This window comes from Oryx dammah, unplaced genomic scaffold (genome assembly GCF_014754425.2).
Source record: "Oryx dammah isolate SB20612 unplaced genomic scaffold, SCBI_Odam_1.1 HiC_scaffold_20, whole genome shotgun sequence".
Lineage (NCBI taxonomy): Eukaryota > Metazoa > Chordata > Mammalia > Artiodactyla > Bovidae > Oryx > Oryx dammah.
In genome coordinates this window covers 8799297-8859137 of record NW_024070204.1, presented here as the reverse complement: position 1 = coordinate 8859137, position 59841 = coordinate 8799297, and the positions used below count along the sequence as shown (strand labels likewise).

Below are 59841 nucleotides of genomic sequence, written 5' to 3'. Positions count from 1 at the left end.
AATCAAAAGCATGTGAGCAACACATCTATGAGTTTGTTCATCAACTACGCAGTTTCTTTCAATCAAAACCCTTCAGGAACGTCTGTGGTTCCCTGTAGGAGTGGTTTAGTCTTCACTCAACCACAAACCACTTCACGTGAGAGACTCTGGTTCAAAGCAAGCTGTTGGATGTTCTTCACAGGCTGAAATCCGCCCTTGTAACGTTGTAAATCAACTCATCCAGACAACTAGGTCAAGACAGTTATCTGAGTCGGTCTGTGTCTGCACTGAAACCAAACTTGAAATCGATGCGTTCTGACGCTGCACCCAATAGGTAGTAAATTATAATCGAGCCGCTTCAGAGGCCACTTCATGATGTACTAGATTGTACGTCCATCAGGAAGAACGACGTTAGCGTTCCCTGCTAAGTTTTCTAATGAAACCACCAATGTATTAACATGGAGCAAACACAACAACCCAACAGTTAAGACTGGCCAGCGTCCAGGTTCCCAGGAGAAACTAAGGGCTCCAAGCCCTCTCCCCTGGTGGCACAAGAGTGCATTTCATCATCACACCCTCTAAGCAGCATGCTTTTAGAAAAGCAAACACAAGCCAGGAGAGGGCAGAACAGCATGGGGAGGGGGTACCCCAGAGAAGTCGGCCAGGGTGTCTGACCCCACTCCACTGAATGCTGGCTGGACGACGCTGGCCAATGAGGCCATTTGTAAGATGTGAACAGTAAGAAGCCTTTCTCCATCACAGGGTGGTAACAGGTGAAGCGCTCGGAACACAGCCTGGCCTCTGCCAAGGGCTATGCCACTGTGAGCCAGTACTGTTTCGTTGCCAAGTCACGTCGATTTGCTTCTTGACTCCATGGACCGTGGCCCACCAGGTTTCTCTGTCCATGGGGATTCTCCAGGCAAGAAGACTGGAGTGGGTTGCCATTTCCTCCTCTAGGGGATCTCCCAGACCCAGGGATCAAACCCACAGTAAGCAGAACTCACTCAATACCAACCTACACACATGGTAACTGCAAGGTGTTTCCTTTCACTCAACCCTTTTTTTCTGTTTCACTCTAACCTTCACTTGTTTCGTTCCCTGGAGAAAAGCCCAACTGGCTTCTGAATGACCTTCTAAGCACCTGAAGGGGGGCCAGTCTGTGCCCACCTGGGCCTTCTCTGCACAACGCTGGCCAGGGCTCTGGGTGGAGCCAGGCCAGGATAATGCCAGGGTGCTGTGTGAAGATCACACCATTAATGCTGGTCTACTCAGCACTGGGGGAACACCCCAGTCAGTATAACCGAACAGCACAGAAGACAGCCCACAGTCGTGTGGTGGATACTCATCTCTGAAGGGTTTCCACAATCAAAGACTCACCCATTTAGACAGATGCAGCACTTAAATAAATTTAATAGGACCAAGCCCATATTCCTCAATGTTAAAGTAAATCTTGAGAACAAACCAAACATTTAAAACTGTTAAAAACAGGTTGTACATTAAAAAAAAAAAATTCAACTCAAACCCTTCAATTAAGGCATTTGATGAATGTTATAGTGAATGTTTAACTTAAAGAGCAGAATATAAAGGCTGTTTAGCGTTCCCTTTAATATAACAAATACAAAACCTTGTGAGATCACACCTCTACACTGCCATGTCTCTAACAAGTGAAACTACGGTTACAAACAGCTGCTGTTGTCACAGCATCTACGACAGTGTCTGAGACGGGACACATACGGGACGTAACAATGAACAGCTGTAGATGCAGCACAAGACCCCCATTTATTTAGTCACAGGAGTGGATCTTACTCCTCATTTTACTCTAAATTCTCTCTTTACTCTTCAGATTCTCCAGGCTTACGGATGTCGTCAATCTTCAAAATCATTCTGACCATTTGTGTTGCAAGAGAGATCTGTTGCTTTTTGCCGATCAAAGTTTCTATGACATGTTGATGTTTCATATCTGAAAAACACAAATTTACTATTCTAAAACAGCATACTCCGATCATTAATGGAAAGTGAACGTCGCTCAGTCGTGTCCGACTCTTTGGGACCCCATGGACTGTAACCCGTCATGCTCCTCTGTCCCTGGTGGTTCTCCAGGCAAGAATACTGGAGTGGGCAGCCATACCCTCCTCCAGGGAATCTTCCCAACCCAGGTCTTCTGAATTGCAGGCCAATTCTTTACTGTTTGAGTCACCAGGGAAGCCCGTTATCATTAATACCTTGTTCCTATTTATGAATCAGAGTAAAACTTAAAAGACACAGAACTTTGAAAGCCACTAGTCCTGGTTATGTTTTCAGAAGAATACGATTTCATTACTTCCCAGGACATTCTGGAATGTGGGCCTGGTTACTGGAGCACTGTGGAGGACAGGGAGTGCTCTTCAATAACAGGGTGAGTTTCTCAGTGACTTGCTAAAGAGGCAATCATTCAGTGACTTCTCATCCCACAAAGCTCCCTATGCTGTCGGTTAGTAAGCCTGAAGTCAGATCAGATGGTGCCTGACATGTAAAGCTGCTTCAGCAAAAACAGACATTCAGGTTAAAGAAATGTAAACTGTCTGACAAGAAGTTGCTGCTGTTACTAAATCCTCGGGTTGTTAACCTAAAATCCACAAAACACCTGTAGTTCTGAGTAAAAAAAATAAGCCATCAGATTCTGTGGTCAGGACTGAGACAGAACCCCAGAGATGACCCAACTAGTACGGAATCTGGGGATTCACCAGGACCACCATCCCACATGCCAGGGCTGCGCTACCTTTTCAGTGATGAATGATGAAGTGCTGTGAAGCCACAGTACACACTCCATCTATAAAACACCCTCTGATTTACAGGATGCGCCCACAGAATCAGTGGTGAACTGAAAGTCAATTCCACAGCTGTTTTATATGACATATAGAACCCACATTGACAGACATTTATATAAAAGAAATGAGATGGGAATGATTTTCTACAATGGAAATCACCTTTGGAGTAAATACTGCACTGCAGTTTTTTGTTGTAGCTTGCTAAGACTAGCATCCTAACAATTCCCCAGGTAATTATATCAAACACTAAAACTCAGGACCTGGGTACCTGAAGCGTGTTCAAGAATTTAAAAAGCCAGGACCAGTTCATGGTACACGCTATGCAGCAATAATTCCCCAGCTTAGGTCAGATTGCACCCAGCACCTCACCATTGGTCCCCTTGTGCAGACAGTCGATCCCAAGGGCGGGGTTCACCTCCTTCACTTGTCTGGCCCGGACCTCGGTCATGGTCTGGATGGGGTTCATGCCGCTGTTCTCGGCGAGCGCCATGGGGATGACCTCCAGTGCGTCGGCGAAGGCGCGCATGGCATACTGCTCCAGGGTTGGGCACTGCGAGGGCACAGGGTTATGTCATCGTACTTGACAGAACCCCCAGCAGCTATTTGTGGACATTACAGAATGACACCCTTGGACAAACTAACTCAGGACGAGTCCTCAGAACAGGCCATCACATGAGTGCCGCTACAGGGCGAGGATGCAGAAGGTACACGTCAGAAGTCAAGACAGCCAGTCTTCCCGCTGCACCTTTAGTTACAACGTCTAGGCAATTCTCAATTCCAGTTAATACTAAGTGTGCAGAGATCTGTGTCAAGGCTGCAGTCTGAAAAAGGCTGACACATGCCGGCCTGTGGTAACCTGCATCCACATCCTTAGGCACAAGGATCAGCTCAGATCAAAGGCCTGGAGTCCAGCCCCCGCCGCACACCATGTGGTCAGTCACACACCGCGGTCAGAGGCCCTCACCTTGTCGGCCTCCTGGCTGACTGCCAGGGCGCAGGAGATCTCCGCAGCGCCCCCGCCGTACACCACGCGGTTGTCCCGGATGAGGTTGCGGATGACACACAGAGCGTCATGAAGGGAACGCTTGGCCTCCTCGATGATCTGGGAAAGCAACACTGCCCAAGTTAACGGTTCTATCTTCATTCTACTTTTCATCCCTAAAACGTACTTAGGGAAAAAACTCCCAAAATACCAGGCAGCCTAGGACTCACTCCAGGACATATGACCAAGTGGTGAAGGGGGTCAAACAAAAACGACAAAGCAACAGCCTTACAATGAGTCTTACTCATCGTGATGAGCCAGAAACCCATCCCTGGAGAGTGGAGAGCGCACCCACGCTCCCTCAGGTCTGCGTTTCTACCTGAGACCGAGGAAAGGCAAGTGTGCCCTGTAGGCCCAACAGTGGCACATGGTCTTCAGGGTTTTACACTGTGACGTGACCTTATTTTTTATTTTTATTTTTTTTTGGGGGGGGGGCGGGTGGGCGGGTAGGGGAGAGGCCCGCACTGCATGGCTTGAGGGATCTTAGTTCCCGGACCAGGGATCGAGTCCAAGCCCCAGCAGTGCAAGAGCAGAGTCCTAACACTGGACTGACTGCTAGGGAATTCCGGAGGTGTCCCTGCTTCTCCAAGAAAAATGACCCCGTCCATCTTCAAGTGTCCCAGCTAAATACATTATGTGAAAAGCCCAATCACATTCCAGAATCAGAAAAAATGCAGGACGAATAAGTGAGTCCTTACCATCTTATTTCCTCCTCTGATGAAAATGGTGACGGCTCTGGAGTTCTTACACTGCTCGATGACCAGCATCTTGTCTTTGGTGGTCCCAAAGGAGATCTCTTTCACAAGACCTGCAAAGCCCAGCTTCTCAGCTGTGAGCTCTGAGAACCGAGGGACGATGCGGCCGCCTGTGGCGATGGCGATCAACTGGCAGGAGGAATGGAAAGACCAGTGTGGTGAGCAGAGAACTCTCAACACCAGGCCACAGAGAAGCTGAACGCGACCCACGACCGCTGTGCTCCCTAGAACCACTGCCCAGTCCAGCCCAAGAATCAAGGTCCAGCCCAACACCTTGTTCAGGGAACAAGGTTTTGAAGGGTGGGCAACCTGCCACTATGACCCTGCACACACTCTCAGCTCTCCCCCTTCCCCTCCCGCCCCCATGAGGACCAACTACACCTTGTCTGTGGGGCCACAGACCATGTCTGGGCAGCTCTGAATGTTTGAGGCTGACACAGAAGTGCACAACCAGTCTGCCCCCTCAGAGGGCCAAGCAGACAGCAGTGAGAAAGGAAAGCACCTGAAAATGCCACGAACACCAGAAACACATGCACAAACGGCAGGAAGATTCTAGCATCTCCCCCCTTGCAGCTCAGCCTCTGGTCTGTGGAGCCTCAGCACAGTGTGGGAACCACAGCAGGCAAGGTCACAGGGGCTTCGAGCAGAGATGCTCCCGTGAGCTCAAGCCCTGCACGCAGTCTCTTCGCAGGGGGCCTCCTACCTCAATTTCAGGTCCTCCGACCCAGCGAACCGCTGGCAGGTCATTCTGGAGAAGTAAATGATTCGCTTCATCGTCAAAGCCCCACTGGCAAATAGCTAGGTTAGCACCAGTTTCTTTAATCTGGGAAAGAAATGCCACAGTCACGTTAACAGAAGTATTTTTTATGCTCTTCTATTGGAAAAAAGGTTGAAACCAAGGCGAGAAACATAGTTGGGTGTGTAGGTGGGAGCATTAAAGTACAGAAAAGAGAAAGAAATACGCAAGTGGCTATGTTCTGTCAGCTCTAGTTAGCTTAAATCTCACTAGGAGCAGTCTTAAGGCACACCTGCCGGATCATCTCTTCAAACTTCTCCTTTTCGTACTTCTGAAGGGCTTTAAAATCTTCCACAGATGTCACATCCAGCTTATGCTTCGTCTTTGGTTTCGGTGGCTCAAATGGACACGTGAGGATTGCAATCTTAGCATCTTCCACTTGCTGCAGGAAGAGACAGAGACGTATGAACTACCTGGAGGGCTCAAGAGGGAGAAGCCTGATGCCACGGAGGCATGGCTCACCTTGGGCATCTGCGGGTGACTGAAGTCCTTGTCCACAATCACGCCCTTGATCAGCTTGGTGTCCTCCAGCCGCCCGCCCACCTTGCCTTCTACCTTGATGAGCTCAAAGTCAACGTCCCTGCGCTGCATGTCGGCCACGGTGAGCACGGCGTTCACGGCGATCTCGGCCATTTGCCGGTGACAGCTGTTAACCCTGAGGGGACACACAACACTGACCTTTCCTGTCCACGTGACAGCGACTGCAGCCAGAAAGAACACACGCTGCAAAACTCAAACAGCACGGCACAGTGTGACCCAAAGGTATGTTACACAACTAACATGTTCAGCGTCCCCAGGGAAGAATGTCACCACTACCTGTACTTTCAACAGTCTGGGGAGGGACGCTTAACCCGGGTCCAGGGACTCCAAAGGGAATCATAAACTGGGATGGGAAAAAAATTAATAACGGAAACGCGCTATTTTCTTCCATTATGAATGTACATGAAGAGACCACTAACGTATGCCAAGAACCAAAAATTTACCAAGACAACTACTTGGTAATAGCACTGACACTTTCAAACCAAAACAGAACAGGAGAGAGATGAAACCACCAAGGAGAAGCCAATCTTATCTAAGGGACGTGCACCACTTAACATCTGAAGCGACTGCTTGAATTTCCCATCTGATTCTGAAAAAACCACAAGGCAACTGTAGCCCTCCAAATACAGTGCCTGGAATCCTGTTACCTGGAAAAGATAGGCGAGAAACTACAAACACTGTGTGTCCTAAGTAACTGACAAACAATGTTTCACCTCATGTTGAGTGTATCTGGCCCTTGTTGGTCCATTTGAACCTTTTCTATAGAAAAGATCTACGCATACCGGAGTTTTCCAAAGACTTGCAAATAAAGCTGAGTCAACTTAGAAAGCAATAACACAGAATGTGTGCCTTTCAAGAAAGGGTAACGCCTTCCTTCCAGGAGAACCAGAGTGCTGTACTTACAATAAAGGCCACCCCGGGCAGTCACCCCCGCCGAGGCGTGGTCTTGGCTCAGACCTACGACAAGGGGACAGCTGGCACCACGGAGGACAGAAGGAAGCAGGCAACTCTGCTGCACTTGCCCCACCCTCTAAGTTGAGCCCATGTCATCCTTTAGGGCACAAATTTAAATACTTCCCAAGTTAATGTGGATTAAGACAAACCGTGCAATAAGGTACCTTACATTAGGTTTTTATACTACATTTTAACAAGAGCCCCTAAGTCTCCACTATTGTTCAAGGTGAGCTTGTCCCGTGGCTGAGGCGGCTGAATCTCCAGGGGGCAAGAGCTGTTTTGTGCCTCCAAGACTCCAGCTCTAGGCCTGGCAAGTAATGAACACTAGGTAAATGTTAGCAACAGCCAGTGTAAGACAATTTCAAGACTGCCCCTTCATACTGAACTAAAATTCTGGATCATTCAATTCCCTGTTGAATAAATAAGGAGCAGAACCTCTCCATTAAAATGCTTCCTAGCAAAGAAATGGTAGAAAGTGTTAGAAAAAATGAGTACTGCCCACTCGTAGGACCCTTTACCACTCTAGCCTATCCTGAGAAATAAAGAACTAAATAGCTTACAAAAACTATCAAGGGGACTTAACCAAACCTGGAAATCCAGCCTCTAACAAAAACACAAAATGCCCATGTTTATATCTGCAGTAAAGAGAAAGTAAATCTAAATAACAAAACCAGAAGGCAGCTCATTAAATCAGTATGAAGCCACCGTGGATAATTCTGAGCTATCTTTAAGACCCAGCACACGACCACAGCCTCCTGCACGAACAGCCTCCTCCAGCCCTGCAGCCCCGCACTGTACACGCACACTTTGGAGCCCAGCGTGGTCTTCGCTGTCTGGATCAGGGGCTCAGTGTTCTTCATGTCGACAAGGACACTGTCGCTGATCTTGTCCAAGTGCTCGATAGCGATGCGCGCGGCCTGCTCGTAGCCATCGGCGATCCTGATGGGGTGAATGCCGCGGTCCAGCAGCTGCTCAGCCTCTTCCAACAGGGCGCCAGCCAGGACTGCAGACGAGACAGCACACCCGGCTCAGGAAACCGCTAGAACTCAAAACACATGAGATGCTGCCCTGGAAAGACCAAGGTCCCAGATTTAAGCTACAAGTGTCTCAGAGGTGGAGGCCATCCCTAAAAATGGAGCCTCGTTGTTTTGGTTCTAACAGGTACACAGATGGATGCTCAACTCTCAGTGACGTACAGGACGCAAAGAACGTAATACACAAACATTTTTATAAGGGAAAAAAACTTCCTGTTTCCTAGGCCAAGGATTTCTATTCAGTGAAATTTATGTTGGCATTATGCAGTATTAAATAAAATTTGTTTACTATCCCTCCCATAATCTGTTGCCTTCCTCTCTCATTTTAGCATCACAAAAATTAAGTTTGAATGCTGCTGCATTCCAAGTACGTCCAGAACAGTGTTTAGTTCCCAATGAATGTATAAGATATTTGCTGAACAAATTAATTCAAATTTCAAATGCAGAAAAAATAACACTGAAGATATTCATCTCATCGATTATCCCAAACTTAAAAAAATTTCAAACACTGAAAACAAATTTCAAGAGTAATATAATGAATACTAGTTTACTTATTAAATCAGACATGTCACTCCTGAATATTTTAACATTCAGCTCCTAAGGACAGGCACAGTCTCCTGCATCACTGTAACAAAACTGTCATGCTCAGGAAATCTTTTTTTTTTTTTAAGGAAATCGTGACATTGGTAAGATACTAATATGTGACCCACAAATGACCCCACGTGTCCCAAACATCCTTCAGAGCTGGGAGAAAGAAATCTGGCACTCAGCCAGGTTTCACACATTCGCGCTGCTGTCGCTTCTCTTGAGCTCCCTGAATCTAGATGAGCTGCCTACCTCGACTCCCCACCCTCTTCCTCTTCTTTTATACTGACACTTTTGAAGCACCTGGGCCATTTGTCTTGTATCCTGTCCTTCCACATGGATTTGTCAGACTGTCTCCCCATGATGTGATTCAGAATAAACACTCAGCAAGCGTGTTAGGCTTGTAACATTCTTTGCGGCCCCATAGACTGTAGCACATCAGGCTCCTCTGCCCATGGAATTCTCTAGGCACAAATACTGGATTGGGTAGCCATTCCCTTTCTCAGGGGATCGTCCCGATCCAGGGATCAAATCCGGGTCTTCTGAACTGCAGGTGGATTCTTTAACGTCTGAGCCACCAAGAAAGCCCTTAATATTAAATAACTCCTGTCAAATAAGAAAGGACATTTTGCCTTTTCTTACCAACCACTCCTGTGGTTCCATCTCCGATCTCATCATCCTGTGATTTGGACAGTTCAACCATCAGCTTGGCGATCTGGTGGTCAACATCCATCATACTTAAGATGGTGGCGCCGTCATTGGTCACAGTCACGTCACCATCTTTATCCACCATCATCTTATCGAGCCCTAAGAGACAACCGTGTTTAAAATGACTGAGGGTAAAAAATACCAAAAACCTACACTAAACAGTTACCCTGACTTCTTGACCTGGTACCCATCTAGGAGCTTATTACAAAGAATTCAACATATATGAAGGAATATCTCCAGGAAGACCTTTTTAGATTGGCTAATCTAAAGCAAAACATTGGAACAATTTAATGATGGCTAAAACCAGAGAAATTGCAAAAAAAAAAAAAATTATGGAGCATCACTAAATGTAATTATCACAAAATATAATGTTGCAAAAGACAATAGCTATGATTTGGAAAATGCTAATGAAATTACGTTAAGTGGAAAAAACACCCGACCTAAATTTGGATGTAGCATGATGACTTCAACTGTGCTGAAGGTCTGGGATACATCCTAAATATCTGACCATATTAGGGGGAGGATGAGCCCCCCTGTCTCCTAACTTTCTATAAACAGGTTGAATTGACTATCCTATACAACTTTCCTGAAAAACACAGAATGTTAACTTTCTTACCATTTGGTCCAAGTGATGTTTTCATTGTATTTGCTACAGCCTTTGCTGCCATTATATGAGACTAAATGAAAAAGAAAAAGCCAATATTCAAGTTAGACATAATTTTAAGTTAAGAACGTATAACTGATGGCTGTAAAACTCACTTATGACACAGCTTCTATTCTCTAGAAAAGGCAGCAGACAGGTCCACATCTACCTGTGAAAACTGCACAAGTCCTAGTGTTAGAAGACAATTCTTGTGTAAAACAACAGAGCCAAGTGCTCTGTGCTCTCTCTGTAACCCTCAACACATCTAACGAGGCAGGTTCTCCCGGCCCATTTTACAGTCAAGAGCAGGGACAGTCTGACCTGAAAGGCCGTGCAGGACCGTACGAAGCTGACTCCATGTAAGGAGTCCACACACAACACCCTGTACTGTCACAGCATGGTTTACGGCACACTCCTCTTCCCAAAGGTCCAGTCAGTACACAACCCACAACCAAGACTCGCCCACCAAGGGGGTCAATGCTGAAAATAACAGAAGCCCAAACGCATCTTTCTCCCTTTCCATACATAATTACGCTCAGATTCCCTCCAAATACCTCGTTTCCTGTCTTCCTATTCCTGCCGTCACCAACCTAACTGATCCAGCACACCATACAGATTTCCAGGGTCTCTCATCCATCGATCCTTCACATTCATCCTCCATCCAGCTAAGTCATCCATTTTTCCGAACCTGTTGTTTTCCTCAGTCCCCAGCCCTTAAACAAGTCACCAGTACTCCAACTCTCAAGTCTGTAAGCTCCAGGTGTTCTTCAAAATCTGAGACCTTGCTCTGTGCCAGTGAGGGCAGCCAAGGCCTGCTCCCCAACATGCCCTCTGACCCCTGAAGCCTTGATGAAGACCTCCACTCATTAAATCCTGACCAGTTTACAAAGCAGTTCAAAAGCAATGTTCAGTGCCGCCTTCCCTTGTCACCCCATCTCACAGCTTAACAGGACACAAAGTTCACGAGGTTTGCAAAAATACTGGTTATTCTTAAAATACATCTTTGACTGATAGGTCTGCACGATGAAATATGTAAAGAATAATGACGGTAAACAGGTGGTTCTTAACCAGGGGCGAATGTGCCCCCAGGAGACATCTGGCAATGCCTGGAGACATCCCTGGTTGTCACAATCAGGGAGGGACCGGAGAGGGTGGAGGCCAGGTGCTGCTATGCATCCAGTACAGGACAGACCTCACAACAAAGCAGGATCAGCCCCAAGGCCGCGGAGCAGGCTTTAGACCACTGGCTGCAGAGTCAGACAAGGCGGGTCTGAACCCTGGTCCTGTTCTTTACTAGCTCTGGGGCCACGTTTCTCTCTAAGACCTGTCTCAAGAGACCGAGGATTTCAAAGATGTGGCAGAGGCAAAATCACCTGTGGCTTCTGTTATACTGGTATTTTGGGTGCATGTATTGGGTGTTACTTTCTCTGCTGGTTGCTTCCCATGAAAAACAGAACTGAACACGTAACACAAGTGGCCTGAGTGCCCACCACTGGTCAAAGGCTGGGTGACCACTTCTTAAGTTACCCCGTTTAATTCTTGTCCTTTGCTTGACAGGGATGGATTGCCCCCACTGGGAAAGGAGGTGTAACTTGCCCTAAGTCCAACAGCCCGGGACAGACCTGTAGCGCTTAGTTTAAGTAAAACCTCAAGACGCTAAGGGACACCTCAGACCTGATGACACGGTCATTCACACCGACTTCATGGATTCCACCCCAAATGCCACCTCCTCAGGTGCAGTTCTACTTAAATCGTTATTCTGTCCAAACGCCCTGCAATGGTTCCCTCCCATCCCTGAGGATAACATGGTCACGGCAAGGCGCTCAAGACCTTCCACCCGTGTGAACCCCTACAACTCAGACTATGCTGCTAAAACCAGACTGCCGTCTCCTCCTCCAGGGTGCCACGCGTTCTCCCGCTTTTGCTGTTCCTCTCCCTAGCAGCCAGCTCTCTCCCGTTCAAAGCGGCGCTCCGTCCCGGACCAACAGCCAATCCTCTACCCAAAGTATTGAGGACCCCCTCTGACTTTTGACCAGCACGCACGCCCTCCCATAGCTGGTGATTCACACACTGCCTTGTACTACGGTTATTGGTTACCACTTTTCATTCTTGCAGCTGTATTTTCTTCCTTAACAGTGTACGTTTTTAACTTTTACGAGACCACACCCAGAACACGCCATGTATAAAGGAACTCAAAAATGAAATTACGCTGTCAATGGCTAAACCTTTAGGATGCCACGACGAAAATGACCCTCATTTCCTTTGAGGCCGTTGCAGGGACACCAGCTGAAAGTTAAGAGCCAGCGTCCTAACCGGCCAGGTGACCTGAGAACACCCCCCTGCATCCTACTGACGAAAACACTGTTCGGAATGCCTGCAGGTTGGAGAAACCAGTGGGGACGCGAATTCAAGCCGCCCCACCCAACTCTGAAGAGCGCCCGCGGGCCACCCTAATCCCCAAATGAGACTAAAGGCTTATACGTCGATTTTCCCGGGCGCGGGGCGAGGGACTGGAGACCAGAGGGGGCTCCCTCAAGCTCCCCCCGGAGCACATGGCAAAACGCCTCAGACATTGCGCAGGCGCAGAACCACCGGCTTCGGCCGCCTCCCCTCATCCCACCGCCAGTGCGTCCCTGGCCAGTTACCTTGAGTGCCTCAAGTCCCATAAGACGAGACTTGCGATCCTGATCCTTGATGATGAGGAAAGGACGGCCATATTCATCGAAGGCGAGGGTCCCCACGGACGCCATGATGCGGCAGCAAGAGTTACACTCTCTCAACCGGCGGAGACCACGCCGGAACCCAGAGCCCGCCTCCTCTCGCGGGAGGGCGCAAGAGCACGCGCAGGCGCAGTGCAGGCCGCGCGAGACCTATTTCTCATTTGAGACTAGTTTAACGCCAGACAGTACCTTCTGGAAGCAACGACCTTCGGAAACTTCTATCATCCAGGAAGCTCTGGGGGGGGGGTGGAAGTTTGAAGACACAACGGGAACTTTAGAATCCAAAAGCCAGGAATATATGTAAATTAGACATACATTAAATCTTGAAAATTGATTGTTTCTTGATAGTGTTTCCCAACGAGGAGCTCATTTACTTAGAACACTATTTTCTCCCTCGTTCCCCTCCCGGCTCTGGGAAGGTGGTAGAGTCCACTTCCGGTTTTCTAACTGCCGGAAATCTCGCGATGGATGGAGGAGGAGGTGAGGCACGCCGCGCGCGGGAGCGGGCGTTTTGGGGCGCGGGCCCCACGTAGGGTTTGCCGTCAGTCCCCGAAGCAGCCTGTCCGAGTTGGGCGCGGCGGGGCCGGGGATCCGCGGGCTGGTTCCCGGGCTCGCGGCCTGGCGTTCGGTGCTCAGTGTTCGCACCTGCGGTGCGTGCTTGTGCTTGGCCCTGGTTTCTGCCCGCCCGGAGCTGTTCTCAAGCGCCTTACGGCGAATGACTCATTCAGTTCGGCACGATATTCCAACACGCGGGCCCTGGAGTCCCGCTGTCCCGGTTGGGGAATCACAGTTCGGCTTCTTTTTCTAGCTGCGTCTTTGGGGAAGTGACCTGTCTGCAGCAATGGCAGTAATAACACTAGCATCTCTACGGGTTCAGGGAGAACCGTGCCTGACCCTTGGCAAACTATGTGTAAGAGATCACTTGTTTTGCACAAATACTTCGGTAACTAGCCCAGAGTTAACGCAGCTCCTAAGAAGAAAATGGTCCTGGCCTTGCACTGAATTCCCACCCCATGAAGCCCGGAGCTGTGCTGCTTTTGAAAGGTTTTTCTTGGCAACCCTAGCGAAGTCCCAGGTCCTCTGAATCCCTCCAGCTGCTTTTTTTTCTTCTGGGCGCTGATTACGATCTAATCGTTTGTAGGCTTAAATTGATTTGTTGTGGGTTTCCAGCCTCAGCTGGTAACGAATTCGCCTGCAATGCGGGAGGCCTGGGTTCGATCCCTGAGTTGGGAGGATCTCCTGGAGAAGGCAAAGGCTATTCACTCCAGTATTCTGGCCTAGGAGAATGCCATGGACTGTATAGATCATTGGGTCTCAAAGAGTCGGGCACGACTGAGCGACTTTCTCTTTCCAGCCTCCCACCATTCTGGCTGCCATAGAACAGGGGCTTACCCTGTTGTATTATTCCTGGCCTTTTATTGTTTTGCTCAGAAGTTGAATGCGTGGGGCTATAACATTTAACCGTGGCCTGACAGTTAGGAACGGGTTTTGTCACCGGAACCAGTGGTGATCATTTAACCTTTTCTTACCCTTGGCCCACTTGAGTGATGCTCCAAGGACGTTTAGACTTTTGGAGTCAGGTCTCAGTTCACTTTAGCTTGGCCAGTTCAGTGTTTCCTCGTTCACAGTGATGAATCTTGCAATCCATTTGGCTCCTTAGATTGTCCTGTAGTGCAGGGAATGTCTAGTGAGGTCTGCTATGCAATTTATCTTTATTTTCCATCAAAACATGGGGAAATTTTTTTTTTTCCTAGTATCAGTACATTCTGTATTTCAAAAAGATACAAGAAATGTTAGACCAGTACAGGAGTGGACAAAATAATGAACGTTAAAGGGACATAAAATATATGCTGTAGTTTTTCAGCCTGTATGTATATGAAAGTACACAGTGGATAGCCCTAAAATAGTGACGTGCAGATACAAACCCCGCTTTAAACACAAATGGCAGGTCATAATCCCGGAAAGGCCTCTCCTTTCTTCCTGGCCATTTTATTTTGACTTGAATAAGAACCTTGTACCTTTTTGTGCCTCTTGCTCTAGGTGACCCAAACTTGTCCCTGAAAATTGAGGTCTTCAACTATTATCAGAAGTCAGTATTTAAGCAAGGCTGGAGACAATGGAAGTCCACTTTTTTGGGTCTTCATCTCAAAGACTGGCTCCCTCCAACCCCTCAACAGAAATAGCCAGTGGTCCCCCACAGCTCCCATCTAAAGGAATGTTCAAAAGAGTGCATGTGACAGAAATCTTGTGTAATTTATTTATATGACAGTGAGTAGACTAAATCTAACACGTTGCATCAAGAAGATTTAGAGATTTGTAGAAGCTGTCTTTTTTTTTTTTTTAATAGATAAGAAGTGGATTTATTTAGAGAGAAACACTCCATAGACAAAAATCTTGGCTGTCTTAGGCAAGAGTGGCCTTGAAATATGGCGTGGTTAGTTTTTTGGCTTTTTCTTTTTAGTTTTAATTCTTTTAAATTATGAAAGTACGATAACATGTTTACAGGAGACTTGAAAACACAGAACAAGGTTACATGTAGTTCCACTATGTAGAAGCAGCCTTGATTTTACTTTTTAATCTTTAGTGACTGGTTTTCACTGGTAAAGATCAGTATATTTTTGGTTGAACTGATATAGCAATATTTTGGATATATAGTTTGGATTTACATAGTAACTTCTTCAAAAGTTCATATAAATTTTTTGTGATGTTGAAAGACTTGTAGCTGTAGAGACTTGAGGCAGAAAAGTGCATGATACCATCAAGCGACACACTGCGGCTGGTATTGCCTTTTTTAAAAACAAATAGTGTATTGCCTTTGCTCAGAAAGTTTCATCCCAGTGTGTGTGAATAAAGGACAAATTTAGCCTGGTGGTCAGGGACTCACACCCCATACTCCTCAAACACTCTTCGGCTTGCCTTACCTTGATTTCCAAGGCAGCCTTCTTTTGAGAATGTCCCTTTTTCAATAGAAGCATCCCCTGCTTTTTTAAACTTTACACCACTTTTCTTTTATGAAAAGCCTACATTAGTACCTGTTTTTTCCAAACTGAAGTCCAAAGAGGATTTTCACTTTCATGCTAAAAGGGGACAAGGGAAGTGGCCTTCTGAGCTTTGCAGTGAGCTGTCCCCGGGGGCAGCATTTACCCTGGGGCCTAGAGCACCCCGAGGGGCTCTTTCCTGGGAACCACACTCAGCATCCAGCTGCCACAGCGCTGATCCCTGTCCGTTAGCACCTGTGCTCTATCTAGATGTGTTCTGTGCATCCCTTAGTAAGATGTGCCCTAAGATAATTGCTTCTTCTCTTTAATGCCATTCGGCTTATGAAAGCTTTCACGGAGACACTGCTTTTGGACAGCGTGGGAGACCTGAACCCTTAGGTCCCGCTGAAATTCTGTTTCTACCTACACCTTCCTGGTTCCATCATTGGGATCAGCCTTTCTTCCACCTCCTCTCATGTTCCCACCGCGTTTGGTACACGTTAGAGCATCTCGTACGCTTTGTAACTGTCTCAGTATAACCCACCATTCACACAGGCTAAAGGGGTGCCCTGGAGACCAGGAGCGCTTTATTACATCTTTTTGCTGGTTAAGTTGAAGAGCACATGTCTACACAGGTGAAACAGTTGTTTGGGTCCTCTGACAGAGTTTATCTAATCAGCTGCCTATTGGCTTATGCTCACTAGAGAAACGGATCCGTTACCGTCTGAGCTACCAGGGAAGCCCAACTAGAGAAGCGATCCATCAGCAGATAGTTGGAAAACAAAATGTGGGCTGTCCATACAGTGGAATATTATTTGACAGTAAGGAGGAATAAAGTACTGGTGCGATAAAGTGCCACAACAGGGATGAATCACTCACTAGGTAAAGAGTCAATCACAAAACCCACGAACTGTGTGATTTCATGAAAGTTGTCTTTCTTTTTTAAATTTATTTTTAATTGGAGGATAATTGCTTTATAGTATTGTATTGGCGTCTGCAATGTGGTGTCACAACAATGTGAATCAGACATATGTATGTCCCCTCCCTCCTGAACTACACAGCCCAGCCCATCCCATCCCACCCTTGTAGGTTGTCTCCAGTACAGCACTGAGCTCCCAGTGTTACACAGCAGGAAAGTCTGTTTTCTTTAGAGACAGGAAGTAGATTTGTGTTTGCTTAGGCTGGAGGGGGAGGGGGCATGAGGGTAATGGCTGAAGCATAAGGGTTCATCCTATGGAAGTAATGGAAATGTTCTAAATTTAACTGGTGATGGATTTAAGGAATTGGCTCACGTGACTCAGTCGCTCAGTCATCTCCAGCTCTTTGTGACTCCGGGGACTGTAGCCAACCAGGCTCCTCTGTCCATGGGATTCTCCAGGCAAGAGTACTGGAGTGGGTTGCCATTCCCTTCAGGGGATCTTCCCAACCCAGGAATCGAACCCCGGTCTCCTGCATTGCAAGCATATTATTTACAAACTGGGCTATGAGGGAAGCCCCAACAACTCATCTCGTGCTACACAACTCTGAATTCTGAGACTCCAGAGCTGTGTGACTGAGATCTTTCTGATCACTGTCCTCTACAGTTGAAACACCTGCAGAAGGACTTCTTTCATACGAGGCAAGGCAGATGTGCCTGCCTTTAAAAAAGAAAAAAATCAAATGCTCTTCCATTAGCATGTTAAGTTCCTCTGTGCAATGCTGAAAAGTATGAATGAGAATGTACTTAAAACTCTTGCTTTCTATCAAACACCATCACTTTTCTAAACTTTTATTTTACCTCCATCACTGGCACCGCGAGTAGACTTCTGTTACTGTTTCTGAGCTGGTCTTCTGCCATGACACCAGTTGTAAAACTCACTTTAGGAGACCTCAGCCTTCAATAACAAAGCCACACTGAGCGGGAGATGCTGAGGTGGGTCAGCCGTGGGCTTCCGGTGTGTCCTGTGTCCATGTTTGGGCCTCACCTCAGTTGCGACAAATTACCACATCTCATGGGCTTCTCTAGGTGGCTCGGGTAAAGAACCTGCCTGCCAATTCAGGAGATGCAGGTTCGATCCCTGGGTCGGGAGATACCCTGAGGAGGAAATGGCACCTACTCCAGTATTCTTGCCTGGAAAATTCCATGGATCGAGGAGCCTGGTGGACTGCAGTCCATGGGGTCGCAAAGAGTTAGACACGGCTGAGTGAGCAGGCACACCCTGGGACGGTAAGCAGAAGTAAGACCACGTCTTACTTCCCAGCACCTTTGAGGTTGCTGCCTGAGCCCCTCGGCGGATGTGGTCGAGTGAAGGGACTTCAAGATGGGAGGCTTATCCTGGCCTGAATGAGTGCCCCACTGTACTCCCAAGGAAAGGATTCCTTTTTTAAGAAGGAAAGGGGAGCAGGGGTGTCAGAGGAGGTGTCTTGTGGCGCCGGTGGCGGGACTGGAGTGGGGCCACTGGCCGAGGAGTGCGGGCAGCCCGCCCTACCCCAGGGCTTCCAGAAGGGACAGGCAAGCCCACCCTGTTTCAGAATCTGACCTCCAGAACTGTACCTTTAATAAGTGTGTATCGTTTTTAACCTGCCTAGTTTATGGTAATTTCTTATTGCAGCAGTGGAAGACTAAACACAGTGACCTCTTGAACAGAAACTGAACACCAATGTCTTCAAATGATGAGTCTCTTCTGTGCCCCTTCCTCTTACTCCGTTTGTCTACAGATTCCCGTGGTCTTGGCTTTAGCGCCTCAGCTAGATGGAGAGCTGGCTCGGGGCGCGGTGGTCTGGTTCCGGTGGGGTTCCGGTGCTGTGCGCTGTTGTGCATGCTCTTCCTGTATCCCCTTGTCTCATCCTCACAATGATTCCGTGATCTCCACTTTACAGATGAGGAGACCGAGGTTCCGAGAGTTGAAGGGTCACAGCTGTTAGTAAGGGGTAGAGCCAGGGTCCAACCTCGGCAGGCTCTGCAGCTGTGCCCTTACCCTCTGTGCTGTGCCCATCATTAATCCATTTCAGAATTAATTTCAAATAAATTTCAGTGTAAAAAATGTGAGATCCTATTACGAATACATTCTAAAGCATAAAACTCAAGAGGAGGATGTTTAAGGTACCGTTTATTCCCTTGGTAATCAGTGATTAGAGTTTGTTTTATTCTCTACTGTGATAGCACTGAAATGAGTATTTTTTTGTCCTTTATGGATCTGCTTTAAAAATCTCCTTATTACCATGACTATTTAAGATTTTTAGTAAAATTTTGTCTCCTCTGTTAACTTCAGAATTGAATTTGTACCACTGGATTTTTGATGCCTGACCAATTTTGATGTAGAATGCTTTCTTCCTATTTGAAATAGGATAATGATTAGACATTTTTATGCTTATTATGGAGTTTTGTTCTGAACCACAAAAATACAGAGTGCATGGTTAATATTTGTATTAATGGATTGTTGTTTAGTTGCTAAGTCGTGTCCGAGTCTTTGTGACACCATGAACTGAAGAACATCGGGCTCCCCTGCTGTCTTTTATCTCCAGGAGTTTATTCAAGCTCATGTCCATTGAGTGGGTGATGCCATGGGTACTGATTCATACTGGATACTGATTCACAAGTAGATTTGAACACATTATTTTCCGGGGATGACTCCTAGGGGGAAAAAAATCAGTATGTTGAAAAGGAAAGATTTCAGTCTTCCATTAGTATTGAATAATTTTCTGTTAAACACTCTAGTTGATAGACTCTAGAACTCATTGTGGAATTCTACATTTGTAATTCCAATTGTTTTGAGCAAAATTAGCCTTTAAAAGCATGAGTTTATTTGTTAATAAGAACTGTGGGGGAAAAAACCCTACCTTGGATTTCTGATTTGATGTTTCATATATTTTTTTCTGCTCTCAACCCAGGGACACACCTAGCAACACTTGAAGAAGGACAGCCGCCAGAATGCGTTCCACCTGCAAGTCTTGAAGCCAGCAGTTTGAAGAAAAGCAGTTGGGGGGTCTTATTTACTGGCATTGTTGGGGGGACGCTGGTGGCTGTGTACGCTGTGGCCACACCTTTTATAACACCAGCCCTCCGAAGAATTTGTTTGCCTTTTGTACCTGCAACTACAAAACAGATCGAAAATGTTGTGAAAATGTTGCAATGCAGGAGAGGACCCCTGGTGGACATTGGTAGTGGTGACGGACGTATTGTGAGTTACTCGACGTTTTAAGGTTTACGTTTTTTTAGGTTTTATGCTTTAAAAATTTCGTTTCACATTTCTTATGAGGCTTATGCAAAGCCTTGTTAAATTGATAGCCTAATAAAGTAGTCATTTAATTTTGTGTTTGTTTGGCTGAACTACTAAGTCCTTCAGCAGGACTTTGGAATTTATTTTTCTCAGATTAATTGTTCTTAAAGGGGAAAGTGCTCTGGATGTCTGGTAAAAAGGAACAATTGATTGATGATTATGAAATTGTTCATTAAAAAACTTAGGCCAACAGAAACATGTTAAGTCATGTAGTTTGACTATTTTACATTTTTTCCAAGGATGACTCCTAGGGGAAAAAAAAAATCAGTATTTTGGGAAAAAAAATTTCAGTCTTCCATTAGTATTGAATAATTTTCTGTAAAACCCTTTAGTTGGTATTGAATTAATTCTGCTTCTTGTGGGTTCAATCCCTGGGTTGGGAAGATCCCTTGGAGGAGGAAAGGGTGACCCACTCCAGTATTCTTGCCTGGAAAGTCCCACGGACAGAGGAGCCTGGCAGGCTCTCGTCCATGGGTTCGCAAAAAGCTGGACATGATGTAGGAACTCGACAACAGTAACAGCTTAAGGAGGGGGTTTTCATGTCTTTTTCTGATCTTGAACACAGCCTCTCCCCGCAGGTGATTGCAGCTGCAAAGGAAGGGTTCACAGCTGTGGGTTATGAGTTGAACCCCTGGCTCGTCTGGTACTCCAGGTATCGCGCTCGGCGGGAAGGGGTGCAGGCATTGGCCAAATTTTACGTCTCAGACTTGTGGAAGGTACGTACGGCAGAGGACATGCTAGAGTAATCCACCCCCAAACTTTATGATTCTTGATTAGTATGACTGAAAACTGAATTAAAATAGAGAGTTAAAGTGTATATTTCGGCATTATGAAATGTGAACAGCTTTTAAATTGATAGATTTTACAAATCAGCCCTACGTTAGAGTAGAAACTTAAGGTTTATAACTTTACAGGTCATGTGAGTACTTCTAAGGCTTTATTTACTCAATTTTAAATGTTCTCATTTCTCTTTATAATGCAGTGATAAGATTTTTTTTAATCTCATTTGTAAGTCTGTATGTCGTTATATAGGCATTAACTTGTCAATGTCATTCTTGGTGAGTAGTTTTGTGTGAGTGTGTATTTATATGCACATATAAACGTGTGTCTGAGTGTGTTTGAGACTGTGTGTCTGAGTGTGTGTATGTGTGTTTGTGTGTGTGTGTATATGTGAGTGTGTGCACGCTGATGTGAGAGTGTGTGTGGGTACATGTGTGTACGTGTATATATATCTAGGGAGAGACAGAAGTAGTGCAGGAGAAAGGAAAGGACCCACCAGCCATGCTGTGATGCTCCTTTGTGTCTTCATAAAGTATAAGATATTTCCAGGTTTACTTGTTTTCTAAAAAAGTGCCTGGTAATTTTGCTTTAGGAATGCTCCATAAAATGCTGTTTCTTAAATGAGAATTTTCCTTTGTAACAGTGTCATCAGTAGCTTATAAAAGTTCACTTGAGTTTTGTGTGCATTGGTTTTTATTCCATATATGCGTAATGATCTCTCTATAGAGTAAATAAAACTTTTATTGGGTAATAAGAATTTTGACTGGCGAAGCACTTCTCCCCCCAGTTTTCCAACTAAAGACCATTTTATTGCCATTTTTACTTAGTGTTTTAGAGAAGAGGAGGGGGACCAGAATTCTAAGGATGACTCCATAGGAGAAACAGGTGGTTCTGAAAAACCTGGAGTTCTTGCTAAGCTTGTTTGGTGTAGAGCAGAGTAGAAAGTGGGCCGGGGTGCAGATGGCCCAGTCTACCAGGGTGACCACCAGTGGTCACTGGTGAGTCCCTGCTTTCCTGACCATCGATCTGGGTGGCCCTGTGTGGAGTGGCTGTGAGGATGAGCTGGGATAGCTTCTGCGGAAACTTCTGGAAAACTGTAACAGATGAGCTAACACGGGTGAAAGTATTAACATGAGAAATCTTAAAAAGGGCCACTGTTTGTGAAAACCCACTATTTTTTTGAACTTCTATTTTGTATTGGGGTATATATCGGGGTATATATGCTGGAAAAGACTGAAGGCCGGAAGAGAAGGGGGCAACACAGGATGAGATGGTTGGTTGGCATCACCAACTCAATGGACATGAGTTTGAGCAAACTCTGGGAGGTAGTGAAGGACAGGGAAGCCTGGCATGCTGCAGTCCATGGAGTCACAAAGAGTCAGACAGCTTAGCAACTGAATAACAACAATGGCCGATTAACAATGATAGTTTCAGGTGGACACCAAAGGGACTCAGTCATACATGTATCCACTTCCCTCCAAACTCCCCTCCCATCCAGGCTGCCACATAACATTGAGGACAATTCCTTGTGCAATACAGTAGGTCCTTGTTGGATATCCACTTTGAATATAGCAGTAGGTACATGTCCATCCCAAACTCCCTAACTGTCCCTCCCAGTGGCAACCAGAAATTCGTTTTCTAAGTCTGAGTCTCTTTCTGAAAAATGGACTATTTATTGAAATGGGAAATTGCTACTCATTTTGAAATAAAGCTTAAGCTGATGTTGACTTTCCAGAATTAATCTGTGAATTGTTTCTCCCTTCTGTTCAGGTCACCTTTTCGCAGTACTCAAATGTTGTTATCTTTGGTGTGCCCCAGATGGTGAGTACCCCCTTCCTGCCACCCAAGTGTCTTTTTCTAGGTTAGGAGGGGGCTTCTGGCCTGCTCCCCCGTGTGCAGAATGACAGATCACTGGTTTAACAAAGTACTTTAGGGCCTTAATAGCTTAATCATAAAAGATTCAGTCTTGCAGTTTAAAAGTTCTGCTTTAGATGAAGGTCTCAGGGATCTACCTAAGCCCTAACAATTTGAGTCTGAAAACTGCTTTATGAGCTCCTGGTGTCTAATGTGAGTGGGTTTTCACAGTTGCTCACTTATTATATCCAGCTGACATCACTTGGGAAAGTTAATGGGAGGGGGCTTCCCTGAGGGCTCAGTAGTAAAGAATGAATGTGTGTGCAATGCAGGAAACATGGGTTCAATCCCTGGGTCAGGAAGATCCCCTAGAGAAGAGAATGACTACCCACTCCATTATTCTTGCTCGGGGAATTCCATGGACAGAGGAGTGTGGCAATTTATTGTCCGTGGAGTCACAGAGTTGGACACAAAGCAACTTAGCACGCACACACAAGCGTTGACTAGTTTCCATTGACCTCAGTTGGCTGATTTGTATTGAATTCTGACTCTGTACTTTGGAAAGTGAAAATGCTGTAGCATTGGACTGCAAATGGTCCTAAATTTAGCCTTTGGAAAGATGACCAGAATGGGAGGCTTTCATTGTAATTGTTGGTTTACTGACTGTAGAAAGAAATCCTCCTTCACTTTTCAGGCTCTATAATTGTAGGCATAGTAATCCTGGCAGATTTTGTTGTTTGCCGAAATGCCACTAAGAAGTGATACGCTTTTTATTTAAAAAATAGACTTTGTTGTTATGCTTTCTTATTCATATCTTAATTTTTCCTTAAGATATCTCATGCTGGAGAAATTTTTTTCTGTTAGAATTTTCAGTGAAATGCTTTTTTCTCTCTTTTTAAAAAAAAGTATTTAGAAGTGCTTTTGTTAGATACTCTTGAAAGTGATAGGATTCTGTATGTTCATAATTCTCAGCAAGCCTAACATGAAGATGAAACCTGGGTGTCTATACTTTTGTTACAAAAATGAAAAGAGGTAGAGAGGCATGATCTCCATGATCTCTGATCATTAAAAAAAAAACTCTAAAAACGTATTTAGTATCAGAATTGCTATGAAATTTGATGGTTTTTTTTTTTCCCTACTTATTGTGAAGTTTGAGCATTCTTTTGGGATAATTGGCATTTTGAGGCAAAGAACCTTAATTTAAAATCGTTGCTTTACACAGAGAGAAAGCTGGCGTGTTTGTGCTGTCTTGAGAGGCCCCGAGGCGCTGTCCCAGTAGGGGGCAGCACTGGCCTTCTCCCGGCTCCAGCTCCTTGGCTTCTCACTGCATTTGAAGTGTGGTCAGTTTTGGGAACTGTTCACCCAGGGGAAGAGTGTTATTTTGTTAAATACTTTTGTGATTATGGGCCATTCTTCTGTATACAGAGAAACCTTAAATAGGGCACTTGCAGCATTTCACCGTTCCTAGGAAGAAGGAAGCAGCTGAAATGCACAAAGTGCCCACGTCTCCTGGCACGAGAGGGATTCAGCCAACTTGGAGTCCTCCACGCAGGGGGATGGATCAGGGTGCTGAGGCCCGGATGGTCTCGGTGGGTCTGGGAGGCTCAGTTTCCTGGGTGGAGGTCCCTGTTTTCCGCCCTCCCCCAGGCCTTGCCTGCGTGGAGACAGTGAGAGGAGGGAGGGGGCTGCCAGGGGTGTCGGGGCCAGGTCAGCCCTTGGGGTCCTTAGGGCCCTGGAAAATTCTTTTAGGCTGTCTGGGCCCGTTATGCCGTCTCCAGTTAGAACGAATTTCCCTTCTCCGCACACTGGCCGGTGTCCCGGTAGGGGCTTGATGGCTGGACAGAGCCAGCACGGCAGGAAGGGTTTCCTGTGGCTGCTGGGGCGCACGTGGGCTGTGAGAAGCCGGAGGCGGCGTTGGGAGCGTCAGAGGGCGAGACCCTGGTGTTATGTGGCCTCCCTCTCCTGCTGCTGCTGGACTGGTGGTCCCTCAGCTCTGCTTCCTGTGCTGGACTGGCGGTCCCTCACAGCCTTGCGTTTCTGGTGCCAGACTGGCGGTTCTTCACAGTTCTGCACGGCAGTGCTCGGCTTACAGTGGCCCGAGCCTGCATCATGCTTGTGTGGCCAGAGTAGCAGGAGGGAGAGTGCCATTGGACCTGGCAGACCAGTGCCTGGATGGGAGATCGCTTCTCAGGCTTTTGGCTAAGATCAAGTGTGGTATCTGTCCGTATCAGTTTAACGTCTGGGGCTTCCCTCATAGCTCAATTGGTAAAGAATCTGCCTGCAATGCAGGAGACCCCGGTTCGATTCCTGGGTCAAGAAGATCCGCTGGAGAAGGGATAGGCTGCCTGCTCCAGTATTCTTGGGCTTCCCTTGTGGCTCAGTTGGTACAAACTCAGCCTGCAATGTGGGAGACCTGGGTTCGATCCCTGGATTGGCAAGATCCCCTGGAGAAGGGAACAGCTACCCATTTCAGTATTCTGGGCTGGAGAATTCAATGGACTGTACAGCCCATTGGGTCACAAAGAATCGGACAGGACTGAACGGCTTTCACTTTCACGTTTACCATGAACTCACCTGCCAGGAGGGTGGGACAGATAGGTCGTGTCCTTGTTGAAAACCCTCCGGTGACTTCGTCATGCTTTAAACCAGCGATGATAAGGCCCAACCTTCCATCTGGCCTTGGCACCCAGCCGCCCCCAGCTCTCTGTGACTGGCCCTGCCCTCACGGCTCCTGGACCACACTGTGTGGGGCCGTGTCCTCCCTGAGACTCCAGTCCCCCCAACTCTGGGCCTGGTTAGTGAACGTCTGCTGACCACTCACAGGTCAGATGTCTCTTCCTCCGAGAAGCCATCCTTGATTGCCCTGTGCGATGAGCCCCGACACTATGATTTCCACAGCTTGTTCCCTTCCCTGTGGACACGTGACTGCACTTCTCCTCATGTGATGGCTTTGGTGGTGTTGGCCGTGTGTACTGCACTGTGAGCTCAGGGACAGGGCAGACATGTTGAGCTCTGCCAGACTCCCAGCTCCTGGCTCAGAGTGATCACCTAGGAAATGTTTGTTAAACGAATGGATGAATATGGTGTAAACATGCGCGTTAAGTACACTTCCCGTGGGCTATTAAGTTTCATAACTTCAAAGGACTCATTTAATTTTAGTTACAAATTCTGTTATGAATCCATGAGTGAAAATACTGCATAGTGTTCTGATAAAGAAACAGCATTCGTGACCAGGAATCCTGCATTCAATCATTCATTAGCAAGTGTTTACTCAGGGTCCACTAAGCATCAGACCCTGTTCAAGTACTTCAGTGAATAAAGAGAAAAAAGGAAACATCCCTGCCCCAAGGTATTTACATGCTAGTTGGGAGAGCAGGTATTCAGTGAGATGGGAGTGTAGACTGTGGTACAGTAAGGGGGGTCAGTGCTGTGGGCTCACCAAAGCGTGAGAGGGAGACTGTCTTCGAACAGGGGACATTGGTAGCGAGGGAGAGCTGTGCGGCCATGTCTGGAAGAGCACTCCAGGTCGAGGAACAGCCTCTGCAAAAGGAAAGGTGCTGAGGGGTGTGTGCCTGTGGGTCCAGAGGCAGCGAGGGGGTGGTCGTGGTGAGAGGGGGTGAGCAGGGGTGGCAGGGGAGAGATATGGGGCCCAGGCGGGAAAGACAGGGCCTGCCGTGGGGAGCAGAGGGTGGGGGAGATGCTGGGAGACGGGTCTGAGCTCTTGCGGGCATCCAGGCCATCAGTGGGGGAAGCCAGTGCCAGGGTGGAGAAGCCAGTGACAGGTGGTCAGACTCCGGATGCTCGATGAGGACAGGTACAACAGGGTGAGCTGGCAGATCCAGTGGGGGGCACCCTGAGGTGTCTGACCTGAGCTGCTGGAGTCTGCTGAGCTGGGAAGCTGCAGGCAGACTGGGTAGGGGGATCAGGAATTCCTCATGACACACGCAGTCTGGGACAAGTGTGGGGTGACACATGTAGGCACGTCAGGTGGGCAGCGGCCAAAACCTGGAGGTCTGGGCTCCAGGTAGGGGACTTGTGGGGCATCAGCGCCCAGGAGCTGAAGCCGTGGGGGGCTGAGGTCACCCGGGGAGGGGCCAAGCCTTGCTGGACCTGAGCCCTGGCCTCAAGCACATGAGGGGGCCCCGGCAAAGGACGCAGAGGAGTTGGGGCGGAGGAAAGGGAGGTGGAGTGACCCAGTGGCTCAGAGCTGCGGACGGGCCTGGCTTGTGTCTTGTGCCTTTAGCTGGTTTCAACTTATGTTTCAAGTTTTGAAGAGGTAATTAGAATAGGATGAGTTCATGTCACTTTGAAACGTATAATTGTATGAATTCTTTTGAGTTTCATTAGGCGGAGATGACACATCACGGCTTCTCTTTGTGTAAGATATCAAGACCCAGGTTTGTTGCATATTTATGTGTAATTTAGTCCGTTAATTTCTTATGATTGAAATAGAGCCTTTCATTCATAGGTTTATCTTGACTTAACATATGACAGTCTTTGGAAATAAAATATCTGTAAAAGAGAAAAGAATAGTAATCTGAATAAATTTACAGTTGTCCTTTTTATGAACAAAATTAGCATAAGAAACCCCTAACATTTAGGAAAAACACATATTGTCTTATTCTTTGCTTATTTAATTTTCCGCTCAAGGCACACAATTTTTGTTTTTTTTTTTTTTAAAGAGCAATCTTTTGCTAGCTGTTAAAAGAATAAAAATATTCCATCCTTTAGTGGAATTTATTCATTGTTATCTCATTTATTCATTGTTTTGATTATAATAAAGAATCAGAATTTTGGCTCACTCCAGCCACAGGTCATGTAGAGGAGTTTTCCAAACTGCTTTTTAAAGACACAGGTGAGGAATCAAACTGTCGTAGAAAATTCGTTCATCTTAATTTAACAGATTACTTTAATTAATTTTTGTCCGTGCTGGATCTTCATTGCTGTGCTTGTGGCGAGCGGGGGCTACTCTCTAGTCGCGGTGCACAAGCTTCGCATTGCAGTGGCTTCCCTTGTTGTGAGCACAGGCTCTAGGTGCGCGGGCTTCAGTCGTTAAAGCTCACGGGCTCAGTAGTTGTGGTGCGTGGGCTTAGTTGCTCCGTGGCATGTGGAATCTTCCTGGACCAGGGATCAAAACCCATGTCCCCTGCATGGGCAGGCAGAGTCCTATCTGGCGCATTCAGTCTGGGACACGTGTGGGTTGACACATGCAGGCATGTCAGGTGGGCAGCAGCATATGTCCGGAGGTCTGGGCTCAAGGTAGGGGGCTCGATGGGGCATCCGTGCCCAGGAGCTGAAGCCAAGGGGGTACTGAGATCACCCGGGAAGGGGCCTAAGCCTTGCTGGACCTGAGCCACCAGGGAAGTCCTGTTTAATTACTTTTAAAGAGAGTAGCTTTTGCACAGGTCTTGGTTTCGAAACATTGCTTCCCACTCAGAAGAACCAGGAACGTTTGAGAAGTGGCTGATCCTGGGGCTGGGAAGGGAAGGTGTGAAAGCCTGGAACATTTAGTTGAGTCTGAATGTGAGGAAGCTCTCAGAAGGTTCGGTCGGGGCACATGCACAGGAGAGAAGCCAGCTTGAGGGGCTCCAGATGACCAAACCGCACAAGGTGAGTGTTAGAAGAAACGAAGACGACTGCGGATCGTAACCCGGTGATGAATCCGTGATGAATCCATCATGCTTACAGTGACGGAGACAGCGGGGGGAAAGTTTCTTGAGATTCTGACTGTTGATCTGAAAGGAAGGATAGACTTGGCAGGTTGCCGCTTTCAACCTGTGTGGTGAAATGGACTCGGGCAGAGTCATGGAGAACGCAGCACTCACTGGGGGACAGTTAGACGAGTAGCAAGACATTGGCATCTTCCCCGGCGTCCGCCCACAGTGTCGTGTTCATTTTTAAGGAGGAGTAGCAACCACACTGGAGACGCTGAGATGCCTCCTCAGCCGAGTGCTATGTCACCCTCAAAGCAGAAGGACCCCCGAGCTCAGGACTGTCGACTGTGGGAAGTTCACAACCCCTCTGCTGGGTTGTTGCCATGGACGCCGCTCATCACAAGCAGACGCCAGAGGGACTCGCCTGTATCCTTTTTTTTTTCTTTTTTTGAGTTAAAATTTTATTTGGGGGCAAAATGAGGACTGTAGCCTGGGAGACAGCCCCTCAGATAGCTCTGAGAAACTGCTCCAAAGAGGCAGAAGGATAGGGTAGTATTTATGTGATTCTGCTGAAGGAGGAATACTTACAGTCAAGCACGTACGTTTTTTTCGCAGAAGGTTTCTGCTGGTCACAAGAGACAGTCATCACCATGAAGGATTTTAGTGCTTTTTTAGATATGAGGAGGTGCAAGAATTGGGCTCATGAAATCAGCTCCTGAAGATACCTGTCTCTCTGAAGGCATGTCCTGTCAGTTTTTCCCGAGCACAGAGTGCCTCCTTTCTGCTGTCCAACCTGAACTCCCTTCAGGGGATGTTGGCTGTCAGCAACTGCAGCAGCATGTGATTTGACCCTTGTAGACGTAGATGGCAAATGCCAGTTTGCAGTCAACAGGGCCTACTTATGGTCGTAAATTCAACCGTCCTTTGGGAGGCTTTTCGTGACCGTTTCATCTGACAGTGCCAGGAAGGCTCATTCCAAGGGCCAGTGAAGATTTTGCAGACGGGTCACACAGTGTGCTCTTACTGGACTAGGTCTATCAGCAGCGTCCAGGGGGCTCTGGACCAGCTGTCTTAATCTGTCATGGTCCGGGCAAAACTCCCTCTTGTATCTTCCCTTATTTAGAGTTACACGATTACAATCATTGACCATATACAGGAGTATATATTTGATCAACTGCTTCCAGTCGACTGGCCTGTGTTCTTAAAGGAGGTTATTGTCATGAGAGACAAGAAAGGTGAGAGGTTGTTCCAGATTCAAGGAAGCCAAGGAACCATTACAGCTCTGTGTACTGTGCGACCCTGGACTAGGGGAAGGTGTGAAGGATATTCCTTGGGCATTTGATTGGGTGCTGTTGGGATGATTGTTGTTGGGATACAATGTTAAGTTTCCTGAATTTGATAACTGTGTTGAGACTCTTTTCTCAGAAAACACTGAAGTACCAGGGAGTAAAGGGGCATGTTGTAGGCAGCCTGTTCTCAGATGGTTTAGAAAAAGTGTTCTGAGGTGGGGGGCGTAGAGCAAGTCAGATAAAGCAACTGTGACAAACTGTTGAAAACTGGTGAGCCCAGGTAAAGGAATACAGCAGTTTTTTTGCTCTATTCTTGTATCCTTTCTGTAAATTTGAAATTATTTGAAAATAATAAATTGAATAGAGAAAAATATATCTAAGAGGTGAAGCTGGTAATATATTTTTAGGACCTGAAGATAAAATTTTAAGCAGCTGTTAATTTGCTAATATAATCACAGTGTCAGTACTTTTAGTAAACAGTAAAACTCTTTCTTCACAAATAGATTACTTATAAAGTTATGTATAAGTGATACGTAAGAGGATTTTACTTTTCGTAAGTTATATTGACTATAAAGAAATTAATTATTGGTATATTATGGATATCTTTTTAAAAGAATTGTGAAATTTTTGATCATATTTCAATTTGGTAGAACGTGTATTTTTTTCATGGTCTAATTCCACGTTTCTGTAGTTAGGAAAGTGGAAATCTGTAATACACATTTGCTAAAAATGACAGATTTTATATTTGATGATAGAAAATAGTCTTAAAATGGTGGTTCACGTGACTTCTGTATTTTGGTGGATTGTCGCCCAGGAGTGCTCTGTTTTACAATCAATAATTCGGCACAGATATTTTCAGGGACACAGAAGGACACTGAAGAGCCCCTTCCTGTGACCCCCTGCTCCCTGAAATGATGGCTGTCATTCTCCGCAGATGGCGCGGCTGGAGGAGAAGCTTGAGCTCGAGCTTCAGGACGATGCACGGGTCATTGCTTGCCGGTTCCCCTTCCCGCACTGGACCCCGGCGCAGGTCACGGGGGAGGGGATAGACACCGTGTGGGCCTATGACGTGCACTCTTTCAGGGGAGGAGGTGGGAGGCCCTGAAGACCCATGCACTTCCCGTCAGTCGTTCCCCTACAGGCTCTACCCAGAGTTTTCTGAGGTGTTGGAGTCTTTGATCTTCTAGAGACTTAAGGCTGTGTCTTCAGCAAAGATTGTGTTTTTGACCGCTGTGGAATGAGAAATGACAATTACTTTCCCTGACTTTTGGAGAAAATAAGCAGAAGTTGAGGCCAGCAGGTAGATGAAAAGCCCCTTTTTGTGGTGTATGCAACAGCTGTGCTCACCACTCTTCAAGCACTTGGCTGTGAGAAGATTCGAGTAGGCTGTGCTCATGCTGATGGCTGGGAAAGACGTTAGCAGCCCTGCACGTTGTGAAGGATCTGATTTGACGCCACAGATGACAAGAAATAATTTTTAAAGAGGGAATGTATTGTAAATGCTTGCTGTTTCCTATAACTTTATTCATACTTTAGATTTATCACTCTTTTTTTCCCTTTCTTTCTGTACTTCAGGACAAGATTAATTTTCTAAAGGTTTGGAGAAGTGTTATATTTTATAACACTTTCTTTGGTATAACTTGTTCCAAGGCTATTGGATTACTGTATTTTGTCAATGTAAGATATATATGTGTGTGTAAATCTATGTACATACAGACACATTTTAACATTTCTGAATTGTGACATACCTTCCAGTTGATGGTGTGTTGTAACTTAATTGGCAGTGTGGCGCTTCATGGCACAGTTGTATGTCAGCCACTGTTGGCAGAGTCTCAGATTTGATGAACTGTGGTATTCAGAGAAGATACATGCTGTGGTGGAATAGTTGGTATGACTTGATAGTGAAATAAACCATCCTGAGCTAGTCACCTCTTTATTTTATTAAAGCAGCCATTTATTTAATATTTCTCATTTGTGAGAAGAGACTTAACTGATTTAGATAAAGACACGTCAAGGAAAACCTTTGAATGTTAGTAGATAAACTTCACATACCTGAAAAATGAATATTGACTGTTGGCTCGCACAATCCCCATGTATCACAGAAAGGAATTAAACTCCCAGTAATATTACATCTGAAACCTGAACACCAAACCGTCTTAAGAGAGGTTTGATAAGATGAGATGGTTTGCATTTTTAAGTAAACTGATAAAAATACGATCAGTTTGATAATCTTCACTTTCATGAGCAGCAAGTTGGGACTCATTCATTCAACAAATGCTTATTGACTATCAACTGTGCAATAAACTTTTCTGATTCAATGGTGGGTGACGTGCAAGTCCCCAGATCTTACGGGGTTTATGTTCTAGAAGAGACACAAACAGGTGAGTGAATGTTACCATATGTGAATTCTCTGGAAGACGTAAGCGGTGTGGTGGTGTAACAAGAAGCGAGTGTGTCTGGGGTGAGAGGGTGGGATATTGTGGACGTTCATCAGAGCGTACGGCAGAGTATGCAGAACATACGGCAGGAGCCTCCTTAAGTCTCGACAGACGAGCAGACAGACCAGAAGCACCTGCCTTGGTTGTGTGGTGTGTCTTGTCCCCCACTGGGGCCGTAGCGCGTTGTGCAGTTTCTGAGTCCTGTCTAACTCTGGCGATCCTATGAACTGTAGCCCTCCAGGCTCCTCTGTCCTTGGGATTTCCCAGGCAGGAATACTGGAGTGGATTGCCATTTCCCTCTCCAGGGGATCTTCCTGACCCAGGGTGTCTCCTGAATTGGAAGCAGATTCTTCACCACTGAGCCACCAGGGAAGCCCTCAGGCTACCTTGTTAAGTGATAAACCCATGTTGTTCTTAAGCTGCTTTCATGGAGGGAGGTGGGGGGGAGAGGTGGGGGGGGGTGCTGTGATATTTGCATCCTCAGCAGTCTGATGGAGACAGGAGGGGTGAGGGGGGAAGCCTGCTGGCAAGGTTGGAAGGTGTGTCTGGAGTGTTCCAGAGGGATGGCAATCCCCCAGGAACTCCCACCTGCTCTCAGAGTGGCGTTTAGGAATCATACCAAGTCACGGGGTCTATGACCTTGGGCCCGGCCTTCACAGCCGACATCCCGTGAGAGCATCTTGTTCTTGGGGACATGGGAAGCAGAGTCTCCACTGTATCCTTGCTCCTGGGGAGTTCTGTTGGGGGAGAGATGATTTCTCAGGCTTGGAAAGGAAGGGAAGAACTCACCTTGGACTGCCCTTCAGGTAGAGGAGCTATTACGGGCTGCATGTTTGTTTCCTGTGTTGAAATCCTAACCTCCCTAGTGTGTTGGCATCAGGAAGGGGGGCCTTGGCTTTAGCTTATGAGGGTGGATTCGTGCTCTGATGAAAGAGACCCCAGAGTGCTCCCTCCTCGCCCTGTCCACCACAGAAGGTCACAGCGGGAAAAGGGCCCCCACCAGACCCCACAGCAGCCAGCACCTTGATCCTGGACTCCCCAGCCTCCGGGACAGTGAAAAGTAGACACTTGGTCTTTCAGCCCCTTTCTGTGGTATCGGTCAGAGCGGCCTGATCTGACTGAGACCAGCCAGCGCAGAGAAGAGCCATGCCAGCCTTTCCCAGACCTGTCTGTGCTCCAGCCAACATTTTCTTAGCCCCAGCGAGGAAGGGAAGTGAGAGGGAGCCTGGCTTCAAGAGGACTCTCCTGGGAACCCACCGGGAAGGGCAGGAAACCAGCCCACTGCCCTGATGACCACGGCCGATCCCGGTCGGTTGGAAGCTGTGGGTGGATGCTCTTAGTGAAGGCGGCCTCCTTGGGAGGGATCTTCTCTCTGGATCTCCCCTCCTGATGCTCACGGGGGGGGAGCTTTGAACACAGTTTGTCCCTGGACTAACATGGGTGATAGAAAGAACTGGAAATAGAAAAAGGAAGAGAAGAAACTGCTCTGAGAAACAGTGAATTCTGGATGGTAAAGGGTCTTGAGAACACACCGAAAGAGGCCCAGTCATAGAGGTGGTGATGTGGGCTTCCCTGGGGGCTCAGTGATAAAGAATCCGCTTGCCAACGCAGGAGACGCGCATTTGATCTGTGGTCTGGGAAGATCCCACATGCCAAGGGGCAGCTGAGTCTGTGTGTCACAGCTGTGGAGTCCACGTGCCAAGACTGAGCCTGCGTGCCTGGGGCCTGTGAGCCACAGGAGAAACCACCTCTATGAGAAAGCTGCACACTGCAACTGGGGGGCAGCCCCTGCGGGCCATAACTTAGAGAAAGCCCACACACAGCAACGAAGACCCAGTGCAGCCAAAAAATAAGTAGGTTTATATTAAAAAATATGAGGCTGTGGTATTTACCTTGGATGAGAGATGGTTCGGAGGAAAGATCCTTCAAAGTTTGCAGGGTTGCCAAGCAGCAGCAGAAAGGAAAGTGACAGCACGGCTGTACGGTTTCCGTGCACTGGAAGTGTCCTGGTCTCGTCTTCAGGGAGGTGGCATTGTATTTATTTTTCCTTTTCAGCCAAGGGTGTGTGTGTGTGTGTGGGGGTGTGTGTGTGTGTTCATTAACTTGCTCAGTTACAAACTGCCCCATGTGTGTGTATGTATGTGTGCGTATATGTATGTGTGTATGTATGTATATGTGTGTGTGAGTGTTCATTAACTTGCTCAGTTACAACCTACTCCAGTGTGTGTGTGTGTGTGTGTGTGTGTGTGTGAGATCATTAACATGCTCAGTTACAAATTGCTCTGGTGTGTGTGTATGTGTATGTGTGTGATCATTAACTTGTTCAGTTACAGCCCGCCTTGGGAGCTCAGGGTCTTACTGCAGTTGGCTGCTTCTCTGCAATTCGACCTGTTCCATGGCTCTGTGGTGTGAACTGGGGTCATCGGGTGGGAGCCGGACAGATGTGAAGTTCACGCTTAGGATGAAGTCCTTGCAGGACCTGAGTCGCTAGTCACTGGAGAGGCTGGAGCCGAGGCAGGCCGGCCACTGGGTGGAGATGTTGCAGAAGAGATCTGTCCTCCAGCAGCCTGAGTGCTGAGACAACCTGGGCTGATGACGAGTTCCGCAGTCCTGGCAGGGCCGCCTGCGTCCTGTCTGCCAACCTCTGGGGGTCTGGGAGGCATCAAGACAGGCTTCAGCTGTGAAGGTGAGTCGCACAACTCCACAAAACTCAGCACCCTAAACACAACTACCTTGGGATGTGCTGACAAAGTAGTTGAAGTGTGGGATGCAGGTGAGGCAGGCGAGTAAAGAGAAACGTACCAGGGTCTCCAGCTGGGAAATGTGCAGGAGCAGAGGAGGTTGGAATCTACAACCCGTCAAGGGCTCAGCTGGAGAGAACGTGGTTGGGTTCACTGGGCACTGATTAACCTGGGGGACTGTTTCTGAAGCCTCTGGTGGAAACAGGTCACTAATGACACCTCACTCCATTCTGACATTGCCTGACCTTGGGACCTTGTCCCAGGAGCAGCCTTCTGAAGACCAGGAACCCCCCCGACCCTTCCCCAGCTTGTCTGACCAGGCTTGGCATCTGAGATGGGAGCTGAGCTGTGGTTTTGTGTTGAGAATTTTAATTGAAGAACAGGAGGATTGGGGACCGCCAAGTGGGAGCTCAGTTCAGGAAGTTGAGGTCAGAGGACCTTGGAGAGGTGTGAGAGACAAGAGACAGGCTTCTCTCTGGTCAGGGGCTCAGTGCAGGGGGCTGGCCATGGGCCTGGGGGGTGGGAGCTCCTACCAGATGCCGGCCCTTGACCACTGACCTCTGGGTGGCTGGGGGAGCTGTCACTGTTCCTGGGATGTCCCAGCTCCCTCTTCATTGGATTCAACTGAGTGTCGGTTCCTTGAAGAACTCCGTTTAGGAATGGGGTTATTTTGTGACGATTGAAAATACCACTTGGCACAGCGGGTATTAAACACAAGGAAATAATTTTCCCCCACGATGTTGCAAGTTGTATTGCCATTTAGTTGATACATCATGTCTGATTCTTCTGCAGCCCCTGGACTGTAGCCCCCCAGGCTCCTCTGTCCATGGGATTTGCCAGGCAGGAGTACTGGAGTGGGCTGCCATTTCCTTCTCCAGGGGATCTTCCCGACCCAGGGATCGAACCAACGTGTTCTGCGTTGGCAGGAAGAGTTTTCTGCTGCTGAGCCACCAGGGAATCCCACAAACTATATACTTAGGTGGAAGAAGTGGGTATTTGTATAAACGTAAGAAAATTTCCATCTAGGTAACACAATATAGTTCAGGTAGAAAACTTTAGTGGTCCAGGATCCTCTTGGGCAGGACTCTGTCTCCCTTTAGAGGGGAGTGTTCCCCTCTAAAAACACCAAGTTATGATTGTGTTGGAATCACCCCACTTGTGACCCTATGGACTGATGCAAATTGAATGTGAACAACACCAAAAAACCACATTGCCTCTTCTAGGTGAGGGAGATTAGATGTCTTTTTCTAACTTGATATTATGGTGTGAACATTATCCGAGAAGGATGGATAAAACAGTAGCTCGTCAGTCACTAGCTTCAATTCAAGGATGCGAGGGAGGAATCAAGTGATTTTTCTTCTCTGTAATATTGTAGGATGAGCAATTGGGCAGCCAAATTATTTTTCCTACGAATGAATGCAAATGTCAAATGATTTTCCCAAAAACTCCATCTGTATCCCAAACTTGGTGGATGCATTTGCGTGGTGAGATCTCGTAGGGTTTGCTATAAATATCGTTTGTCGTGTTGTCCATGCAGAGCGTGACAGCTGAAGAAGGGACAGTGAGTCACAGTCTGCTGCTGCTAAGCTGCTAAGTCACTTCAGTCGTGTCCGACTCTGTGCGACCCCATAGATGGCAGCCCATCAGGCTCCCCCATCCCTGGGATTCTCCAGGCAAGAACACTGGAGTGGGGTGCCATTGCCTTCTCTGTCAGTCACAGGACATTACGTGCAACGCCGATACCAAGTAGCTGGCAGTCAGCAGAATTGTGAGATGAGTGAGGCTGATGGTTCCTAGTCTTCCCTTTACCTCCCCCTGCGCCGACCTTGTCCCAGGCTCTAATCCTTTACACTTTAAAAGAAAATAATATATTTAAAATTTTTATTTATTTTCAAGTGGACCACTTTGAAGTCTTTATTGAATTTGGTACAGTATTGCTTCTGTTTTACATTTTGGTTTTTTGGCTGTGAGGTATGTGGGATCTTAGCTGGACGACCAGGGATCAAATCCGCACTCCCTGCAATGGAAGGCGAAGTCTTAACCCCTGAACCTCCAGGCAAATCTCTACCCCTACCCCCTTTTTTGCACATTTTTTTCACACTTAGCATTTCTTTTAAAAAAAAAATAATTGAAGTATAGTTGTTTTACAGTGTTTCAGTTTCAAGTGTACAGCAAACTGATTCATTTGTACATATGAATATATATTTTCAGATTCTTTTCCTTTATAGGCTATTACAAAATATTGAGTATAATTCCCTGTGCAACACAGTAGATTCTTGTTTATTTATTTTATATACAATACCGTGTATCTGTTAATCCCAAACTCCTAACTTATCTGTACCCCTCATCACTTAACCCCCCCTTTTCTTTTTTTTGCACCTCTGCTTTTAGGCATTATATTTTCAAAGATACTTGTATTTTGTTAAGGAGAATGTTAATATAAATCTGAATTTTAGTAAGGCTGAAAGAGATGAATTTATAATGGAGACGTGTCAGATTCCTTGCTTCCATCTGCCCTTACCCCAGTCTCACCTAAAATACTCAGTTGGTGTGACTTGGAAACCAGAGCATCCACAGAAAGAATCACTGGTACCTGGAGAGACTCCCTGGGCCGCCCAGACAGACAGCTCTGTGGTGCTGGAGACTGCCCAGGGGAGAGTAAATTATACAAACAGCATGGGAACGCTGCCCCGGGGGAAGCGTACAGCCACGATGAGCCCATGAGGGCTTCCACTTGCTGCCAGCCTGGGACAGTGCAAGCCCTGGGTCATTGCAGACGCTGCTGTTACAGTTTATTGAAATACAACAGAAAGGACTTCACGTTGAGAGCCGCGTCCCTTCCAGCCGAAGCTTCCAGTTCTCCTCTCATCATTCAAAGCTAAGCTCCCCTTGCAGGAAAATCCGATATGAACCAGCCTGACTTCCAGGTGATTCTCTGCTCTCTGCACCAGTGGTCTGCCTGCTGACTGGTGTCAGAGCAGCAGGTATCGCTGTGGTGCAGGGTGTTGTCAGGTGTAATGAACACGAGGTGGAACAGCATGGTTTGCTTCTATTTATGTCATCATGGGGCATTCACGCGCTCACACGTGCCTTCTCGCTCCGCCCCCCGACACAGACACACACAGCATACCCTACCTGAAGTCATCTATGAATACATGAGAAACTGGTACTAGCTTTTGCGTCTCAGGAGGGTGGGTAGTGTTTGGAATTTGATGTACAAGGAAGACATCTTTCATTACATATTTTAAAACATATATACATTTTTTGCATTTCTACCATACATATAACTTTTTAATGAGTTAATTTTTATAAGCCCACGCACATAGATTAGCTCCAATTCACATACCAGACACCACTTTTTAGAGCACACTGGAGAGAGAATGGCTCAGCAGTGTGGCACTGAAGTGGGCCAGGCTGTTGCAAGACTCTTCTCTCCACAGGATTCTCTAGGCAAGAATACTGGAGTGGGTTGCCATTTTCTTCTCCAGAGGATCTTAACCCAGGGATCAAACCTGTGGTCTCCTTCATCTCCTGTATCGGCAGGCGTATGCTTTGCCACTGAGCCAGCTGGGAAGCCCACGCTGGTAAATAAGAGCAGAAAATCGGAGACCTGGACCTTCCAGGGCAAATCTACTGGCTGTCAGAGCCAAGCTTTTGTGCAGATGGAGAACTCAGTTTCAGTGGTTTGTGTGGGTGACATACTGTTTGTGATTTTTTTTGTATCTTCAGATTTTTTCTTCTTTCCTCCCTGTTGTATGTCTTTATCATAAAATGAAAGTGAGAAACATGATTTGTGAGATTTTAGGCCAGTGGTCCCCAAAATTAGAGATGGAGACAAGAGGCGGGTGGGCGAGGTGCTGGACTCAGTGGGCGAGGAGGAGAGCGGGCAGCCCTGGGCAGAGCCTCCCTTTGCTGGACCGGCCCTTCCCTTCCTCCCCGCCCCCTCCTGGCCACTGTAGGCCATGTCCAGCTCCTCCCCTCCCCTCCATCCTTGTCGTCCTTTCCCGCAACCTCTGGGAGATGGCTGCTAACTTCTAGACCAGGTCATGCCCAACTGGCCCTGTCGCTTTCTCTTTTGTACCGTCTGAAAAAGGACATCCTGGGTAGATTAGCAAGTGTCACGCATGAACAGTGCTGAATGGAACGTTTAGGTTATTGATTCTAAGTAACCATAACTCCTGTCTGAAGCCTTTCCTCTGTGTCTAGGGAGCCCCGAGGGTATGATCCCCGGGGCTGGAGGTTCGCTCCCAGCCCTTCAGGAAGCCCCATTTACCGTGGACACTGCTGTTAGAAATGCCTTTCTGAAACCTGGCTCCCTGGCATGTCCCATGCACTGGTCTAATATTACACCCTGGGGACCACCCTGAACACATCTAGGGCTTCCTCCATGGGCTGGAGCCTCAAAGATTTGAAGAGTTGTCTCCCATCCTCAGTTTATCATCTATTCTCATAGTTCTTGGTAAAAATTAACTTCCCTGGGCTGGTTACTGCCCTCTTAAGAAGCTAGATTTGGTGTGATCTTTCTAAAGTGTGGCTGCTGGACCCAGACGTGGCCCCAGGCACGGCTCGATCAGCGCAGAAAAGAGGCTCCTTCCTTATCTTCAAATTAGCTGAACACGGGACAGTCTCAGTCACGTGGACTTTTTAGTTTTGCTCCTTAGTCATGATCTGTCCCCAGTTATACAAACCACATTCATGAAATTAAAATTTTTTTTTAAAATTTATTTTAATTAGAGTATACATTACTTCATGACTCAGGGAACCCAAAGCTGGTGCTCTGTGACAATTTGGAGGGATGCTGTGGGGAAGGAGGTGGGAGGGGGATTCGGGAGGGAGGGGACACGTATATACCTATGGCTTTTATTATGTATGGAATTTTTTGTGTGTGTGTGTGTGACCCAAGCGGGTTTTCATTTGTGAAGCCAGTGAATAACAGATACTTTCTGAAATCTTTTATCGAGTTCGATTTGCCCACCTGCCAGGGGATTTGAAGGGACCGCTGGATCTTCATCTCCGCATCTGTCGTCTGGTTGTCCCTGAGCCACCCGCAGCTGCGACAGCCATGCCATCGGTGTTCGCATCCACCCTGGGTGAAGGGAGCAGGCACAGCCTCCCAGTGGGGCAGAACCCTGAAACCGCCCCTCCTGGAACCTGCGTCATCTCCACCTGGGCTCCGTCGCTGTGTCCCAGCTTGGGGGCAGTCCAGGCATATCTTCAGTGGTCGGTCCATATGTATTTGATGAATAAATGGGCAAATGAAAGGTGTCAGGGGAGGCTGGGCTCCTGGCCCCTCTGTCTTACTGAAGTGGTCTGTTTTCCTTGATTCCACACCCTGTGGTGTTGGCTTCCTGGTTAAAAATGAAAACTTGCTACCCTGGCAGGGTTCATTCCTAGCCATCCACACTGTCTCCTGTAGTCTCTACTTTTTTTTTTTTTTTTTACATTTTTTTATTATGTGCTTTCTCACATTTTTCTTTAAGAAAAACAGGTTAACCGAGGTCTAGTTGATATTCAACCCTCTCCATGCCAACAAAACGCAGGACATTTTGAGGTATACAGTTTGGACATGCACATACCTGTGGAACCATCACCACAGTCAACGTGATAAGCGTATCCATCACCTCCAAGGGTTGTCTCCGGTTCTTCTGCGTTTTGTAGTTGTTTTGGTGGGAAGAACATTTACCGTGAGGTCTGCCCTCCTGACAGACTGGGACGCGTACAGTACTGAACTGTTCACCCTGGGCACTGTTTTGGGCAGTAGACTTCTAGAATTTACTCATCCTATACAACCGAGACTTTATACCCATTGAACACGTCTCCCTTTCACCTCTCCACCAAGCCCTTGGTGACCCCCTCTCTACTCTGCTTCTGGGAGCCTGCCTCTATTAAATTTCTTACGAAAGGGGACTCATGCAGTGTCTGTCTTTTTGTGCTGACGCGGTGTCCTCCGGATTCATCCGTGTATTCACACACGGCAGGGATCTCTGCTTCCTTTTTGCTGGGGTAGGTAAACCTCCGCCCACCTCTTTCCTGAGGTTCAGCCCTCCTCAGTCTACAGTTTCCAGAATCGACCTTCCTCCCCTTTTCAGGACTAATGTCTGCACACTGCCAGGAGATCACCATCTCCCTCCTGTCGTACACAATTTCTCCAACATCCCCAGGGATAAAGTCATTTCTGGGCAATATTTTATTCTAACATGGATTCATTAAGAGCCATTAACTCACCCGGCTATCTCTCTGTATATTAAAAAAGCCCAAGTTGGACTACATTTTGCTATCCATTCTGTTTTTTAAAACTTTTTTGTTTATATATAAACTGTGTATAGTTTGATGACTATAGAATTCTCACAATGCTGATTTCTTCCTGAGTGAAAGTGAAGTCACTCAGTCGTGTCCGACTCTTTGTGACCCCGTGGACTGCAGCCTACCAGGTTCCTCCGTCCATGGGATTTTCCAGGCAAGAATACTGGAGTGGGGTACCATTTAAATGAGTCTAAATTTGAAATTTCTAATGAAAAATGTTTCTTACTATAATCACTAATTGAAATAAGCTTTACCCCTATGAACAATTTTTCATTTATAGTATTTCTGTGCAGAAATCTTAAGTATTTAGGGAGTGGTGGGTTCCAAAATAAAACAATGAATTTCACATTACCTGATTCTGCTTGTATTTACAATTTACAGATGCCTTTCTGGGTAGTGGACTTCCCAGGTGGTGCTATTCCAAGTAATAATTTTTTTTTTTTAATCTCTTTTCTCTCTTCCCTTGGATCATCACCTTCATCTGACTTTTTGTCTTGTCTCTTGCATCTTGGAACCTGGCATTTGCTGTGTCCTGTTTCTGTTCTTGAAAGGGTCTTTTCCTTCCACATTTTAATGTTTCCAAATACAGTTTTTGATCTTGAAATTCACGCTGTAACAAAGCCTCTTGTTTTGTTCGCATTTAAATAAGTGTCATCTTGTTTCTTCATGTTTTATTTCGTAGCCTGTCTGCTGACACAGCGTCACTTTTGTTTCCAGTAAATGAAAGGAAAACATTTCCACCCACTTAGTAGTTAGGCAGAGAGAAGGGAAAAAAGCCTGAGTGCTCAGCAGTTCTCTGAGATAAGTGCGTGGTGGATTTATGTTTTATTCTGTTTCACTGTTTGGTTCACAGGTCAGTGTTTTGTGTCTTCAGTAGTTGTGGTGATTGTCTGTTAAGGTTTTTACCTGATGCTTTTTAAGACATGGATTTTGAACCTATTTAAAAAGAGTTTCCATTAAAACAGAAAGTTCTGATTTTTTTTTTCAAGCATAAAGAGTTACTTTGCTACAGAATGAAATGGATTATGTTTAGAGCAATAGGAACAAACAAATATTTCAAATTATCCATATGACTATTGGTCAGATCCTACAAACTGCTAAGCAAATGTGCAAATAATTCAGATGGACTATGATGAATTCTGTCCCAGAAGAAATGAACTATTGCTAGAATTAAGACAAGGAAGAGGATCTTACTGCTTGATTTGTATGTGGAAGGAAATGATGAAGGATGGTGATTTGCTATTTACAATTTCTCCCCCACAGCAGGAGAAAGTTTCAAAGTGGGTTTGATATGTTTTTTTTTTTTTTTTTTCAGTTTTCAATCCTTTGTTCAGAAAAACCAATATTCTGGCCTAAGGAAATAGAAATAACTTCCAAGGGTAGGCCAGTAATGATACCATATAAAAGAACTGTTTAGAATGTTTTGACCTAATGTTTTAAGGTGTTAATGGTAAAATATTAAAGCTATATGCATAAAAACTTGCAGTATAATTTACAGAAAAAGAAAACCCTTTTTAGTTTACAGGGCTGTTAGTTTCGACAAATACATGTGGGTCACATAATTACACACAATGAAATATGGAATAATCCCATTATCCACAAAGTTCCCTTGTGCCCCTCTATGGTCAGACCCTCTCCCAACCCCTGCTCCCTGGCAGCCACTCATCTATTTCCTGTCCCTCTATTTTCCAGAATATCCTGTAGATGGAATCTTACAGGATGTAAGGGCTTCTCAGGTGGTGCTAGTGGTAAAAAATCCACCTGCCAATGCAGGAGACACAAGAGATGTGGGTTCAATCTGTGGGTTTGATACCTGGATTGGGAAGATCCTCTGAAGTAGGAAGTGGCAACCCACTCTAATATCCTTGCCTGGAGAATTCCATGGACAGAGGAGCCTTGTGGGCTACAGTCTTTGGGGCCATAAAGGGTGGGATACAACTGAGCAACTGAACACATACAGAATGTAAACCTTCGAGTCTGGCTGCTTTGATTTAGCATTATGCATTTGAGATTCATCTGTGTTGTGTGTTTATTAATCTTGATTGCTGAGTAGGGGTCTATTGTATGGGATACACCTGATTTTATTATTCACCAGTAGAAAAACATTTGGATTTTTTTTTGCAGTTCTTGATGATTATGAAGTCAGTGTAAACATTTGCATAGTGGTTTTTTTTTTTTTTTGAACACAACTGTTTGTTGAAGTTGGGTAAATACCTAGAAATAGAATTGCTGGTGTATGTTACATTTTAAGAGACTGCCAGACTGTGTGTGTATTACTATTGTCCATGCTCCCACTGGCAGCTTTGGAGAGTTCTGGTAGGTTGCCATCCTCATCAGCCCTTGGTTATCTGAGTTTTCTCCCCTCGTTCAAATAAGTTTGTACTGGTTTCTTATTAGAGCATCATTTTGCATTTTTAAAAAATGATGTCATGGGGAGCATCTTTTCATAATCTTTTCTGCTACCCATAACACATCAGTTCTTTAACCAAGTGTCTATTCAGGTATTTTGCCTGTTTTTAAAATTGGGTTGTTTGTTTACTTATTACTGAGTTTTGATAGTTCTTTATATATTTAGGATACAAATATATAGGAGACGTGTGTTTTGCCAATATTTTCTTCTAGTCTGGCTTTTCTTTTCTCCTTCACTGAGCAGTATATTTTGCAAAGCAGTTTTTAATTTTGATGAAGTCCAACTTCATCTTTTATGAGTTGTACTTTCATGTCACATCTAAGAAATCTTTCCTAAAGTCACAAAGATTTTCTCCTATGTTTACTTTTAGATGTATTAGAGTTTTAGGTTTTATGTTAAGGTCTGTGATTTATTTTGGGTTAAATATTGTGGAGTAAGGTATGGATTAAGGCTTATTTCTTTGCATGTGAAAGTGTTAGTTGCTCAGTCATGTCCAACTCTTTGTGACCCCGTGGACTGTAGCCCGCCAGTTTGTGTGTTAGTGGCTCAGTCCTGCATGACTCTTTGTGACCCCATAGATTGTAGCTCCCCAGGCACCTCTGTCCATGGAATTCTCCAGGTAAGAATACTGGAGTGGGTTGCCATGCCCTCCTTCAACAGATCTTCCAATGCAGGGACCAATCCCAGGTCTTCCACACTGCATGCAGATTCTTGACTGTCCGAGCCACCAGCGAGGCCCTGCTTTGCATTAGGCCATTCAATTATTCCAGCAGCTTTGTTGAAAAAATTGTTCTTTCTCTTTTGATGTATGGCAAAACCAATACAGAATTGTAAAGTAAAATAAAAAATTAATTAAAAAAAAAAAGAATTGTCACTGCACTTGTGTTGAAAATCAATTGACAAAATATATGTAAGTCTCTTCTGGACTGTGTATTTTCTTCCACTGATTTATATATCTGTCCTTTCTTTAGTTTCATATAGTCCTGAGGACTTCAGTTTTATAAGGTTCAACTTTGTTTTTTGTAAAAATTGTTTTGGCCATGTGGTTCCCTTGGCTTTTTGTGTAAATTTTAGAATCAGCTTGTCAATTTCTACAAAAAGGTCTACTGGGATTTTGAAGGAATTTTCATTAAATATATAGGTTAATTTGGGAGAATTGATGTCTTAACAATATTGAGTCTTCCAGTTCATGAACACCGTATGTCTCACATTTGCTTAAGTGTTTACATTTTTCATCAGTATTTTGTAGTTTCTGGCGTTTATTTTTTGGGGCTCCAAAATCACTGCGGATGGTGATTGCAACCATGAAATTAAAAGATACTTACTCCTTGGAAGAAAAGTTATGACCAACCTAGATAGCATATTGAAAAGCAGAGACATTACTTTGCCAACAAAGGTCCGTCTAGTAAAGGCTATGGTTTTTCCCGTGGTCATGTATGGATGTGAGAGTTGGACTGTGAAGAAGGCTGAGCACTGAAGAATTGATGTGTTTGAACTGTGGTGTTGGAGAAGACTTGAGAGTCCCTTGGACTGCCAGGAGATCCAACCAGTCCATTCTGAAGGAGATCAGTCCTGGGTGTTCTTTGGAAGGAATGATGCTGAAGCTGAAGCTCCAGTACTTTGGCCACCTCATGCGAAGAGCTGACTCATTGGAAAAGACTCTGATGCTGGGAAGGGTTGGGGGCAGGAGGAGAAGGGGACGACAGAGGATGAGATGGCTGGATGGCATCACTGACTTGATGGACGTGAGTCTGAGTGAACTGCGGGAGTTGGTGATGGACAGGGATGCCTGGCGTGCTGCGATTCATGGGGTCACAAAGAGTCGGACACGACTGAGTGACTGAACTGAACTGATCTTGCACAGATTTTGTTGGATTTGTACCTAAGTATTTCATGCTTTGGGGTACTATTGTAAATAATGCTTTAAAGATGTCAATTTCCATTGTTTTTTTATTGCTGGTACATAAAAGTACAACTCATTTTTATATATTGACCATGACTTTGCTAAACCCACTTATTAGTTATAGCTCCTTTGTAGATTCTTTGGGATTTTTAATGTACAGAATCTTTTTTATTTTGGTTATTTCTTTTTTTAACATTAAAGAAAACCTTTTTATTTTGTTTTGTGTTATAGCTGATTTCCTGGTGGCTCAGATGGTAAAGAATCTCCCACAGTGTGGGAGACCCAGTTTCGATCCCTGGATTGGGAAGATTCCTGGAGAAGGGAATGGCAACCCACTCCAGTGTTCCACCTGGAGAATCTCAAGCAAGGACAGAGGAGTCTGGTGGGTTACAGTCCATGAGGTGGCAAAGAGTCAGACATGACTGAGTGACTAAGCACCCACTAGACTTTTATCAGATGTATAATTTGTAACTATTTTCTCCTATTCTGTGGGTTGTCTGTTCACTTTTTTTTTTGAGGACTCTTTTCCTGTAGGAGGCCACCTTCTCATTGTGAGCCTACATGGCCTTTCCTTTTTCCAGGTGCGTAGGGACAAAAAGAGAGGAAGGGAGCGTGAGAACTGTCTCTTCTTTTTTAAAACCTTTATTTGGCTGTGTCGGATCTTAGTTGCAGCACGTGGGCTCTTTCGTTGCGGTGAGTGGGCTCTTCCTCGCAGCCCCCAGGTTTTTCTCTAGTTGTGGCATGGGGGGCTCTAGAACCCGTGGGCTCAGTGGTGGTTTAGATCTTAACTTCTTTCAACAATGTTTTATAGTTTTTCATGTTCAAATCTTGCACTTTTTTTCTTGAGTATTCTTTTATATGCTATTGTAAATGGAATTGTTTTCTTAATTTCCTTTTCAGATTGTTCATTGTTAGTGTATAGAAATGCAGTTGATCTTGTACTTTGCAACCTTTCTAAACTTGTCTGTTAGCTCTGATAGTGTACTTGTGAATACCTTAGGATTTTCTGTGTATAAGATCATATCATCTAATCTGGCTATTTCAATTTCTTTTTCTTGACTAATTGTCCTGGTTAGAATGTCCAGTACAATGTTGAAGAGGAGTGGTGAGAGTGGATGTCCTTGTGTTGTTCCTGGTCTTAGGGGGGAAAGCTTTCAATCCTTCAGCATTTGTGCTTCTATCTATGGGCTTTTTGGGTAGATATCATTTGTCAGGATGAGAAAGCTTCCTTCTGTTCCTAGTTTAATGAGTATTATGATGAAAGGTGCTAGCTTTTGTCATATGGTTTTTCTTTATCTATTTAGGTGATCTTGTGATCTTTGTTTTTAGTACCTGGATTCCATTTCCTAGTATTTTGTTGAGGAGCTTTATGCCTTAAGGAATGATTTGTGGTTTTCTTTTCTTATGATGTCTTTATCTGGTTTTGGTACCAGGGAAATGCTAGACTCATAGAATGAGTTTGGAAAATGTTCCCTTCTCTTCTATTTTTTTTTTTTGTAGATTTTGTGAAGGACTGACATTAATTCTTCTTTAAACATTTGATAAGATTCACAAGTGAAGCCATATGGTTACCTGATGCTTTAGAAGAAAATAAAATATGTTTTATTTTTACATACATACTATATTTAGGTTTAGGGCTTTCCTGGTGGCTGAGCAGCAAAGAATCTGCCCACAGTGCCGGAGACCTGGGTTTAATCCCTGGGTTGGGATGATCCTCTGGAGAAGGGAAAGGCTCCCCACTCCAGTATTCTGGCCTGGAGAATTCCAGGACTGTATAGTCCATGGGGTCACAAAGAGTCAGACACGACTGAGCAACTTTCATTTCATTTCACTTCAAGATAAAACAATTTAAAATTTCTGTTGTTTTCAAGCCTGTTATAGCTGACATTTTGTTCTTTAAGTAATTAATTGTGATTTAACAAGGGTGATTTCACCTTAAGACTTAAAGTAACGTTTGTGTTTAAGAGATTTGGTACCATCATGAATCAAGGAAGATGAACATGAAAATATGATCCTAAGAAAATTTTCTAATTGCTAATTTGATGATTTCTTATCATTCTCCTTATCATTGTCTCTCCTTTAAACAAAACCAGTTACATAGAAAATATTCTTAGGTGAGTAAAAATGTGTCCTTTCCTATGTTTAAAACATCAACAAAAAGTTTAACTTTATTACCCCCCAGTTCAGAGAATTCTAAAGTACTCTTCAGTCTGAAGGATATTCTTAGAGGTGAAAAAAAAGGAAATCGTGCGACATACAACAAAGCAAATGAGAGTCTCAAAGTGAAAAATCTGTAGTGAGATGAATCGTCAATCACTCTGCAAGGTCTAATTCTTCCTGTTGCATTTTCTTATTTTGGCCCACTGACACATTCAGTGAAGGATCATGATTTTATGCAATTAATTCCATGACTATAAGTACTGAAAAGGAGAGGTTATTAAAACTCGGAAGACTTCTGAGTTCTAGTAAAACCATTAAAAAGGAACTAATGTGATAATAAAATGAAAAGCAATTCAAAACTTATCAGCCTAATAAAGAATATTACCAAATATCTTACTGTAATAAAGATCTTTGAAAATGAAACAAAGGAAAAAAAAGGCTCACCAGCTCAGATTAACAATCTGTTATGATGGGTTTGGCCCTCATTAAATTAGCCACAATATCTTGAAGAGGGTGTTTAATCACCAAGTGATTTGTAACCACATTCACTGGAGAATTATAGGAGGAATTGTAAACATGTTGACATCAACGCCACACACAAAGTCTAGCCACAAACATTGTCTATATTTGGTAATCAGTGCTTTTTCTGTGATCCAGACAGAAGCAGTTCTTGCCTCTGCAAGGCAGTGAATTACACATACGATGCATTGAAACACCACCATCGTCCCAAGGACAAGGTATTTCATCTCTATGAAGGGAGTTTGATGTCAAGAAACGCACTGTGGCAGATGGCAGTACATACAGGTCTCTTCCCTTCCCCACTGTAGAAGTGGAGGGGAGAAGTTGATTAGGTGTCCACCCTTGGACTCTAATCCCCAACAGCAGAAGAAAGGCTGCCTTCCTTGGCAGAGATTTGTGCCCATTTTATCTTGTTGACACACAGGATTGTAGAGCTCACGATGATTACATTTCAAAACCACTGGAAAGCCTGAGAGGAGCCACTGAGCAAAGTGCAGGTAATCAGAGTCACAGGGATGTCAGGTGCCCTCCTGCTCCAACAGTGGTCGACCCAGCATATTCATTGGAACGACTGATGCTGAAGCCGAAGCTCCAATACTCTGGCCACTGATGCTAAGAGTCGACACGTTGGAAAAGACCCTGATGCTAGGAAAGATTGAAGGCAGGAGGGGAAGGGGATGACAGAGGAGGAGATGGTTGGATGGCATCATTGATTCAATGGACATGCGTTTGAGCAAGCTCTGGGAGATAGTGAAGGACAGGGAAGCCTGGCGTGCTGTAGTCCACGGGGTTGCAAAGATTCGGACACGACTTAGGGACTGAAACAACACCTTCTGCTCTGTCTGCTCTGCCCTCAACATTGTTACGAATTTCTCTCCATCACTCTTTCATTCCTGTTTCATGTCCTTCTCCCTCATCTCCTTTTTTCAAAGTTCTCCTCCCAGGACCCCTAAGTTACTTCTGAGTGCTGTCGACTGAAAATAAATGCACAGCCTAAAAGCTGTCAGTTAGGTTTTATCTGGGAAATTACTGAGGATGGTGGACAGGAATGTGGCGTCTCAGGTAGCTCTGAGGATGGCTCCAAAGAGGAAAGGGAGGAGCCAGGATCCACAGTTTTGGTGGAAAAAATAAAAACAACCCTTGTAGAACATCAAAAGATAGCTGCTAATCACAAAACCCGGATATCTCAAGTTGACAACTTTGGTGCTTTTCTACGTAAAGGAAGATGCAGGATCCGGCTCATTGCGGTTACTCCTCTAATGTGCACCCTCACTGTCTGTGGTCAGTATCCTGTTTATCTCCATCCTGAATTCCCCTCAGGGCTCACCATCAGGCGGCTGCAGTGACTGATGGTTGATAACCACAACATCCTTTGTTTACTGAAACGGCTGGTTACACTCTTTGTCCACAGGATCTCAGAAATCTCACTGTTTTTGACTCCACTCTCGCAATAACCATGCCTATGAGCTTTTCCATAGCAATCTCCAGTAATTATAAAATTGGAACAGACTTTAAGAAAATTTCATCAAACCCCCTCAGGTTAGATGAGAGAGAACCGAGAAAGTGTGCCCCTGGTCACAGGGAAGTGGCTGGACTGGAGTGGGAACACAGGGTCCTTGGCCCTTCCTAAATGTCTGATGAGTAATTCACACCAGGCTGGTCATAGCAATGCTGGTGTGTTGTCCAGTCTCTAAGATGTTTTTTCAGAAGTGTATGGGCTTAGTCGATCAGTTGTGTCTGACTCTTTGCAACCACGGGCTGCAGCCCACCAGGCCTCTCTGTCCATGGGGATTCTCCAGGCAAGAATACTGAAGTGAGTTGCCATGCCCTCCTCTAGGGGATCTTCCCAACTCAGGGATAGAACTCAGGTCTTCTGCATTGCAGGTGGATTCTTTACCATCTGAGCCACCAGGGAAGCCCCTCGTGTTTCTCAGAACTGTTTCAGGAGATGTTTTTTCAGAAGTGTGTAGAGCCATGAAATTAAAAGGCTCTTGAGAGTCCCTTGAACTACAAGGAGGTCAAACTGGTCAATCCTAAAGAAAATCAACCCTGAATATGCATTGAAAGGAGTGATGCTGAAGCTGAAGCTCCAATACTTTGGCCACCTGATGCAAAGAGCCAACTCATTCGAAAAGACCCTGGTGCTGGGAAAGATTGAGGGCAGGAGGAGAAGGGGATGACAGAGGAGGAGATGGTTGGTTGACATCACTGATTCAATGGACATGATTTTGAGCAAACTCTGGAGATGGTGAAGGACAGGGAAGATTGGCGTGCTGCAGTCCATGGGGTTGCAAAGAGACACAACTGAGTGACTGAACAACATAGAGCCATTGGATGAATCCATATGGTACATCTTCTTGGAGCATCAATTCAACTAGAACTGATACTGCAGAAAAAAAATTAAGGACTGTGTTGATTAAGCTGTTGTCTCTCAGCTCCCCCAACCTTTCTGTGGTCAGTGTGCTGGTGTTGGGCTAAGTGTCTGCAGAGTGAAAGTTGCTCAGTCGTGTCCGACTCCTTCCGACCCCATGGACTATACAGTCCATGGAATTCTCCAGGCCAGAATACTGAAGTGTGTAGCCTTTCCCTCCTCCAGGGGAATCTTCCCAACCCAGGAATTGAATCCAGGTCTCCCACATTGCAGGCAGATTCTTTATCAGCTGAACCACAAGGGAAGTCGGGGTGTCTGCAACCTAGATTCTTTTTCCGAGCTGCTCCTTTTAAGGCACTGCCAAAAGGGTGGCTGCTAGGCTGGAGGAGGAAGAAGGGTCCTCCTTGCTGCTTTTTCCTGTTAGTGACCACCCAGTGACTGACTGCCTGCTGATGGAGCCTTACCCCACAGCATCTGATGTTGCAGTAATAACAACTGCAGTTTTTCCCATGTGCACACAACCTATTTCATTGATCCCCTTAGAAACACCCACACGGCTGTTCATGTCTCCACCCGAGACCTTCATACCCTGTGGGACTCGCTTCTCTGGTTCTAGGGTTTAATGATCCCAACCTCTTCCTTTTGTTTCCCAGCCCTGGGGTGTTTAGTTGCTTTGTGCATTACAACCTCTGGGAACCTCAGTTCAGTTCGGCTCAGTCATGTCCGACTCTTTGCAGCCCCATGGGCTGCAGCACGTCAGGCCTCCCTGTCCATCACCAACTCCCAGAGTTTGCTCAAACTTATGTTCCATTGAGTCTGTGATGCCATCCAACCATCTCACCCTCTGTCGTCTCCTTCTCCTCCCGCCTTCAATCTTTCCCAGCATCAGGGTCTTTTCAAATGAGTCAGTTTTTTGCATCAGGTGGCCAAAGTATTGGAGTTTCAGCTTCAGCATCAGTCCTTCCAATGAATATTCAGGACTGATTTCCTTTAGAATGGACTGATTGGATTTCCTTGCAGTCCAAGGGACTCTCAAGAGTCTTCTCCAACACTACAGTTCAAAAGCATTAATTCTTTGGCACTCAGCCTTCTTCACAGTCCAACTCTCACATCCATACATGACTACGAGAAAAACCATAGCTTTGACTAGACTGGGAACCTCACTGTCCCCTATTTGCATTTTTTAGGTCATACCAGTGCTTGGTTATCAAGCTTTTATGTTAAATTCTCAGTTAAAATAATGGGCGTGCCTTGTTTCCCCTATCAGACTCTGAGTGATATAAGTACTTCAGTCTGTATTTATGATTATATTAAGCATAAATGTCTGTGGAGTATAGCACAGAAATTATTTACATTTAAAAGACAAAACAGGGACTTCTTCAAAGGAATTTGGCCTCCTGCATTTCCTTCCAGATACCTTCCTTATCTGCTATTAGGGTTACCCTAGTGAGGAAGTCTGGGAAACATTTTAATGAGTTGTTCCTGAGGGCTTTTCAATGCCAGGAGGGGGAATTTCCAGAGACGAAGACTTCATTTAAGGAGATGGAACAGGCAGTTTGACCGGGAGGATGACTTTTAGCAGCGCTTTACAAATTTTACCTCTGAGCAAGTCATACTGCCTTCAGTCTTTCCTCTGCCTTCAGTCTTTCCCAGCAACAGGGTCTTGAAGGCAGGAGGAGAAGGGGACAACAGAGGATGAGATGGTTGGATGGCATCACTGACTCAATGGACATGAGTTTGAGAAAACTCTGGGAGTTGGTGAAGGACAGGGAGATCTGGCGTGTTGGACATGCTGGCGTGTTGGACCCGACAGCAATTGAACTGAGCTGAAGTCATACTGCGATGATGAAAAGAGTATGGCTTTAAATGGCATTATTCAAGTAATGATCAGAAAACAGCAATGGGTTGTTATCAGAAGCAGTTTTCCTGAACTCTGCATATAAGTGCTCAGTCACTTCAGTCCCACACTTTGTGACCCAAACTTTGTGGACTATTGCCCACCAGACTCCTTAGTCCATGGGGCTTTCCAGGCAAGTATACTGGAGTGCGTTGGCATGCCCTCCTCCAAGGGATCTTCCTGACCTAGGGACTGAACCTTTGTCTCCTGCATTACAGGTGGATTCTTTATCACTGAGCCACCAAGGAAGCCTTCTTGAACTCTATAAAATTCTAAGAAAGTTTCGCTTGAGCTGAGTGGCCCATCCCATATGGGCTGGGTAGTTCATGCGTGAATCAGAGCTTTAACCAGCCCTTGGAGGTGGGATAAGTTGCATCTTCTGATTCAAGCCAGAGCTAAACTAGCAGCTGTGGTTTGTTCTGTTCACTGATCAGCGAAGCTTCTCTTTCACATTGGAACACCCCTGCATATGCTTGGCAGGCTGATGGTGTCTTGTTTGCAGCTCCCAGAGAAGACATAACCACGGAGCATCATCCTTCTCAAGCAGACTCCCAGTGTTCTTGAAGTAAATAAGGCAAGAGAACAAGAGAGCAGACTCATTCTTGAGAGTGTATCACACATAAAATTGCTCATAATGCAGTTTAGTGTCTGGAGATAATAATCAGTTTTGCATTTCTAAAGTTGTAACCACATGGGATGGGAGTGAGTGGGAGGGAGGTCTCAAGGGGAGGGTATATATGTGTACATATAGCTGATTCATTTCCTTGTACAGGAGAAACTAGCACAACATTGAAAAGCAATTCTATTCTAAAAAACAGTTGTAAACACAATGGTAATGATGTAAACAGGTACATAGCCTCCTTGTCCTCCAAACAGAAAACCAGCACTTGGAAATTACACTGTGGTCAAAAGCAAAGAAATGTCTAGCGACAGTTGGGTAAGATGTGTGGAACAGGTTGGAATCAATTGAAGCTGCACAAGTGAGTTTAGGTCTGGTCCATAGACCTTATGGAATCTAGAGGAAGCTTTCTTCTGCTGTTAAGTGAGTAAATAGCATGAATATGAATGACAAGATAGTCTTTATGGGAAAAGAACTCCAAAAACAGAGCAGCTTGAGAAGAGAAGACCCACTCCATCCCTTTGCCTGATTAAGGCATAGAAGTAGAGAACAGAATCTGTGTTAGAAGAATTATCTACATATATGAAAATATTTTTCTAGGTTAACTGCCAGGAGCCTCCTAAAATTATGGGAACACAGACTACAAAGCTCTGACATGCTAGAGCTGGTTCCATAACACAGAGATATCCTTCTGTACTTACAGGTCATTTATTTTGGATTCCATGGCTCATATCCTCAAAAAATAACCAAGCCTAGAATAAATTCACCTGAGAAACAAATTAAACACAACCCAGATAATTCACTTATTGCCGTATATTCTTAGAAATGAAAGCCATTTTCTCTCCAAATGGGTTTCAAGGTCCTCTCATTCCATGAGATGCTCCTGAGAAGTTCTGCAGTGAAGAAACCCATTTTAACTTTCGATCCATTTTTTTCAACTTTGTTGGAACACAGAATTCTTTTTTTTTCACGTATCGTCTCTTAAAATCCAATGGAAACTACATTTTAAAGACTGGGTGATGGCCTAAGGTATTCTCTTCCATATAGAACCACAGAGGAAGACTGGTGTCTTCTTTTTTCATATATAATTTATTTATTCAAGTTTTGGCTGCTCTGGGTCCTCGTTGCTTTGCATGGGCTTTCTCTAGGCGAGCGGGGCTACTCTTGCTTGTGGTGAGTGGGCTTCTCATTGTGCAGACTTCTCTTGTTGAGCACAGGCTCTAGGCGCACGGGGCTTCAGTAGTTGTAACCAGCAGGCTCAGTAATTATGGCTTACGGGCTCAGTCGTTCCCTGGCATGTGGAATCCTCCCTTGACCAGGGATCAAACCCAGGACCCCTGCACTGGCATGCAGATTCTTACCTACTGTGCCACTAGGGAAATCCTGGTGTCTTCTTTTTGCTTGTAGTCTTTTGGAAAGTTTATTCGAGCTTATTCTCAGGTGTCTTGATCTAAAAAAGTGAGTATATAATCATAAGGACTATTGACTATTATTTTCACAGTCTTCTTCCCTGGTGGCTCAGATGGTAAAGAATCTTCCTGCAGTACAGGAGACGCAGGTTTAGTTCCTGGGTCGGGAAGATCCCCTGGAGAAGGCAATGACAACCCACTCCAGTATTCTTGCCTGGAGAACCCCATGGACAGAGTTGCCTGGCAGGCTACAGTCCATGGAGTCTCAAAGAGATGGACACGACTGAGGAACTAACACTTTCACTTTTTCAGGCGCATAGTAGGATTGGAATTCCCCAGCTCCTTTAAATTAGGTATGGCCACGTGACTCAATGTGGTCAATAAAATATGGACAGAATCATTAAGATTCAGTGCATCAATTATTACACTCCCCTGGTGGCTCAGATGGTAAAGAATCTGCCTGCAATGCAGGAGACATAGGTTTAATCCCCGGGTTGGGAAGATCTCCTGGAGTAGGAAGTGACAACCCACTCCAGTATTCCTGCCTGGAGAATTCCATGGACAGAGGAGCCTGTGGGGTCCCAGAGAGTGGGACATGACTGAGTGACTAGCACTTTTTTCACTTTTACTTCTTTCTACCATAAAGTAGTAGAAGAAGTACTTTTAAAGTAAAAGAAGTACTTTTACTTCTTTCTACCATAACAGTTCCAGATGATGTTATCTTTGTCCGACCCTGCTGCTGCTGCTACTAAGTCACTTCAGTCATGTCCAACTCTGTGCGACCCCACAGACGGCAGCCCACCAGGCTCCTCTGTCCCTGGGATTCTCCAGGCAAGAATACTGGAATGGGTTGCCATTTCCTCTCCATTATCAGACCCTGTCTCTTAGCAAAAATGACATGGAGCAGTATCTGCTCTGCACCCCCTACTGACCAATGCATAGTGAACAGGTAACATGAGAAGACTAATTGTATTTTCTAGCTGTGAAAGTGTGGGTCTTTTACTTACTGTAGCTTAGTTTATCTTATTCTGACTGTAACAGAAATTGCTACCAGGAGTTGGATGCTAAGAGCAGGAAAATTATAATTTGTCATTGGCTTGAAGGACAAGTCATAGGCAGTGAAGAAACTGTGATAATGTCTGGAAAGATGACAATCCTTGTTATGCAGGTGCAAACATTTTGGTGAAACTGTTGCTCACAGTTATTTGGAAGGCAGATTATATGCCTAATGAATTTACAGCTAGAAAAAGATGCAGACAGACAATATAGTTGACTCTGAGACAACCATGGATCGTGTAGTCCTGTAGCATTTACTGTTGAAAAATCCTGCGTATAAGCGACCTGCGCAGTTCAGATGCGTGTTGTTCAGGGGTCAGCTGTATTACTGACCTGTTGGTTTCCATTGGCTGCACTTGACAAGGTATTGTAAGAAAAACAAGGTCAGAAAAGATTAGCTGGATTCCAAGCAGGAGTTCATGGAAGATTTGAGACTTCGGAATATTGAAAAAGCTGACTGATTTTCAGACTCCAAACAGCAGAAGATAAAATTGAGAAAACCTCTTAGTAATAAAAAGGAATTAAATCTGAGTCTTGCAGCCCAAGGCATGACCTGTGTGCCTACTGTTAAAAACCATTCAACTGATTATATTTCCTTGGCTGTCACACCATTATTAAAACCTCTGCAAGGTGTATTTCATCTTGTAGAGTATTTATTTTTATTTATTTATTTTGGCCATGCCATACGGGATCTTAGTTCCCGGACCAAGGATCGAACCCATGCCCCCTGCACTAGGCAAGTCCCAAGACAGGTCTTAACAATAACTGGTTGTGCCTGTTGGCACATGGAGTTTTCTGGAATCAAATAGATAAAAGACTGATGAAGTTGTTGCAAGAAGTATACTTCTAAAAGAATCACCAGGCTAGATTAAAATTGGATTAACATAAAAATTGTTTAGGACCCTTGGACCCTAAACGTTTAGGTCGGGAAGTGGGCTGAGTAAGCCTCACAGCTCCCAAGCAGAGCATGTCCCCTGAGGCTTACTTCAGGTGGGTCAAGGACCCGTGTGTGAAGCCAAGGCCTGTGGAAGATGAGGGATAATGAGGCTTCTTACAGGGAGCATATTCAGGGACTAACATCCCTCACCCCCAGGGTGGAACTCATAGTACTGAGTTGGCCAAAAGAACAAAACTTTTGGCTAACCCAGTATTTGTCCAGGGGATTTCAGGACCGGTGAAGACCACTGTCTGTTATATATCTCCTATTTTCCTTCTTTCCAGAGAAATGTTTGTTGGCGTTGTCTGTTTCTTATTTGCTGTTTGTAAACTGGGTGTCTGTGTCTTTTTATTTTGTAAGTCTCCAGAATGAGAGATGCCATATCCAGGACCACTTTAGTTGCTGTGTACCACTTGCTGTCACGGGCTGAACTGTGTCCCCCCAAATCAAATGTTGCAGCCTTAACGCCTAAGGAGACTCCACTCAGAGACAGGAACTTTAAAAGAGGGAATTAAGGTTAAGTGAGGTCCTAAGCTGATACGATCGGTCTCAGGGGCGGCTAACCCTGCTGACACCACAGCTCTCCTCCAGAGCTGTGTGAAATAAACTTCTATTGTTTAAGTCCCAAGTCGGCAATATTTTGTCACACCAGCCGGAAGAGCCTAATATACCTTTGGATGAAGGGACAAGCGTATATCACCCAGAGGTGCTGGATCAGTGACTGGATGGATTTTTATGTTGTCCTTCTTGGGGAGGGAATAAGTGAATTTTGTCTAAAGGAAGAAAACAGAGCTGACTGGCCACCAGAGAGGCAGATTACCATTAGAAGTCTTCAGCCATTAAGATGGTACTTCCACGACCCCTTGAAGATTGGCATGGTCACGTGGCTCCCTTGGCCAATTGGATGTGAGCAGACGTGACCTGGTGTTTGTCTAGGCAGAGTCCCTTAACAGCTAATGCGTGATGTGCCGACCCCCCTTCCCTCTGCCACAGCATCTGTGATGTTCCAGAGGTAGAGTGTCTGCCAGCCTGTGTCCCTGAATACTGACAACACGGAGCAGGGTCCCAGTCAATCCATAACAGTCACGAGCAGGGTGAGAAATGATGTTTACGGTCATTGAGATTTTGGGGAGTGTTTATTACTGTGGCCTAACCTAGTCTATCTCGATTGATGTAATCAATAACATGGGTAGGAAAAGTCTCCAAAATGCTCACAGAAGATTTGATTGTGTCATATGATTAATCCAATATATTGGAGCTTGTCCTTCATTAGATAAAGGAGTAGAGCTGATGTTGGAGGATGCCCATCCATCACTGCATTGTCCTCTGTCCTCAAAGGTGATGCTGCTGAATGACTGTAGGAAGAACATGTTTTAGGTTAATTTGTCAGTAGTGGTAATGGATTCTCTTATAACCATTCACTCTTCTCCACTCAGCTACCTCTTAGGAAGGCAAGGGTCATATGTCATCAGAGTCAGTAGGGGCCTCAAATCCACCATGTCAGTTCCATTCACTTTGTGCCACAATAAATGGGCACCACCAGTTGACAGCAACAAGGCGGAGTCACCAGGGAATCCTCAGCTCCTATTTAGCTTAAACACGAACCAGAAGCCAGGAGCACAGGGCAAGGTATGACCACCTACAGATTGCAGACATTTGCAAGGTCAAAGTATAGTGACCTGAGGAATATCTGTTGTATTCCTTTGTGAATAATGAGCTTGCAAGGAAGTTTTACCATGTGCATTGCCAATAAGTCATCAGTAAAACTTGTAGCATGTAGACTGGTGTGTTGTCATAATAGGAGTTAAGACTAAGGGAACACGTTCTGTGGGGTAGACTGCATGCTTGTCTGCTGTGTGGTGGGTTGTTTGCTCTCCAACAATGCTTCGAAAGCAGAAAACTTCAAGGGGGTGTGTGTGTGCGAGAGAGAGACAGAGACAGGGAGAAGAATCTGGAAGAAGGAAATTTGGGGAAAGATTGCATATGAGGTTGGAGAAGGAAATGGCAACCCAGTGCAGTATTCTTGCCTGGGAAATCCCACGGACAAGGGGAGCCTGGCGGCTACAGTACATGGGGTCACAAAGAGTCGGACAAGACTGAGTGACTGAGCATGCGTGCAGGCATACGAGGTCAGAAGGCGGAATTGTAGTCTTCAGTCAGAGCATCGCCCCTGTCTCCCGGGAGCTGTCTTGGCCACATTTTCCTCAACAGTCCTTCCGTGCAGTGTGGCCCTCCCGCCTCTGCCCACAGCTAATTGTCCAAGGGGGCTCTTGACCCAAAGAGCCTCTAGAGGCAGAAGTCGTGAGAGATGAAGCTTGGAGTTGAGCTGACCCAGCGGTCTGGCCCCTCTGGAAGGCCTGTGGTGAGAGAGGGAAGAAGAAAGTGAGCTGTAGAACTCAAGGACAACCCAGCGTCCTTATGCGTGAATTTCCTGTGGCTGCTGTAACAAATGACCGCAAACTGAAAGTGAAAGTTGCTCAGTCGTGTCCGACTCTTTGTGACCCCAGGAACTATACAGTCCAAGGAATTCTCCAGGCCAGAATACTGGAGTGGGTGGCCTTTCTCTTCTCCAGGGGCTCTTACCCAACCCAGGGATCGAACCCAGGTCTCCAGCATTGCGGGTGGATTCTGTACCAGCTGAGCCACCAGGGAAGCCCAAGAATACTGGAGTGGGTAGCCTATCCCTTCTCCAGCAGATCTTCCCCACCCAGGAACTGAACTGAAGTCTCCTGCATTGCCGGTGGATTCTTTACCAACTTGAGCTATGAGGGAAGCCCACAGACTAAGTGGTTTAAAATAACAGAAACGTAGTCTTTCGGAGTTCCGGAGGGCAGAAGCCCGAGGTCAAGGTGCCGGCCTGGTGGGCTCCCTTCGAGGTCTCTGAGGGAGGGAGTCAGTTCAGGCGCCTCTCCTGGCTCCAGGGGATGGGTGGCCGTCCCTGGCAGTCCCTGGCGTGGGCTGCATCTCGCCAGTCTCTGCCTCTGCTGTTACGCGCATGCTCTCCATGTCTCTTCACACCGCCTTCTGTCTGTCTGTCTCTTCTCCTTTATTTATTTATTTTTAAAGATTGGTGTTTTTTTTTTTTTTTGATGTGGACCATTTTTAAAGTCTTTATTGAATTTAAATTTATTACAATATGGCTTCTGTTTTGTGTGTTTGTTTTTTTTTTTGCCCCCTGAGACATGTGTGACGTCAGCTCCCCGAACAGGGACCGAACCTGCACTCCCTGCATTGGGGAAGGCAGATTCTTAACCACTGGACCAAGGGAAGTCCCTTCTCCTCTCTTTATAAGGACACCAGTCATACTGGAGGAGGGCCACTCTATTGACCTCACCTTGACTTGATCCATGTCCACCAAGACCCTATTTCCAAATAAGGTTCATTTACAGGTGCTAGGGTTCAGACTTGAACACATTTTCTGGTTGGGGTGTGGCGGTAGGGGGGACATAATTCAACCTATAACGCCTTGTATTCATCTTTTCCCTTAAGCTTCCTGGATGTGATCTCTGTCTCTTGCAGTGTCACCTGGGTTTGCAGGGAGGGGGACCTGAGGCAGACCTTGGGGGCCTGGAGGCAGAGCAGGTGTAGGGGAAGAAGCACTGATAGGAGATATAGAACACCCCACCACCCACCTGTGTTGGGAAGGGATGTGTGATCAGGAGCTGAAGTAACAGAGTAACTCAAAGGAGAGCCGTGTGAGG

The 59841-nt window shown here is 45.7% G+C and overlaps 2 protein-coding genes and 1 pseudogene across 3 annotated transcripts; 2 read left to right on the top strand and 1 right to left on the bottom strand.

Annotated features, from left to right (window-relative positions):
• Nucleotides 1-1371: 1371 nt before the first annotated feature.
• CCT5 (chaperonin containing TCP1 subunit 5) lies at nt 1372-13017 on the bottom strand. The gene is made up of 11 exons (XM_040262504.1): nt 12489-13017; nt 9817-9877; nt 9135-9299; nt 7678-7876; nt 5842-6034; nt 5612-5761; nt 5287-5406; nt 4527-4712; nt 3751-3888; nt 3156-3336; nt 1372-1939 (listed from the first exon to the last, which is right to left on the bottom strand). The coding sequence occupies exons 1-11, from the start codon at nt 12591-12593 to the stop codon at nt 1812-1814; spliced, it is 1626 nt and encodes a 541-aa protein (XP_040118438.1). The 5' UTR covers nt 12594-13017; the 3' UTR covers nt 1372-1811.
• On the top strand, nt 12952-31700 carry ATPSCKMT (ATP synthase c subunit lysine N-methyltransferase). Of its 2 annotated transcripts, none has more exons than XM_040262506.1 (5): nt 12952-13044; nt 19410-19701; nt 20379-20516; nt 22351-22401; nt 22767-23209. In XM_040262506.1, exons 1-5 carry the CDS (start codon nt 13028-13030, stop codon nt 22935-22937), a joined length of 669 nt encoding a protein of 222 aa, XP_040118440.1. In that variant the 5' UTR covers nt 12952-13027; the 3' UTR covers nt 22938-23209. The 2 variants fall into 2 exon arrangements, with proteins under 2 accessions (XP_040118440.1, XP_040118439.1); XM_040262505.1 differs by lacking the exon at nt 22767-23209 and adding an exon at nt 30312-31700 and having other exon boundaries at nt 12953-13044.
• On the top strand, nt 24614-24830 carry LOC120879713 (annotated as a pseudogene).
• Nucleotides 31701-59841: the final 28141 nt, after the last annotated feature.

Excerpts from the sequence above, each read along its gene's own strand:
- CCT5 (XM_040262504.1), bottom strand. The coding sequence starts at position 12,593 with ATGGCGTCCGTGGGGACCCTCGCCTTCGATGAATATGGCCGTCCTTTC. Across the intron at positions 6,035-7,677 it reads ACCACGCTGGGCTCCAAAGT|GGTTAACAGCTGTCACCGGC; the intron begins GTGCGTGTACAG and ends GTGTCCCCTCAG. Across the intron at positions 4,713-5,286 it reads TCGGAGGACCTGAAATTGAG|TTGATCGCCATCGCCACAGG; the intron begins GTAGGAGGCCCC and ends TCCTCCTGCCAG.
- ATPSCKMT (XM_040262505.1), top strand. Across the intron at positions 20,517-22,350 it reads ACGTCTCAGACTTGTGGAAG|GTCACCTTTTCGCAGTACTC; the intron begins GTACGTACGGCA and ends CCTTCTGTTCAG. Across the intron at positions 22,402-30,311 it reads TCTTTGGTGTGCCCCAGATG|ATGGCGCGGCTGGAGGAGAA; the intron begins GTGAGTACCCCC and ends CATTCTCCGCAG.